At 23.5% G+C, this 72,089-nt stretch overlaps 3 protein-coding genes and 2 long non-coding RNA genes across 18 annotated transcripts in view; 3 read left to right on the top strand and 2 right to left on the bottom strand.

The window, feature by feature from the left end:
* Window positions 1-2,884, top strand: part of LOC133665726 (uncharacterized) — a 3,574-nt gene extending 690 nt beyond the window's left edge. The window contains exon 2 of the long non-coding RNA XR_009828976.1: window positions 1,209-2,884. This is a non-coding gene — a long non-coding RNA (uncharacterized LOC133665726). The remainder of the gene's footprint in view (window positions 1-1,208) is intronic.
* A 941-nt stretch (window positions 2,885-3,825) lies between these two features.
* Window positions 3,826-4,839, bottom strand: LOC108004507 (uncharacterized). The gene is made up of 3 exons (XM_017067466.3): window positions 4,577-4,839; window positions 4,177-4,494; window positions 3,826-4,104 (listed from the first exon to the last, which is right to left on the bottom strand). Exons 2-3 carry the CDS (start codon window positions 4,488-4,490, stop codon window positions 4,092-4,094), a joined length of 327 nt encoding a protein of 108 aa, XP_016922955.2. The 5' UTR covers window positions 4,491-4,494; window positions 4,577-4,839; the 3' UTR covers window positions 3,826-4,091.
* Window positions 4,840-9,217: 4,378 nt separating this feature from the next.
* On the top strand, window positions 9,218-22,901 carry LOC108004504 (probable WRKY transcription factor protein 1). Its single transcript, XM_017067461.3, has 6 exons — window positions 9,218-9,577; window positions 17,011-19,131; window positions 19,709-20,029; window positions 20,692-20,925; window positions 21,592-22,068; window positions 22,241-22,901. Exons 1-6 carry the CDS (start codon window positions 9,566-9,568, stop codon window positions 22,259-22,261), a joined length of 3,186 nt encoding a protein of 1,061 aa, XP_016922950.1. The 5' UTR covers window positions 9,218-9,565; the 3' UTR covers window positions 22,262-22,901.
* Window positions 22,902-26,036: 3,135 nt separating this feature from the next.
* LOC107999565 (uncharacterized) lies at window positions 26,037-56,941 on the bottom strand. Of its 14 annotated transcripts, none has more exons than XM_062072104.1 (15): window positions 55,575-56,941; window positions 55,332-55,499; window positions 55,072-55,192; window positions 51,989-54,604; window positions 51,746-51,913; window positions 51,486-51,606; window positions 31,310-31,580; window positions 30,948-31,111; window positions 30,504-30,654; window positions 29,800-29,979; window positions 29,386-29,481; window positions 29,134-29,320; window positions 28,009-28,334; window positions 26,982-27,173; window positions 26,037-26,894 (listed from the first exon to the last, which is right to left on the bottom strand). In XM_062072104.1, exons 5-15 carry the CDS (start codon window positions 51,760-51,762, stop codon window positions 26,767-26,769), a joined length of 1,833 nt encoding a protein of 610 aa, XP_061928088.1. In that variant the 5' UTR covers window positions 51,763-51,913; window positions 51,989-54,604; window positions 55,072-55,192; window positions 55,332-55,499; window positions 55,575-56,941; the 3' UTR covers window positions 26,037-26,766. The 14 variants fall into 14 exon arrangements, with proteins under 14 accessions (XP_061928088.1, XP_061928092.1, XP_061928090.1 ...); XM_062072108.1 differs by having other exon boundaries at window positions 51,989-54,368; XM_062072106.1 differs by having other exon boundaries at window positions 55,933-56,941.
* LOC133665748 (uncharacterized) lies at window positions 39,193-41,049 on the top strand. The gene is made up of 2 exons (XR_009828993.1): window positions 39,193-39,541; window positions 39,918-41,049. It is a non-coding gene; the product is annotated as an uncharacterized LOC133665748 (long non-coding RNA).
* Window positions 56,942-72,089: the final 15,148 nt, after the last annotated feature.

The following is a 72,089-nucleotide window of genomic DNA, read 5'->3' as shown; positions in this document are numbered from 1 at the left end:
TATTCTATAGTTTTATTTTATATTGGTAATGATAAAAATTTCATATTTTATATTTGCAGGTTGATAACCTAATTCGTACTTTTATGTATAAAATATATATAATAAAAATAAAAAAATAGCATCAAACAAATCCATGCTATAAATACTATAAATTTATAAATACTATAATACTATAAATCTATTTTATTAAAATAAAATAAAAAATTATAAATTAAATATATATATATATAAAAAATGATTTATTATAATTTTTTAAATGATTGTAGAACAAAAATATTCTTTTGAATAACTTAAATCATCAATATTTTCGAAATAGAATATCTTTTTAAAAGAAATAAATCTAAATTTAATAAAAAAAAAAATAATTTAACATATAAAAATAAAAATTTAAGATATTTTTAGTAAGAAAATAAAGAAACATTTTTAATTTATTTATTTTTTTTTCAAGATTTTTTTTTTACTTTGAAAATTGAAATTAATATTAATACACAGTAATTTATTTTCGATATTTTATTTTATATTTGTTTATTTATTATTTATTATTTATTTATTTTTATTCATTTCTTAGTCAATGTCTAATGTTTCCTTATGTTAAATTTATTATTTATTTATTTTTATTCATTTCTTATTCAATGTCCAATGTTTTCTTATGTTGAACATAATTTTTGTTATAGCCAAAATTGGAATATTTTTGCATAAAACATTTTCTTGTATTGAAAAGATTTGGATAATTGTATGAATTAAATGTACTAGCTTTGATGAATAAATCTCATTGGTTTTTTAAATTTTTTACATGTAATGCTATTATACAATAGTTTCTTTAATTTTTTTTATCTTACAGATTCGAATTCTTCTATCATAAATGTAGCTAAATCGATTATGTTTCTACTAACTAATTTCCACATTAATAATTAATTATGAATCATGATATAAATTTTTATAGTAGTATATTATATATGGATATTAAAATTTTTTATACTTACTGGAAAATTTTTTTATGATTAATTGAAAATAATTCTAGATAATCACTGAAGATCTTAATTTTGTAATTAAATATTATCATTCAATGATTCGATGAGAAATATATCATACAATGATATATTTTTTAAAAATTATTTATTTTATAAAAATATTGCTGTGATTGCTGATAACTATGACTACGAATTCAAGAATGAAAAATACATAAATTTTTTTCTGTAATATTGCAGAACAAAGTACAATGCGCGTCAATGAGAATGGAAAAGTGTTGCCGATAATACTATCAAGTTATTATGCACTTATGATGCAGACGAAATATGAAATTAATTGTTTGCCAGACGCTCTATATTCTTAAATAAGATGAATCATGATAAAAAAAGTAATCGTGTGATATTCATTCAAAAAAGTAATTGATATTAGCAGTTATAGTTGTGAAATAACAAATAAAATTACAATTACAGTTGTAAAATTATATAATTTTATATAATTTTATATATTTATATTTTATATAATTGAAAATTATATAATTATATAAATATAGCTGTATAATTATATAAATATAGCTTATTAATATTAGTAAAATATCGTGTTTAGAGCCAACTTATATGATTCCTTATAAGTTTAATTAAAAATCTTAATCTTTTTCTAATGTAGAAATATATGTATATATACGGTTTGATTAAAAACTATGAGTCGGTTTTATCTTTTCCATATATCGATCATATGTATATGTATATGAGTATCTGTTAACTTGTCTTATTCAAACAAATATAAATTTATAAGAAGTTAGAATATTAAATTCTAATTGGGAATAGATAAGGAAAAAAAGGGAAGTAAATGGGATAGAATTAATATGCAATTATTACGCCATCTATCGAAATGCGTATATTAAAGTATGTTTTTATGCTCGAAATAATACATAATTATGCTTACAATTAATTTTTATCTTATGAAAATATATTATGTTATAATTGAATATATTATATTATAATTATACTTATAATTATACTATTCATATTTATATGAATATGAATGATTATGTATTGCATTAAATAATAATGATTTTCTAGGTCTCACTACTTGGAGATTGCTGAGTTAAAGATCTTAACCACGAGATCCTATTCATTTTTTTTTTTGCGCGCGAAAATTTATTTGTTTTTAAATAAATTTTCCTTTTGGTAAAATATCTAAATTTATAATCGCTGTTTAATGTAAGTAATAAAAAAAAGTTATAAGGAAACCGAAACGGAAGAATCTGAAAATAAAACCTAAATTAAAAGATTTTTAAAAGATTATTAATAGTTTGCATTTTTATCATGAAAGTGAAAAATAATTGATAGTTAAAAATATAAAAAGAATTAAAAAAAAACAAGCGAAATGAATTTCCCACAAAGCACTATTATTATTTTGCCTATTAATTATTTATTTATTTACGATATATTATTTTATTAAACTCTTTAAACTATTTAATTAAATTCTTATAAATATATTTAATTCTAAAATATTCTATATTTTATTTAATGAACATTTTTTTATAAAACAATTTTCTTATAAAACATTTTGAATCAAACTTAAATACAGTATTAAAATATTTTAAACATTCTATCTATCTTAAAAACTCTTTTCATGTTCTTTCAAACTTCTAATTTATCACATACATGTGTAATTTTGATATAGTAATGATTAAATAAACATATATTAATTAAATAAGGATTAATCTAATTAAGTTTAAGGGTTAAGAGTTAATCTGATTAGTTTTAATAATACGTTAATAAAAATGATTAATAAAAATTCTATATAATTATAAATAAAATGAGCTATCATCATAATTTTCCATTATAAATTGTGCATTATGATGCACTAATTTGTCTTTAAACTTTAACGATTTTATGATTGACAGGAATAGTATATTTTTCTATTCACTTTAACCGTATAAAAATTGAAATATAATATATTTCATAATATATATTTACATACTTATACAATATTTATATATATTTACATATACTTTAACTAATTTTTATATTTTTAAATTTAGATTTAATTTTCCCTGGTAAAAATATAATAAAAATAATTTATTATAATTAATTTAATATAAAAATTATTTAAATTAAAAAGACTAAAATGTAAGATTAAAAATAATATTTAAAATAAAAAAGTTAATAAAATCTGAAAAAAAACGTAAATTTAACGTAAAAAAGAAATCAATCGTATAAAATATATATGATTAAAGAATATTGAAATATTTTCTAGAAATAAAAATAAAAATAAAAATTAAAAAAATTTAAAAAATTAAAAAAATTTTTAATCAAAAAAGGAAAATTAATGAATCCTTAATTTTTACTTTTTTTTAAATTAATTGAAGAAAGATAATTAATTAATCTTAAAGAATATAGAAATCAATATTTAATTAATATTTATTTATGTTTATTATTTATGTCCGATTGTATACATAGGACATTGAAACAAGATTCTTTAACTCAGAAAATAAAAATGTATAACAATTCAAGTTATATGATTAATAATAATAAATCACATTAGTATATATTTGACTATATTCGTTGGGCAAATATAGCATAATAAAGTATAGCATAATAAAATGAAAAAAGTTGAAAAAAATTGATTAACATTGTTATAATAGTTCATACATACTTTCCAATTTTACCAAAAAAAAAAAAAAAAATTGAAGATTTTGAAGAATTTTAATGTTTAAATAAAATATACGTTAAAAATAATGTTATTCTATAAATTTATTTTATGTTAATAAAGGCAAAATTTTATATTTATACATTATTATTTTTCGTATTTTATATATAGAATATATGTATGAGAAAAATAAAAAGATAGTAAAAAACAACATCATGTTTTATTGCAAGAATTGAAGAAATTATAAATTAATATATGTATAAAAATATATAAAATGATATTAATTTTTGAATTAAATGATTTGTGAAAAATATTATTTGAGTAATTTAATATTTAATGGATAATATTTAATCGAAATAGAATATTTTTAAGAAGAAATGAATCTAAAAGAAAACAAGTTTAATATATTTTTAGCAATGAAATGAAAAAATTTTTTTAATTTTAAAGAATTATCACTTTCATTATTCTTAAGATTTTGCTCTGGAAATTGAAATTTATTATTAATACAGATTTAATACATAATAATTTATTTCCTATATAAGTTTTACTTACTCAATTATTTTTACTTGGTCTATATCAAATTCCTTGAATTTTATCAAATATGTTTGTACTGCAGGTACAAATTCAATAAATTTTTGCAAGAAACACTTTCTTATAGTGAGAAGATTTGGAAAATTATGGGAATCAAAAGAAATAGCTTTGACGATCAAATTTCGTTGCTCTTTTATATGTATCAAGTATAATTTCATTATGCGATAATTGACTTGGCTAGGATCTATTTTATTTATCTTAGTCCATACAGATTCGAATTCTTCCATCATAGCTCCAGCTAATTCGATTATATTTCTAGCGATTATTGCATCCATGTTGCTAATTAAATATGAATTATTGTATAAAGTTTTATTGTCAGCAATGTTTTGTGTATCAATATTTACAATTATTTTGTACTTACCATAAATTTTTTTAAAATTAATAGAAAATATTTCTAATCACTTAAAATTCTTAAAAAATTATAATTTTTAAAAATAGAAAAAGAATGAAAGATTTTTTTAAAATTATTTTTAATTGATGGAAATATTATTGATATATTATAATTATTGATAAACTATGATTATGAACTCAAAAACGAATAACGATTCCTCTCATTTATTTCTTGTTATTTCTTGTTAAAGTACGTGTATTGTTGACAAACGTTAGTCAACTGAAAGATTCATGTATATATCTTAATTTCATCGAATAATACACATATTATACATATTATATTGAACAATAATTTGAAAGTGTAATATAAATAAAGTATAAATAAGATAAATATATATAAATATATTTTTCTTTTAGTAATTAGAAAATTATATTTTATTAGTTAATGTTAAAAATATTCATATATGAATAGAATATTGGGAAAATTCAGATATATTTTGATCAGAAAGTTTTATCAATGGCAAAAGCGAATTTAAACGAATAATTTTTAATTTATTGTTATTTAGATTTAAATTTGAAATAGAGCAAGCGAGACAGAAGCAACTTATCGAAATAGAAATAACTTTATCTTATAGCTTATCACAATTTTGCTATATTTCTCTTTTCATATAATGTAAATTTAAATTATTTATTATTTAATAAATAAGTTCAATCGTTATATACTAGTTTTTGTATTTACTTATTTATATTATATTATATATTTCGTTATTTATAAAGTTTATTTGATTAAATCGTAAATTAATAAATTAAAATAAATTAATACATAGGATAAAATTTAGTTTTGTTTTCGATATCAATTTCAAAATAAGTTATAAAGTATAATTATAATTTTTTCAGATTTTTAAAAAACATTTTTTTTTATTTATTGAATGAAAATTTCCTTCGAATCTTTAAATAATAAACTTTTATATCTAAAAAATAATTATTCAGAAATCTTAAGTTCTTGTGAATAAAAAAAAAAAGAATTTGGTTTAATAAAATTAATAAAAAATCTGTGATAACGATATTAAAACTAAAAAAAAAATTGAATATTATATATACATATATACACATAACAGTTCATATTACAATTTATATGTTTTTGTATTTGTAAATATATCAATACATATACAAATATTTTAAATTAAATTTTTTTAATCTGATTTTTAGATTCAAATATGATACGAAAATTGAATTTAATAATGTCATTAAATATCATTTTTATTGAATTGATTCTTCAATATCGATAGTTAGTCGGTAATGCAGTTTTTAAAGATATAATGATAAATTCTATAAATAGTGTTTCTTACGCCCTCTGCAAAATGATTAAAGTAGAAATTGTATTTATCTCATCATTAAAAATGATATATAGGTGTTTATTTAAAATTTTTCAATTTAAATAACAAAACAATGCATTTTTAAAATAAATTTTATTGAAAATAAATTAGATTAATTTATTGAATATAAAAATTTCATAATTTTAAAGGAAAAATACAATTATTTATTTTTGCTTTGTTTGCATTTTTTAATGGTTAACTTGAAGATCAATTTTCTTTTTTTAAATAGAAAATTATATTTTTATTTATATTTATTTATGAAATATAATATTATTATATTATATTTCATCTTCTTATTCTCCTAGAAAAAAAAACAAAACAAAACTAGTATACTAAACATTGAATGAAGAAGTGTTACAACAAAAACTTAAAAAAAAATGAGAAAGAAATTTAAAGATCTCAAATTATATCATTATAACATGTAATATTACCATTTAATCTTTTTCTTTTCTTTTAATTTCTTTAATTTCCTATAAATAGAAGTATTTTACTGAAGATTATATATAACATGTCATTTTATACGTTGATATTACATACAATTTAGATATAGAAATCAAATTTATATGTAAAAGAATTAAATTTTCACATCCCGATATTATATTGATAATATAATATATATTTATAAGCTATAAATAATATAATAATTTTTCTTATAATATAAATTATAGGGAAAAAACATAAAATCTATATAAGTTATAAGAAAAAAATATATTTATATTTTGGAATACATACATGTACGTATATATTCTATCATACATGATTATAATACATATCATGATTATATTTTATTGTGATAAAATTGTTTTAAATTTACAATTATGAATTAAAGAATATACACAATTATATACATTAATATTTTCTTATCATATCATAAAATTATCTTTCTTATCTTATCATGAAATTTTGTTTTTTGAAATTTTTGGTTTTAAAAATATCTACATTCATTAATTAGATTTATGGTTTATGATTAATTTTAATAGAAATATAATTTAATTACTATAATTTAATTACATATTGAAAATAAATTTTATATATGAATGAAAATAAATTTTATAATGAATAAAAAATTATATTTTTCTATTATAATTTATAATTTATAATGGTAGAAATACAACAAAAATAATCATGAAAATAATCGAACAGAAAATAATTTTTTTTATTATCAAAATAACGCCTTAACAATATAATATAAAATAACAATGTTAATTCGTGTCTATTATCATATCAATTGTTATTTATTACAACTTGTACAGGATAAAGAAGTATAATGGTAGAAATACAACAAAAATAATCATGAAAATAATCGAACAGAAAATAATTTTTTTTATTATCAAAATAATGCCTTAACAATATAAGATAAAATAACAATGTTAATTCGTGTCTATTATCATATCAATTGTTATTTATTACAACTTGTACAGGATAAAGAAGTTTGTGAAGAAGTTGGACATGGTAACATACATTGTTTTGTTTTTGAATTAAATAGTAAATTGTTTGGACATGTCAAATTATATCTCACAAAACTTCCATTATCCACATAACAAAAATAATATTTCTGGCAATTGGAATCGCTTATTGGAAATCTACCAACTCCAAAGGGACAAGGATCCATTGTAGTAATTTGATTGCAAATATAATCTGCAGTACAGATATTCGTTATAGGGTTAAATACAGTTGAATCTAAACACTTCAGATCGTATGAGACGAATGCGACTCCATTATAGAGACAGAGGTAATAATTTTTGCACGTTCCATCAATAATTTCAAAGTATCCTTGTGCTGTGCATGATCTTCCAGAAGGAATTATCTGAAGTATCCCTGATTGAATCAAAATAAAGATGAAGAGAATTTTAAACACAATAAGAATTACTCTCATATTGGTTTTATATTTTGGTTTGGTAGAAAATGAACTTTAGTCGAAGAAAACTGAAAAGAAAATGTTTCTTGATTTAATCATTGCAACGATTATATTAAATGTCGCTGAATTTATTGATTTATTGTTTTATTGTTTTTTGTTGGCATATCTGCTTAATTCTGAGAAGATATAAGCTAAATGATATAATGCTAATGTTAATGAAGATATACAAATATATCATAGGAAAAATTAAAAATATAACATATCTAACATAAATAAAAAGTGAAGAAGATAAGATTATCAAGTATTAAAAAAGTAAGAGAATTTTTAGTGATTTAAAGTGTTTTTATATAAATGATGTTACGGAAAATGAACACATTAAACTATATATTTAACATTGTAACATGTTTTCATATTTTGTAAATGTTTAAGAAAGTTTATTGAAAGTATCTAATGAATACTCGCATAAATCGAGAAAAAAATATTAAAAAAAAAATCAAAAGATAAAATCAAAAAGAAATTATAATATGATTTATTGACAAAAAAAATGATATATTTATTTAAAACATAATTATTATTTAATTATTTTTCATATTTCTTTGTAGTAGATGATAAATTTTTCCACTTTATTATTAATTTGTATTATTAATAATTGTTAATTTATTAAAAATTTTATTATTAAAAATATTTTCATATAATCTTATCATATTTCATTTATTATGCGTATTTTTTCTTTATTAAATTTAAAAAAAAATTAAAATTTCTATTAAATGAAAAGAAACGAAAAAAGAGTAAATGCCTTTTGTAAGTGTATTCTACTTCATCTTTATTTTCTTACTTCATCTAATAAAACTTATAATTTAATAATTTCAATTGATATTTTTGTATATCAATTTTTGTATTTATTTTTTTCTAGAATCAAAAATGTCCCACGAATATTATTAATAGCATACAAAAATATTATTATAATATTTATTTCTTTAATCTTGTGTTATGAATTTATTGATATTTTAAAACAATACATAAAATAATACGTTCATATAAATTGAAAATATTATATATTATAATTTATATATATATTATATATTATAATATATATAGATAATGTAATAAAAAACTAATATAATAAATAATGTAATAAAAATACAATAAAATATTACATCTTTTTATTTGGAATTATCTTTGAAATCATCAATTCAATAGTTTCTCAAACAACCCCTAAAATTAAAAAAATTTTTCCTAGATTGTTCTTCAATAGAGGTAAAAAAACTTTCGTAAAAATATATGCATTATGAGAGAGAGATTGGTACATAGAAAAGGAGTTCGATTCTTTAAGAAAGGATAAAGAAAGGATAAAGAGATAGAGTAAGAGAGAGAGAAAGAGAAAGAGAGAAGGAAGAAAAGAAGGAGCAAATGTATATAAGCGTGTTGCATGGAAGACGCTCCAATGAACTCTCTCTTTGACCCTACTGAAGCGTGCATCTTTCTTTCTGTTTTTTCTTCATTCTCTTTGCTCTTTGAAGTTTTCTTCTACAAGATCTCCTTTGCCTCATGTTTTTCTTCTTCGATATACATCTTATTGTGAAAAAGCGATTCTTTGCGCTCATTTCAATTGTGTGTTATCAAGGATGAAACATTGAATTTTTATCTCTTTCTTTGCTGTTTTCAAATTGCGTGGTTTTTTATAAATTATTTCTTTTCAATTAAAAAGTGTGACAATCGAAAAGTTTTAATTTAGTTTTTGTGATATGTTTTTAACGAAAAGGATCTAAAATATAGACATTGAAACATGAATATTCGAGTGAGTATAAATCATATTTTAAATTAAAATATTTATTAAACATTTAATTTCGTTTCAAATAATAATAATTTTAATGAAAAATATTATTTTAGTATGACTATCTTATCTTTAAAGAAGAATGATAATTTTTAAGATTTTTATATTTAGATTTTTATTTCTGAAATATCTTTAAATATATTTTAAAGTTTCATATAATTAATTGTTCGTTTGAAAAAATTATAATATTAAATAAAAAGATAAGAAAAACAATATTAATTATTTTAATTTAAATTTCAAATAAATGAAGAATAATTATATTTAGAAAAATATTATAAAAATATTTGTGTATATAAATAAAATGCATAATATGATAATTCATCCCTTGAACTAAATAATAATAATTTTGTTATACAAAATTTCTTTTAGGTAAATAATAACATTGTGATATTAAAATTTTTACATATTGGATAACATATTATATGTTATTTTATATATTATTTATTATTTTATACTTATTTTAATTCATATTTATTTAAATTTTATATTTATTTTAATTTTATTTTATTATTAATTGTAGGTCTAATATAATATATTATATGTATATGTATGATCATTAAAAATTTAAAAAGACATAAAATCAGATATAAGCAAGTTTGAAATCTTTTTTATAATATCTTCAAAATTTTTCAGCAAAGCTTTTTCATATAATTTATTCGTAAAAATATAACAAATCATTAGATTATGAGAATGTTATAATCTTTTCATTTTAATAAGCAAAGATATATAATATAAGATTACATTATATAATATTATATTATATAATATGTAATATAAATAAAGATATAAAATGCTTTTAAAAATTATATATAATATAATCTTTTTATTTTAATTTTTCAAATTAATTATGAAAAATTTAATTTTATAATTAAGTATCCTACAAAATTCAATTCTATATAATAAAATATAAATAAATATAGATAAATTTTTCTAAATTATTAAAAAATTTTTCTCTATATAACAGCGTTAATATTTTTTTTATCTTTTTATTTAATTAAATTTTTTATTTATAATTACATTTACTAGTAATTAAAAATTAATGATTAGAAACTCTATACATATGTATTTTATTGATTTTGCATTATATTTGTGAGAGTAGATGTTCGACTTTTTAACCATACATCTTATGAGGCGAAAGCTGTACTGACGAAGATAAATTACTATTTTTTTCAGATAAATTTTATATTATATTATATGTACATATAAATACTTTAATTTTATATATATTGTATATATTATATAAATTTTTTTATAATTTCTATTATTTAATTTTTGTATTTTTATACATTCTTTATTAGTTCATAAGTTATCTTAAATTGTAATTAATGCTGGAATATTAATTTTAATACAAAATAAAAAAAGCATAATTATTTTTTTATTTTAATATTTTAATTAAATAAAAAATCTTATCTTTTATTAAGAAATATATTTTTGTTTCTTAATTTTTTTTCAAAAAGAAATTATTTTATATACATATATTTTGAAAGTTACAAATAATAAAACATTATGGAATAATATAATTGGTTATTATTATATATGTATTAGAAAAAAATTATTATTTATTCATTTATTTATTTTAAAATATAACTGGTAGTATAGTTGAAAAAAGAATTGAGTAATTGTTCTCTTAAAATTATTAAAATTAAAATTATGCTTTTTAATTTAAAATTTTTATTAGAACTAAATATATGTTTCTTGTGTAGAATCCTATAAAAGAACTTGATTTATCATGCAAAGCATACCAAGCGAAAGTTAAAAATTTCGAATTCAAAATCTGGTAACATAACAACAACATGACCAAATTTAAGTATTTTAAAATCCGCTTACGATCAGTTTATTTCTGATTTTCGATAAATTAATTAAAACTTATAGTATTAAAATATAAATATGATATTAATTTATTTGATAAATGTGAATAAATAATTTAAAATAACTTCAAAATTTTAAGATATTTTGAGATTAAATTTTACTTTTTAAAATTTTTTTTATTTAAAATTTTTATTTAATAAAAAAATATTTTTATTTAATTTAAAATAAAAAATTTTTATTTAATAAAAAATATTTTTTATTTAAAATTTTTATTATTTAAATTTTTTTTGTCAAATTTTTCGAAGAAATTAATTCCAATATTATTTTGAAACATATACTTTGATTTCATCATATATATTTACAATTCCATTAATAATTCAATGTAATAAAAATATCAATTTAAATAGGAATAAGATATATATATGGAAATATTAATTTATTTTAACAAAAAAAATCTTATATAACATTTTTTTTCTGAAAATAATTTAATTTAAAATATGAAAAACGTATAAATTTGAAGAAATATATCTAATGCTAATATATTATTTATCTTATTAAAATTTCAAATCATACATTTATTAAAAGAAATGAACAAAATACACATATTCTTTATCTTTCATTTTAATCATTCTTTTGTTTTATATATTCATATAAAAAAATTTTATTTTTAGATATTTTAATTTTTTCTTAAATTTTAAAAATATTTTCTGACACAAATAATAAACATTACTAATTTACATACTTTTAATAATTAAAATATAACAATCTTACTTGTCTGTAGATAAATATAAAGGATATATAAAGGGTACTAAATATTATATATTATATTACTATAATACTATATATTATAATACTATATATTATAAATTCTATAATTCCATAATTGCATATTGCATTTCTTGATTTGAAAAATAAAAAAACTACGATTTTTTATTTGACTTTTGGTAAATTCCCAAGAAACGGAAAATTAATTCACGCGGACCATTTACAAAAGCTTTCGAAAGTTAGGATTGATTTGTATACATTTGTATATATCAATTACACGTGATCCAACAAGAACGCTTGAACGATACAAGGGAAACATATATTTGACGCTTTCGAATGATCCTCATCATTTGGCATAGTGCCAACATAGGAGCGAAACTTTTCTGAATACGACCTATATCTGTCGCTTTCCGTTTGCACATTTTTTCCTCTTATCAATGTCAATACAGATTTTTTTTGAATAAGTTTTATGACCTTATTGAGTATGATTAGAGTTTAAATTCTATTTCATGTTCTCTCCTTTTTTTTTTCTTTTGAATACTTACTACATGATATAAATGTTACTTGTTTTTTTGCTTTTTTAAATTTTCAATATTAAATTTTCATAATTGAATTGTAATTATAAAACTATTTTTATTAATATAAAACATACATAAAATATTTATTTTTATATATAATTCTGTATAAATGACAAGTTGATTGATTGTCTTATTATTAGTATAAAATTGTAATTTATCATGTAATTTTTCATGTATTTGTAATTTTCATTTTTTCATTTACATTTATATACAATTTTGTCACTTTTTATTAATAATATTAGTTTATTATGTAAAAAGATTTCCAATCAGAAATGATTTTCATGTGTTTAATAGATTGTTTAATAACTAATAATTGTTTAATAATTAATAACTATATTACTAATCATTTATTTAGATTTTATATTTTATATTTATTATATTAAATATTTGCTTTGATAATAAAAATAAAAAAATATGATTTATTCTAATATCGTTTAGTTTAGTTTAGATTTTATTATAATTTCGAAAATTAAATATCATATTTATATCAAATATTATATCATATTTATATTCTAATAAAATTAAATAAAATTTGTTTGGTTATTTTATTATGTTATAAAAATAATTTATATCGATTATATGTCGATGATAAAATATCGAAAACAAAAATATTAAATATATATTCTATATTTGTTATTTTCTCTCATTTATTAAAAAAACCAAATAATCAAACCTAACCTAACTTAACTTAATCACAATACATTGATTATAAAATGAACAAAAATATTAAATATATAATTTATTTATTATTTTTTGTTTTTTAAAAACCGGAATACGTTTGATATGCGCAATAATTAACTCTCATTATCACAGTATTCCTGAAATTTTTTCCCATTCAAGATTTCGTTAAAACCGTTAGAACTTGTTTCTTTTTAAGAGTAAGATTTCAAGATTTTCACTTTATCTCTTCTCACTAAATTCTTAACAAACAGAATCTTCCTGTTTGAAAGTTAATTTTTTACTACAGTTATCTCATAAAGAGATTACACTCAGACAAGATTATATATTGAGATAAGATCAGAATAAGATTTATAATAAAATTTTTCTCTTCGAAAAATCGTATTAAAAAGAACTCTATTAACAATTATTAAGAAATCGTATTAAAAAAACTATTAACAAATATTATTATTAAAATTTCTATTAATCAAAAAACTAAATTCACTATTGTATCATGATTTCACTCAATCTATATATTTTCATTTTCATTTAATTTTACATTCAATTATTAATAATCAATTATTAATAATCAATAATCTTTTGTTATACTTTTGTTATACTTATGTTATTCTTGTACATATAAGAAAATTCTATCTTTTGATCTAATGCTCTCATTATAATTATTTAATTTTATGATATTAAAAGTCAACAAAAAATTAAATATTATTTACAATTTTATTTATTTTATCTTTTCTCATTAATTAATAGTATAACTATACTAATATTAGTTTTAAAGGCAATAACAATAATTTTATTTCGTCTATATTATTTTCAGTTCCTGTTAAAATAAGACTTTTAGTACATTGCCTCAAATAAAAATTCTTAATAAATGAAGATATTATTTCAATTTGAAATAACCAAAAGAAAATTGCAATCTCATTATTGATATTGGTTAGTCTCGATGAGTGTCAACATTTATTCTGACACAAGTATGCCTCATATGAGCGCACTAACACCTTTCTGAATACATATTATACAGATTACATGCAACTACGTATTACATCTTTTCACTGTAGGCTGACTCTCATAATACCCACAGCCCACTTACCTACATTATCCCTGCTACACTGAATATCTCTTATATATCTTGACTATTATAGTATGTGAACCACCTACTCTTCAATGAAGAAAAGATCTATCTCACGATCATATACTGTTTTTTGATAACCAAAATTAGATGACAATGTAATTTTAATGACTCAATTATTTATATTTTGTTAATAAGAGTATCGTTGGATAAATATTATAATTGAGTATTTTTTTTTTAATATATTAAAAAAAGATTAAAATAAAAGTTATGTTTGTTAATTTTTTATATTTTTTTATATAAAGATATATTTATATCGAATTTGATATTTAAACTTTATTTCTATATAATATCTAAATAAATATAAATAATAAATCTAAATTATCTAAATAAATAAATATAAAATATATAAAAAATATATATATATTATATACATATTATATTTATATTATAATAAAATATCTCATATAAAAAATTTATTAATATATTTTTAATTAAATGATTTATTATTTTTTATTTTATAGTTTAAACTATTTATTATTTAATTTTGATAAAAATAATTGTTTATAAATATTTTTGCTATTATTATTTCTTATTATTACAATTATTATTACAAATTTATTGTTTAATATTTATTTTGAATGTAATATTTTAAGAACAAATTTTCAATTCAAAAATATATTATAAAAATATATAATATTGTTTCTTTAATTTACCATATTTTCAAATATTCATATCTCAAATTTCTTTGATGATTAAATAAACTGTATCTAAAATCAATTGAAATACATTGCTTATTAAATAACAATTAATGTAATATAAAACTTCAATTATTTTTAAATTATTCGATTATTCGAAACAGATCTTATTCTCAATTCGAATTCGATTAAATAATAAATTTGTATGAAATTATTTATTTTAATTTTTAAGAATCATTTAAAAATCATTTAAAAATTATTTTAATCATTTAAAAATCATATTATCTTATCTCGTTCTTTCTAAAATATTTATAAAGATGACAAAAAATTGCACATTTTGCTACTTTCGCTTAAACAACCATTTCTTGTCTGCAGCTAAAAATATAAAGCACATTGATTTTGATGTTAGTAGGTTTAAAAGTGATATGAGAAGACCATGTCCTTTTTTTTTTCGTTTCCGTTTGTTCACTTTCTTATGCAGTTCCGGTTCTCGCGATAAATACAGTAATCCATGAATACTCTCGTTCTTTCTCACACGTTCGCATATTTCACGATAATCGTAAAATAGTACGTGGAACTCCACAAGAACACTATTGACTTTATAACTCGTGAGAAATTCATAGCTGCCCGTTCAAATCTTCTCTACACTTGATTTTATATCATGTTTGCTCCCCTTTCACTTCTGACCTTTTGTTTTGATAATTTATGCAAATATTAATTTATACAGAAATGAAAAAGAAGGCTAATAAATAATTAGTTTTTACGAAGTTTGATTGTAATATCTATATAATCAAGATATAGAAAAATATTTACATCCTATGTTATATCCAATATTTATATCCAAGGAAATTTTAATTTTATTGTCTGATCTTATTGTAATGAATATATATACATGAAGTATATATAGAGCAATTTTTTTATGAAATTAACCAAAAGTTTCAATGTTTTTTTAATTTTGGAAACAATCTTATCTAAAAATATTTTTTACAATAAGATGATAAAGCATTAAATATTTATAATTTAAAATTCTATGAAAAAAGTATTGAAATGCTGATTTCATTTTCTTACTTAAAATGATGTTCTATTTAAAAAAAATTGCTACATATATATTCATTATATACAAAATTTCATTAAAAGTAAAAAAATTTTTTAAAAATAAAGAATTAAAAAGAGTTTTAAGTTTTTGTAACGTAGAATACAAATATTTTTTTGTATATTTATATATTTAGATATAATTACAAAAATAATTTTCATTTATTTTTAGCATCTTTTAAAGTATCTTGTTAAATCGAAAATACATAATTGATTAAATATGAAATGTGAAAATAAAATTTATAGAATAGTTAATAATTAGTATAGAAATATAGAAATGTTTTAATTTAAGTGAAATTACGTAGCTCTGGCATAATTTAAAACGGTACTGAAAGTTCCTTAGGAAGTGACCTACTTCAATTTACCCTATGTGTTTATTTTCCATTGGCTACTGTGAGAAGTGTACAAAGTTTTCTTAGAATATGCATTCATGAATTTTCATCTTTGTTAGAAATCTGATATTTATTAATTATTATTGAATTTATGATACATTACTTCCTGTGATATCAATATATGATATCAAATCGTTTCAATAAATCTATATTTGAAAATTTTATTCTTTATATTACATATTTTACACTTTATATTTTATAGTTACACACTTTCATTTTAAAAATAATGTGGAATATCTAAATACGAAGTAAATTTAAATATAAGTAAATATCTTTATAAGTAAATTTAATTTAATCGTCAATATATATGCTTTTATAGGTTTTGTTAACGCTATTACTATTCATCTTTATGTGTGATACATCCTCATGTTTGAAGACTGATCGAAGCGAATCGTTCTTTAATAATGGTCCAAACATTAGTCGTCGCAGTCGAAGAATCGGATTAAATGAATATTTAGTTCCACCTCCAATATCAAAATCTCATTCTCTGAGAACAGGAAGAGTGACAAATTCTTCGCCAACGGAACCATCAGGATATCTCTCACAATTGATGAATTGGTTAAATCCCTTCAATTATGATTCTTCCACTTCTGCACCATTAAAAACATCATCACACATTGAAGTATCTTATCCTCCATCCTCTCAATCTTATGGCCCATCAACGTTTAACTTGCATTCTACTCTACAACTTGATCCACCTCCTTATCCTCCATTTGGATCTCAAACTGGTTCACTTCTTCATTCTCCAATTGGACTTCAAACTGGTCCATCTTTACATTTCCCTATTAGTTCATCCGCTCCTGCTCAACATCCTGCACGTCTATTGCACACAGCTTCTTCCGTTCTTCATCTTGGTCCACCACGTAGCTCTCCCTCTGATCCAAGTTTACAATTTTACAATTTTAATGTCCCTTCAGACAATTTTCTCGACGTGCAACGTGCTCAGAAAGATCATCGTGCAATTCATATATCAACGAACAAAAGGAAACAATGCAATCCTTGTAATAAAGTTCCTTGGATTCCAATGCAAAGTAGAGGCCATTCTGATAATTATCCTCTTCCTCCTCCCCCTGCGCAATTTTCAAACAGTTATCTCCCTCCTAACAATCAAGCAAGTCACGACGTCCAATTCGCAGCTTCGCATGAGATCAGGACACCAGAAATTTCTCAAGTACCCGTTGATCAAAATCCATTCAACAATCCATTACTAAATCCACAATTATATTCTGCACCAATGTTTCCACCATACGAAACAAAATCCTTCGATAAACCATTTCAAAATCCATCAGAGATAGAAAATTTCAAATCACCTGTAATACCGTTGGGTGGCCAGGAATACAAAAACCCTAAAACTAATGACGAACGTTATAATATTCATAACAACAATGATGTAAAATCCATTGGAACGGAAGGAATACTTCAAAACCAAAATGAAATAAACAAAGGGCTTACAGATCATAAAGAATCATACGATAGTTTTATTCTCAATACACAACCTTCTATATCAGGACCATTTTTTGATCAAGGATATAGTAATAATCCTTCGATCTTGAACCAAGAAAATGACGAAATTTTAAATCAGCCTGTGTCACATGTTCAGAAAACTGTTAATAGTTTTGGTTCGAATCTTGAAAATCACGAGTTCTCCAATCAAAATGATTACCAAGAATCGTTTAAATCGAACCCAATCCCGAATACTGATTTGAATTTACCGCCAGATTTAAATCCATCGGCAAGCTTCGGTACTTCAACTTTTTACCAAGATATGAGAAATTTGAATTATTCTGACGACTTGTCTCCTAGCGGAAGTGTTATGAAAGATTCTCACGTAACGATTCAGACACCTGAAACAAGTTTTGCTTTGAAAGAGGAATCGATACACTATGAAGAATCGCCATTGTTCGATCTAACGAAAAATGGCGAAAGTCGACCAGATGTACAATGGCCGACTTCCACTAATGGATACAATGATTTCGATGATGTTTCCGACAATACGATGAAGACAACTACGGATTATAGTTTAGAAACCGATAATATATACTTCGAGAATTCATCGAGCTTTGCCAAACCAACTGATTCTTATACTTCGTCGGATATTCAAAACATTAACAATATTTTGGAGACTTCGACAACCATTACTGATGTTTTTTTAAACCATAATAAAAATCAGGATATCGAAACGTCAACAATTACTACACAACATACAAGTCAACAAGATGTTTCATATATTTCGCCATCCGGACAACCGGAATATTTGTGGTCAAGTTTATCCATAAATACGTCGAACGATTCTTCGAGAAATCAAGCGTTTTTGAATCATTTTGCTAAATCGAACAATTCTTTTCTAGAAACTAAGAATTTTTGGAAGCAAGATAGTGTAGATTTAAAAAATGTCAAAGATATATTTCAGAAGCAACAAAATAGGAAGCGAAATAAACAAGTAAGTAAAATAAAAGAATTCATATATGATAATATATTACAATTTTTTTATAAAAAAATTGTAGTAAATTTAAATATAATAATTATTAAAATAAAATAATTGTAAATTTGTTGCATAAATTTCTTTTTCAACGAGATATAATTTTAATAATAATTGAATATAAAAAGCATTGATATAATTAATATAAAAATTAAATTTTATAATGTAAAATAAAATTATGTAAAAGATTAATACATTATTATTTACGATAATTATTAAATATTTTAATTTATTTATAAAGTTGAATTATTCAAAATATATATTAATAAAATAATGAAGCAACCTAGTACAAAAATATAATTCATATGGTTGTCTCAAATTTAATTAAAAATTTTATCTTATGAATAGAAGATTAAAGCAATATGAATTTTTATAATACTTGTAATCTTTTTTTCTTTGTCTTCAATATCATCTGATTAATATATCACATAAAATATACACAAAATGTGAATTTATAAATGTAATATTTCTAATTATAATGTCACAAATATTTCATATGTCTGAATTATATAAATTTATTGAAATAATAATATTTTAGGTACAAGTTATCATACCGTATACGTCAGAATATACACCAATTCCGTTTCAACAATCTTACGGAGATTGGAGTATCAAAACTAATTTCAATCGAACACAGTCAAGAAAGATTCCTCAAAGTGATGATGATAACTATATGCAACAAGAATATAGAAACGAAATTCGAGTTGTTAATCATTTTCAATCGCAATTCAATTTCAACAATTCGAACAAATTGAACATGCAATCGTTAAGATCTGAGGATTCACGAAGCACTACAAGAGCAAACACTTCCATTGACGTACACAGATTACAGAAAAATATCGATAACTGGACGATACAAGTAAGCTTATGAATTGTAAAAAAAATAAATACATATATATTTTATTAGTTATATAATATAATAGAGGAGAAAAATTATTTAAAACTAAATTCTTATAAATAAAATTTTATAACTTTGAAAACGATAAAATGAAAGACAAATGCAAAATTATAATTTTAATGTGTGCTATTGATAAATCATTAAAATGGTAACGATATTTGGATGCTAGAAAGTTTTAAACTAATTTATAAATAGGTCACGATTTTATCCAGATTTTATTTAGTTTTGGCTAATTTTTTTATATTTGCTATATAATTTTCATATTTCTTTTTTTTTTAAGAAAAATTTTATTTATTTTATTATAATTTTATTTATTTTATTTATTTTATTTTTTCGAAAATTAGAAATCATTTAAAATAATGATATTTTTTATTAAATTTTTTTTTAATTTTAAATTTTTCAAATTAATTAATACACATGACACAATTAATACACAACTCTAATTCTTAACATTTCTTTTTTAATTTTGCATATTGAATATAATAAAAAAATAGTAATATAATTAATATTATTAATAATATTAATATAATTAATATTTCTTTTCAATGGATGATTTTCTATATCGCAGAATAATTATTGCGATATAAAATATAAAAAATAACTAATAAAATATTTTTCTTTAGGAATATTCAAAACCTACAACATTTAGCACGATTTTACCTAGTTCCTTGCACCCTTACCTTTCGCCGTCAAAGAAAATTCCAACTGAATACTTGACAACGACGGAACCAGGAGATCACAGGAATCAATTGAAAGATCACAATGAAAGTGTGAAAATATATTCTTTGGCTGGCTTTAGTTTCAATGAAGTAGAACACGAAGGATTCGCGAGCAATCATATTGAACAAATACAGCCGGTAATTTATTATGTGCTACCTTTATAAACTTTAATTTTCACCTTTCATTTATTTATTACTTATTAATATTTACATTTATTTCCAAATTGATATTTTTCATCTTATAAATTGTGAATTAACGATTTATAGTATATATATAATAATAATCCTTTATTATTATTAATATCTTTGATATTATTTTTCTGCAGTAATTTTTAAATCATTACCATATAAAACTCAAAAAAACATATCTGAAATTTTTTTATATTATTCTTTAAAAAATATTCTTTAAAAAATATATTTCTGATATTGATATATTTTTTGAACATATTTAGTTTATTTGTCTTATTAAAAAAAAAATACATATTGTTGTACTTATTAATCTGTTTATGAATTATTCTTTAATTGAATTTTTTATTATCAGAATATTTTTTTTAAATTTTAAAAACTTTAAAAAGTTTAAAAAGTTTTTAAAATTTTTAAATTAAATTAAATTAAATCTGTCTTTAAGTAAAAGAAGAGATATTAAAACAAGAATTCGAAATAAGATTTTATGATAAAAAGATTCATGCTTTAAGAAAACTGAATAAATAAATTTTTTTATTTTTAAGATTCATTTTAATTTAAATAATCTACATTTTTTATCGATTATTTTTTCTTATAAATATCTTAATTGTTAATTTTCAGTCCGTGAAAATTGAACGTATAACTAATCCAAAAACCAATAACGTGCATAGCGTAAATAAATCCGCGACAAAAGAAAAATCGACATGGGAATCGCATTCTGTATCAATATCACCTGTAAATAAAGAACGAGTTTACGTAGTGACGCCATTACCAACACCGGAAATACCTTTGAAAAACAGTTTGAAAAAACAACAAAGGAAAGAAGAACAAAAAAATTTTCAACGATCAAATGAACGGATTGTTAATGATACAAGCAATAATAAAAATAATTTAAGCGAATTTGAGGCTATCGAAAAAGCTTATCAAGTACTTCCACAAGCTGTAAATAATCTTGCTATAGCATCTACAGGAAAGGAGAACATCCCTTTGTGGGGAATCATGGAACACGAAGAATTTGCTTCGTTGAATTCGGATGAAAACGATGAGGAAACAGACGATATTGCAGATGGACCAGTACTTTATTCTGGACATTCAAAGGTGATCATCAAACATTGAAAATGTTAAATTAAAAATGATATTTTTGTATTTTTTTTTTTTTTTTTTTGGTATTCTTTCAATAATTTAAAAAACAGAAAATTATTTGAATAAAGATAGCCATTTGATTGCTATTTATTAAATTTATATGAAATAATAATGACATTATTTATAGGTATCACGAGCTAAACGATGACGCAAATATTCCTTAAATATGAAAGCTGAAGGACACAATTTTTAATTGTAAATATTTGATTGTATCACTGTTTCAATTTTAAGAACTTTTATTATTTGATCTTCGTGTATCAAAATATGAATGAGATAAGTCTAGTGTTTCCAAATTTGATTTCAATCTTATTACGGCCAGTGAATACTAATAATAACTAAGTGAATATTAATAATAGCACTAAGTCAATATAAGTCAATAAGTTAGTTATTTGTAAAATAAATAGATATATAATCAATCACAGAAATATTTGTATCTTATATTACAAGAAAATTATCTTATTCGAAAGTTTTAATTTTAAAGTTTAATTTTATTGAACTTTATCTGGAGCATAATGAGTTATACATGGAGCAATTTTCTTATCGACAGAAAATTTCTTTGAGAGAGTAAAATCAATCCCCAAAAGTTGTATCAATTTTGAAAACAATTGATCAACAATTTTGAAACAATTGATCATCATTTGGAAACATTTTTTACAACAAAATAAAAGAATATTAAAAATTAGATATTTTATAATTTAAGATTTTGCTTTAACTCATACTCATTTATTAAGTTCTATTAAAGTTTTATTAAAGAAGAAAAAATTAAAAAAATAAATTAAAAAAACAAATTAAATTTTTGTAATTTTTGTAAGAGTATAAATATTTTTGTGATTATATATTTTTCTAAAATTTCGTTTTATTGACCTGTTTTTTATTTTTATTTTTATCTTTTATACTATTAGAATTACTATAAAAATATTTTTCCATTTCCGCATTATTTTGTAAATACATAAAATTAAATATATTGTAAGATTAATAATAAAATTAAATTAATTCTAAGAATCTGTATACAAATAAGCGTACACATAAGTTTCTTAATTACAACTGTACAATAATAGAAAATTCAATTTGTTATATACTATTAAATAAATTAAGATACAATTAATGATATAAATTATTAATGTAACATTATTAATAGTTTTTTCTAATTGTGAATTTAAAATATTATTTTATTAGATGAAAAAGTGAAACGCATGATAATGAATAATATAAATCTGAAATGTATAAAACAATAAATTCTTCAACGAACTACAGTTATAATATTATGAAAACATTTATCACTTTATGAAATTAATTTTTTAATGCTATTAAATTTAAATTTTGTTTAAACGAATTAAAAGTTTATGTTTAGACATTTTATGAACTTTTTCTATGAATACACACATACACACACATATACAAATATATATATATGTATATATTTTTTTTTTTTATATTCACTACTTTCGATTTTGCACAATTGGAAATCATCCAAAGGAAGTACTTATTTGTATTCAGATGTTATAGTAATGCACATTTATACATTTATATTCTACATACATGTTTGACAATGTTTTAAACTTTCCCAATTATATGGTGAAAGGAGATCGTATTTCGATTCACGTTGTTTCATCAATTGAAACGTGCGATCATTTTACGATAATTTCGTGACTAAAATTTAAAATGTCACGAAATAATGTAGAGAAATATTTAAAGAACGTTTATATTTTTAACATTTAAATTTTATTATAAAAGTATATCTATTAATCTATTAATAACTGAATATAACTGAAATAAATATAAGATTAAAAAATATTTTTTTAAAAAACAGATTTTTTAAAAAAGATATTTTTTTAAAAAAAGAAAGTTTCAACTGAAAAAAAAGATAATATTTTTATATATGTAGAATTTAGAGATAAGATTAAAAGAGCAATCTCTTGTGAATCGAATTAAAAATTTATAACGATATAATTAATTAAAAACTTATAACGATATAAGTTCTAATATTTTCATTTATTTTTATTTTAATTTATTTAGAATTTATCATTTATTATTTATATATAGAGAGTTATATATTTTATTTGAAATAATTAATGATCAATAAAAATTAAATTCAAAAATAATTAATGAAAAATTAATTTCTCTGTATGATTATCTAAATATTTAATAATAATTTGGGAAATCAAAAATAATTTATCTATTATATTACAACATTTCAGAAATTTAAATTTTTGTATATAGTTCTAATTTCATGACTAGAGACTTTTTATATTTTAAAAAATATAATTTTAAAAAAATACTCTAAGTATTTTATAGATATATATTAAATATAATTGAATCTTATGACTATATAATGACTATAATTGAATCTTAAAGAGATATAAATAGAAATTATTTGCGAATAATTCTTATTTTTCCTAAGTTTCCCTTGATAATATTTAATATTTAAGTTATTAAAATTTGAATTTAATCAAAACAAATTTTTTGAAGTATTATAGCAAAGTATTTAAAAATTATCTTCATTGATTTTATAAATTTTTGTTTAATAATTTATAATTTAATAATTTAAAATTTATATATAATAATTTATAATAATATAATTCTTATTTTTTCAAATAATAGTTTCTAGTTTTTTCAGTAATTCTAATTTCATTAGAAATAACTTTGAATGAGAAAAGATTATATTTCAAATAAATTAAAAAAAAATGTATTATTTTTAATTTATTTATTTATATTTCAATCATTTTAGATATATATTTTAGTACATTAATAAATTTAAAATATAGAAAAAATTATAAATTGATAATATAATAAAAGTAAATATCAAAAAATTAAGAAATATATTTAAAAATATATTCTAAAAAAAAACTTTAAAACTTTAGCAGTACTAAAAATTAATATCAACTATCACTATCTTTTAATGAAGATATATAAATCATATATTAAATCAAGAAAATTATAGAGATAAATATCTTTCACTATTAGAAAATCATATTTATAATTTTGAATTTTTCTAACAGCTTAATATATATACAAATATGTATATAAAAAAAATAAAAAATAAAAAATCTTTTTTATATTTTGATTTAAAAAAAGTTCATCTTTATCTTATATTTATTTTTCAAATATTTACATTATATAAATCAATTTTATTCAAATTATATAACTTTATATAATCGATTTTTTTCAAATTAATCTTTTGAAAAATTTTATTTTTTTAATAACATACGATTTTTTATCGGAAGATTCTGAGAAAAAATGATCTATTGTTGTCATATAAGATCATAATTGCGGTAACGAAATGTTCACATCATTGTTTCTATGGCGAACGACATTGATCACGCACATGACCTTAATTAAATTCAAAATAATGTAACAGTTGCTGTTTATATATGGAAAGTGTCTATATTTTCATTTCATAAATACTATATGAAAAAAATACGTTAAAATCTTCTTCAAAATAGAACAATCTTTCATAGAATAAGTACTTATAATTATTAATATTTTAATTATTATATTTATATATATAATAATACAGATTATTATAATATTTATATAATAGTTCATATTTTATAAATTTTATTATACCAATTTCTATTAAGATTTTTAGAAATAAAAATTAGAAATTTTTTGAATTATTCAAAAAATATTTATATATATTTTTATAAAAATATATATATTATATATATATTATATATATATTTATAAAAATAAACAAATTATAGCATAATATTCGAAAATATGAAATAATTAATCAGCAATAAAGATTAAATATTTTAAAAATATTTAATAATCAATTAATTATATATATATTATATAATTAATTATATAATTATATATATATAATAATTTTATTATATATTTATATAAAAAATATAATAATTTTTAAAAATTGTATTAAATTACTGCAAAGTTCATAACAAAAATTAAAAAAAATTCAAAAATTATTTGTATAAAATTAGCATTTTATTAAACAATATATAATAATATATATACACATTCCTTAAAATTTATTGAACAATTTCATAATTTTTTTCCAATAACTTTTTATCCTTCCAGATGAATTCATTTAATAATTTTTTCAAGCATTTAATATTTCTTTTTTTCTCAAGAAAAGTTTTAAATATTTTCAAGGAAAAATAAATGATAAAAAATGAATTATGAACATCCAGTAAACATATAGAGATAAAATAGATAGTAGAGCATTCAAATTCTGAAAAAAAGTTCAATTCTTTATTAGTTTTATCCATATTGAAAATGATACGTTCCTCTTTTTTTAATAACTATATTCCATGTCCAATTATAAATATTATTAAAATAAAGAATTTATAATAAATAATTATCATATTTTTTACTAAATACATAATAAAGTTTGATATCATTTGTAAAAAATACGTATAAACTTTTTCATCTTAATAAAATAAATGAAAAAAAAAAAATTCTGATACAAAAGAGTATTGCATTTATTTTTTGTTTCTTTCTCTTTTTCATTTTTTTATATCTTTAAATTTTGTTTCTTTGTTATTTTATAAATATGTATAATAAATAAATTTTTTATAATATGGAACCGTTTAAATAATGATTAATATCATTGCTGTGATATGATGAATATATAATATTAATTAATTGAAAATTTTACTAAAATATATAAAATCAAGAAATTTCCTGTTCTATTCATTTCTGTGATTTTTTTCTTCGAATAAGTATAATTTCTATCGTCCACATTATTACTGTAAATAATGTAACACTATTTATCACAATTAGGGAAGGTGCGAAATTTCCAAAATTATCGCGCATTATACCTGTAATAATAACAAAAATAATATAATTTATTAAATATCAAATATTTTGAAATTTTAATGATATTGCAAAATTTTCATTTTACGTACCAAGCATAGGGCCTGCACATAAAAGCAGCATTCCATTTACAATCATTTGAATTCCTGATGCATTCGGTAATTTATGGATTGGTACGTAAGAAGGTATTACTAAACTCATATATATTGAACGTATTCCTTTGGCAGCTCCTAGTCCAGAAGCAACGATTAATAATGACGCAAATCCATTAATGAACAATAAAGCTGTATGAAAATTTAAAAAATTCATATTAAATATAAATATATAATAAAAAATATTCGATAATAAAGTAATAAGTTTGAAGAGATTATTTTTTAAATTATTATTTTATTAGGAAAAGTAAATATGTAGAAAAACATAATAATAAAATAATACAAAATAATGATTAGTATAATAATTAGTATGCGTGATTATAAAATTTAATTAATAAATTTTATGATTTTAAATAAATATAATCACAATAGACATTATATAACATAATATGGAATAAAATATTTTTTTGAATGATTAAAAAATAATAAAAATTTAATCATCTAAATAAATAAATTACTAAATAAAGAATAATATTTATAATGAATCTTGAATTTGTTGAAACATTATTTTTACATATTTCAGTTTAAAAGTTATTAAACAATTATTCTTTGTTTCTTTTTCTTTATTCAGTTATTAAAAAATTTAAAGCAAAATATTTGTTTTTGCTATTTTAAATTAAAATTTTACTAAAATGCTTATAATTCTCTTTCAAACAAAATAATAAATAAAAATATTTTAAAATTAAAATTTAAGATTATAAAAGAAATATTTGCTATTTTTTTTTTAGAATTAATTTCTTCTTTCTGCATATTATTATTCATATTTAAAAAATTTTATTATAAAAAATAAATAAATTAATAAAATCATTATTAAATATTATTTTAATACTGTTGATGAAAATATTTCATAAGGAAACATTAAAATGTAAATTATAAAATACATATCTTCTATTTGTTTTATATTCAAATTTCAAATGTTTTTCTTTTTATCGAACATAAAATAAATTACATATGATCGAATACTTACATGTTCTACTGATAATTAAAAGACATAAACTCATCATGTACATTATTTTCGGTGGTTGATTAAACCATTCCCCGATAAAAGGAGCAAGAATTCTAAACACCAAATCTACACTTGCAATGGTACTCATTATATATGCAATCTGCTTAGTTGATATATTCATGTCCGTTAGAATGAAAGGTGTTAGTTGAGAGAAATTCATTTCAGCAAAAACAGCTATAGACATTCCTAACATCAGATTTACGTAGCCTGGGTCCTTCAATAAATCGAGATCAAAATATTCTGCTATCCTCCTCAATATTCGTGACATAATAGATTTATTCTTTAATCTACAATTGATTAAATTTTATGTTCATTTCATTTGTATCGTTCATTTTCAATTCTTTAGCTTATTGATAAGATATTCATTCATAAGATTTTGAAAATAAAAAATTTCTTATAAAAAGGAAAGTTTCCTTAAAATTAATTAAAATTTAATTTAATTAAAATTTCTTTTAAAAAATATAAGATGTAACATTTTGTATAGAAAGAAAGAATTTTAACTATTTTTTGAATATTCATAATAGAATTTGAAACAATTTTCCAAAAATAAATTGTTATGCTATAAAAAATCAAAATTTTTTTTTATATTTGCCTCAATTATAATTGCTATTTTGTTTTTCATACATCATGTTAATTTTATAATCGTTTTTATAGTCGATTTTTTATAATTAAATATAATAATATAATAATATTTTTAGAATTATATATTTTTAAATAATATATTTTCATAATTAAAATCACAATGTCTTAATATCCTGATCATAGATCCAAAATTTTGTATGAGAAAAATAAGTTATAATAATAATAATGAATTTATGAAATAAATATAATTATAATCAGAATACAAGGTATTATATTATAAGTTATAAGAGATTAATGTATATGCATATTTTTTATATATTTATCAAAAAAGAAAAAAAATTTATACGTATCATTATCTTGTAAAAAATTCAATTTTTTTCTATTTTATTTTAATCTATATATGTATGTAGATAATAAAATATATATATATATATACACATTATTATATATATATATGTATTATATATATATATATATATATATATATATATATATAATACATACTTTTCACCATTATCATTTTCTGCATTCGATGTTGCGTTTATATCGTTTTTTGTTAGTAATATATCGTTTTCTTCGTTTATTATATTCTTGTAATCATCAATTTCATTTTTACTATTATATTTTATCAAAGGTTTCTCTTCAAAGATTTTAATACTGCTGCCAAGATTGATCGTATCAATGCTTTTAACTGGAATAAAATATTTTCAATTATTTATTTTTTTTATAAATTTTAAGAGATCTATGTATACTCACATCGACGATTGTTATATTGAATTTTTGAATGGTCTTTTCCCATTTCACCATTTTCAATGATTTTGTACATATCAACTTCTTTTTCTCCTATAGAAACTATAATAACATTTTTTAAAATTAAAATTAATATATAAAAAACAATAATTAAAAAAACAATCATTGATTTTGCATATGCAAAGTATGTAAAAATAGAAATAATTCTTTGATTAAAATTTATAAGTCTGAGATTATAATATCACAAATTAAAAATTTCAAATATAATTTTATCATAAATATGTAATATTTTACATAATATAATATTTCAAAAAAATGAATTTATATTATAATATAATAAAATAAAAAAAATTGATTTTATAATTTTGTTATCGTGATATCTATTAAATATTAGATATGACTCCTGGATTATTTTCTTACCACTTAATGTTTCTGACATTTGACGAGCATAAGGTATATCGAATCCATAAATACTTCCAATTTCTGCATCGTGATCGATATTCGAAACTTGAGTTATTTTTCTTTTTCGTGATACATTATTTAAATCCATGATTGAATTTTTAATATTTACTTCTTCTTGAATAATAGTCTCTTTCTGATCTAAAATTAATTTTATTTTAATTTAATTCTTTTTTTTTCTTTTTTTTTTAGATTTTTAAATATTTTTTTAAAATTTTCATCATGATTTTTATATATCGAATCAAGCTATTTATGGACCACCAATAGAAATTTCTATATACATAATAAAGTAAATGTTGGTATGTAAAAATTTTGGTTGGGACTTATTTATTAAGTTATAAGAAAAATTTACGTTAAATGAAGGAAGACAAATAAAAACGATGGTATGATAAATATAATCTCATTCTATTTCCATCTCGTTTTATCTTATATTATTTTATTCTATATCCTATATTAAATTAAAATTGTTTATAATTTAATAAATAAATTTCAATCAAAATTTTTATATAACAATTTTTATGTTTTTTTTTAAATATTTAAAATCATTCTGTAAATGTAAATAGAAAAATGCTATAATATAATAATATAATATATAAATATATAATATAGTATATAAATAATTAATAAATATGTTAGATTTAGTTTTGTTTCTGAACAATTTTTACCTAATATTTTATTTTTGTCTTCTTTCGTTAATGATTCATCATTCGAAGATTTCGATTTAATTGCATCTTTCACATGCCATTTGAGTGGATGAAGTAGTAAAGCTCCTATCAATGAATGAAAAGAAAATGCTCCATACAATAGTATCGTTCCCTATAACATAAAAATAAAAAATATGTAATAGATATGAAATTAATTATATTAAATTTCATTTCTTAAATTATTTTAATATAGTTTTCATATTTAATATTTTTATCCTTCAAATGTATTAAATATAGAATAATAAACTTAAAAAATCTATAGAAATTCTAAAGAATTATATATTTAATTTTTTTCTTTCCATTCCAAAATTATTATTTTCTTTGATTTAATTATTATTATAGTGATAAATATAATTATAAAAATTAAATTAATTATAAAAACATATCATACATTTTCTAAAATACCTGAAATCCATAATATGAAAGTAAAAAGGAAGTCACTTGAGGTACAACTATAGGTCCCAATCCAATAAGCGTCATTGCTAAAGACATGGCGCGTCCTCTCTTCGTTGTAAAATAGGAGTTCAATGCATATGAAAAAGCAGACAACGTCATATACGTACCTAATGCTACATAAAAAAATACCATCTTACTAATAATATATTATAAAGATATTATAATATAAAATATTATATTATTTATAAAATAAAATATTATTTCAAATTTTTTTTTTATTATATTATTATTTTTTTATTATATATATTTTATATTCTTCTCATTATTTAAATATTTGAATAATTTTTTATTATAATATGAATCACACTTACACGTGAATATACCATAGAATAATATGAAAAAAGTAAAAGAATTGATAAATGCCGTTATAATTACTCCAATACTGAAGAATAAGCTACCAATTATAGCCATTTTCCTATATCCATAGTTCCGTAACAATGGACCATTCACCAATCCAAGTATCATACCAAAAGAAAAACTTGTATTAATAATAATCGTCCCTTGAGTTGCATTGAACCCAAAACGAGGAAAAAGATCTTTAAATATCAATCCAAATCCTTGTATGATTGATACGGTACATATCTATAAAAATAATTCGATATTATTATTTGATAATAGAGAAATCTGAATGACTGTTATATAATTATTAATTAATAAAATGTGAAAAGGACTTTTTTAAAAACAATATTTCATAAAAGATTTTTCTCAAAATAATTTTTTTTCTTTGAGAAAAATTTCATATTCAATCACATTCCAAAGTTGGGTTTAAGCATTTCAATATCAGATACAATGTTTCGAAGTCAGAACATATACCAAATATTTTGATGTAATCAAATTATTTTTATTAATTTTTAAAATTATAATGAATGATAAAAAAAACGATTTTATATAAAAATAATAAAATTCAGAAAAAAATTTTTTATTACACGAATAAATCCTGTTTTTATTTTCTCTATAAAAAACATTTATATTAGGCAATATAGAATCTAAAATAAAATATTTTTTCAAACCATTACTTTTTTTTTATATTTCGTAAATTTGAAATGAATGTCTATTTTTTAATTTTTTATATGAATTCTAATAATTAAGATGGGGAAAGTAAATAAAAATTGTTTTAGAATATATTTATTGAATGTAAAAAATAAAAATGTTATTACATATCATTAAAATATTTCTTTATCAAAATATATAGAAGAAAAATAAATTTGCAAAAATAATACAAAAGATACAATAAAATAATGTTGATATAAATTGATATAAATTTTGTTTTGTTTTATGCAAGAAAAAATAGGAACATATCTACATACACGTTCATTTAAAATATACACACCTTCATTTTTCGAGATCATTCAAGATGTAATGAATTTATTATAAACTATTTTTTTAATATAAATATCTTATTTGTTAACAAAATGATTAACAAAATGTCCCAAATATATAAATTCCGTTTAAATTTCCGAAAAAACAAAAGTTCATTATCGTAATAATATCCACATTTTGACCTATATGTTACATCGAGGCTAATTGAATAATATTATCTTTCTTTGTTTACAAAATATTTGTTAATATATAAATAAATATATGAAAAAATTGTTTAAGTAATAATATTCAATAATTAATATGATTGGAAATCGTTATTTATCTGTGGATATGATCGGAAAATGACAGAAAATAAGATCTCAGTTACACAAAAATAATTTTTAAATTATTATAATATTGTAAATTGAAATATTGATTTTGTGCATAATTTTTAGACATCAACAACATGAAATAGATAATTCTCGCCTTGTTTCATTCTTTTTTAACTATTAAAAAATTAATTTTATTAATATTGCAAAACTTATATAAAGAAAACCAATTGATAATTTCATTTGATCATTATTTTTTTATATATTAATTGAAAATTAATTTTAATTTTGATAAAGTGAAATCCTGACAATTTTCGTTTGAAATTATTTTACTTGAAAAAAGAGCAAAAAAAAATTTTTTTTTAATCAATTGAAGTTTTGCTGTAATAATTATTATAGATAAATTATTATAAACAACAAATTACAATTATTATAAATCATCGATTATCAACAAAATGTAGATAATGTAGAATAAATGTAGAAAATTTTTTATTTATAATATTTAACATACCCCGTTCAATCCATACGCCAAAACAATCATCCAACCCCATTTTCCATTTGGAGGTAACTGATTCGTTTCTTCTGTGATCATTATATTTTTCCTTTTCTTTCTTCTTATTATTCAAATATATCACATCATAAAAAAATATTATTGCAATAATTCTGTATAATTATTCTTAATAGAAATAATAATTAAAAATTTATCAAATAGTCTATTTTATATAATGCATATGTTTTTCATCTAATATATTTATTATATTTAAATATTATTAGTTCCTAATATCATTGATTTATGTACATATATATAAAACACGGTATTATAACGCTATTGCAAACACTATCATTTTTTTCAATACAGTATAAATATATTAATTATAAATTATAAACACTGCACTTATTGTACATAGATTATTTGAATAATATAATTATATGATTATTTGAATAAATAACAAAAAATGATCATATTATTAATTGATAAAATCATGCACAATATATTTCACATAATATAATTTCATAATAAAATTAACATAATATCATACCACAAGAAAAATTATAACAAATGATGTCAGTAATATCAGTCTTTTATTGTTAATATGATAGATATAAAAGAAGTTTTCGTATAAAACGAGTGTTTATTACACTTCATATTAGATAAAATTATGTATTATCGATTAATCTAATCTTTATCTTTATATTGCTTTGTCATTATACATTGCAGAAATAAATGTTGGAATATAAAGTCATAATATCGCTTATCTTTATTTATATTTTTTGATACTTTAAATATTACAAAGAAAGAAAAATTTGAAGACAGAATCTAGTCTTTTAAAAAAGTAACAAATTAATATTGAATTAAAAAAAATATTAAGAGAAATATTAAAATAATATTTTATTAATATTTATATAATTATATAATTATATAATTAAAAAAAAGTAATAATACATTCGGAGAGACTTTTGATAGTTAAATAATTAAAAATGAATACTCATTAAAACTATTGCGAATAATAGAAACTATCCATATATTAAATATAACCAAATGAAAACAATCGCTGCAACTGGTTGATATAGAAAAACAAAGAACATTTTACAAATTTTTTTTTTACATTTTATAAAAATTAATTCAAAATTAATTAGAAAGTTTAGAAAATTTACAAATTTTTGAATATCCCCAAAACAAAAAATAATTTTATAATAAACTTATTGCATATTTATATTGTTTTGAAAATTTTAATTAATTTTTAAATTTTAAATAATTTTCATTCTACATATAATGATTGACAACCTTACTTTTCGAAATATTTGCGATAATAATTACTATTGCTAATTAAATTTTATTACATGTATATGTCAACAATACATGAGCCCATTGTTTGTAATATACAATTTTCAACTATATTTGTACTTTCTATCTATACTTTTTGCATATAGAACTAAAAAAAAAAAAAGATAAAAGATTATTCTTGCTATTTGTAACATTTATAAAAAAATTTTTATTTATGATTTTTTTTTATTATGTATTAAATTGTGATTAAATACTGAATATTGCTAAAATATTTTATTACGGAATTTTTATTTCAATGGATATAAACATTTAACTCAGTAATTATTAATTATTATTCTGTATTTATATTTATGTTTAATATTTATATTATTTAAAAAATTAAAAATTTTAAGTCGCAATAAATATTTGTTAAATTAATTCTTAATTCTATGAATAAAATGAATGATTTATCTCTTAATGCTTTTTAATTAACGATCTTATCAATCTCATAATTATAAACAAGAATTGTATTTAATTTATTAAATGTTTCTTTCATTTTTTGGTTTTCATCTCACAATGCACGTTTTAAGAAATTACGAAATATTAGTTAAATAAATGAAAATATTTGAAAAGTGAAACAAAAATAATTTGAAAATATATCTCTCTAATTCAATTAAGTAGATGACCCTGAAATAATTGATATACTAACAATAGTCATAAGTTAAATAATATTTACATAGAATTATGATAAAAGAACACGATTCAAGAAATTATTAAACTATTTCTAAAATCTTTGATGTATACTAGCATTGAACAAAATTAATAATAATATTATACATATACATATATTATTTTTTTATTTGTATTAAAAATTTAAAATTTTATCATTTGTCAACTATAAAAATTGTGATATTGTATAAGTGATTTTTAATGTAAATAATGCTCAAAATATTATTCATTACAATTAATAAGAATGAGTAATCGATTGATAATATATATTAAAATTATAATTCTTAAAATATATATGTATTTACGTATATTCTAATGATATGATTTTTCATAAAATTTTAAAGAACTTGATTTTTCTAATATAAAAATGAAATTGACTAATTTTAAATTGATAAAAAGAATTATAAAATTATCTATGAATTTATTATATATAATTATTACTTAATAATAAAATATTACTTTACAAAGTACTTTATAAAATCATGATGTAATATAAAATTTTGTTTATTTATCTTCATTCTTAAAATGTTTAAAAGTGAAGTTTTAACTTGTTAAAATAAATACAAAATTATTGTGAAAAATTATCTTGAACAGCATAATAAAATAATTAATGATTGAAATACTCAATGAAACATTTCACGATAGTAAATAGACGATAATATTCAGATTGGTATCAAATCATTATTTTTTTATCGATATATGACGCGATATTTCGTCATTTGATAACTCAAAATTTTATTTCGTAATTTTCAATCCGACATATATCTAAATATCTAATCGTAAAGTGTACTAAAAAGATTACAAAATTTAGAGATATAAAAAAAAAACAATTGAATTTGTAACAAATTAATATAATATAAAATTTATAATAAATTTGTCTTAAAAATTGCGATATCAAATATAAAAAAATTAAAATACTCTAAATTTAAAAGTATAACAAAAAATATTCATTATAATTATAATTATTATTTAATAATTACATATATTATAGTGTAATTATTGAAATAAATATAAGTGCAATATTATTAATATATATTTATAAATTTAAAATAAATTATTATATAATAGGTAGCGCTAAAACAAATTGTAATTGTAATTTTATTATACTCTTTAAAAAATATTTAAATAATAATAATTTACTAATACTAATAATTTTGAAGAACTTGACTTTTCTAATGTGAAAATGAAATTGACTAATTTTATATTAATAAAAAGATTTATAAAATTATCTATGAATTTATTATATATAATTTATCTAATGAATTCATAAAATATTATTACACAAAGCATTAGAATGTAATATATATATATAATATGATAAAATTTTGTTTATTTATCTTCATTCTTAAAATGTTTAAAAGTGAAGTTTTAACTAGTTAAAATAAATACAAAATTATTGTTTATTATTAATATATCTAATTTTACAATTAATACATCTAAAATTAATCATAACATTTAAATATTGTTGTTATTACTATTATTCAATCAAGTGGAAAAATATTATTATTGAAATTTTTTTATATTTTCTATTTGTTTATTTAACTGCATTTTCGAGTAATGATTTACTAATTTTAATATATATGATTAAACATTGATTGAATTTCGAAGAATTTGTACAATTTATGCATAAACCGCTTTTATCTTATTTTCTTAAAAATACAAATTAAAAACATAAACAAAAACACAAAAAAATTATTACATTTGTAAAAAATTCCATTTCAATTAAAATTTGAAATACAACGTTAATTTTTGGAAAACACAGTCTGCTTATTAGAAACATAAAGTGAATGTGATAATACATAAGAATATATATTATATGAATATTGCACTTCAAGAATTCCTACATTTTGATCATCATTATTGTGATTATATTATTTTTTTATTTTCAACTATGTATGGCAAATATTTAATTACATGATAGTTATATATTATTTAGTATTTTAGTATTATAAATCATATTAATAATATATATATTTTATGATTGAATTACCAAGCATAAATTATCATTTACAAAAATTTATTATATACATGTATACAATTTGTGCCAATAATTGCATATTATCACCGTGCGCGTAGTATCAATTTACTTATCAATTTAATATTGGATTAAAATATTTATTAGTTCTACATCGTGTTGCTCTATATTATCTATATTATTTTAAAAATTAAAATACAATGCGATTAAATTCAGACTTTTTATATGATGTAAGAATTATATCGTAACGTTAAAAAATAATTCATAATTTCGCAAAAAAAAAATATTTAAAAAGATTGAAATAAAAATGAAAGTAAAATACAATTAATTAGTTTGAATTGCTATTTGATTCAATATTTCAATAAATATTTATATAACATAAAATTTTTTCATTGAAAAATGCTTCAAATGATTTTTAATACAAAATTTTTAATACTATATTTATTATATTGATATATATTATTATAATGAAGTGAATACGTCACGTAATGATATATAACATATGATATATAACATGTGATGAAATGAATTCAAATTTCGATTTTTTTTCATTATAAAAGTTGTATGCAATATATGTATTACAATGATATGGCATTTAATTTATAATTTATAATTTTTAATTCATAATTCTCATTATAAAACGTAATGAATAAAAACAGTAAATATATAAAATATATATTATCATATAAAATAAACAAAATGAACAATTATGATAAAATAATTACAATCTGCTAATTCATTTTCTATTTATATTCTTTCAAATTACAAAAATTTCTTAAATTTATTTAATAAAATATATCAAGCTATTTATATGACATGATTTATAAATACTGAATAATTCTAATACAATGTATAGGAATATAATATTTATATAACGCGATATTTCAATATGAATTTATATGACATTATCTATTTATATTACTTTTATTCATTGTTTGTGAAATGTTTCATTTTAAGTTATTTATTGAATTGATGATTATATTATATATCTGTTAAATAAATCTATTTTTTGATTAAATTTAGTTAAGGCAATATTTTTTTCAACTTTTCTTAGATCATAATTAATCTCAACATATCAAATATTTTGATATTCTTTCTAATATAATAATTAATCAAATTTTAAAAATACATATAGAACAATTTTCTCATTAGTAGTTTTCAAACATTTATGAATCGTGATCTTTTATTTATAAAATAATTGTATCGAAAATAAGCTTCAACCCATAAATGTTTGAGAATTATTATTCATTAATAATTTAAAGATATTTTATACTTCTTTTGAATTCACTAACAAAAGAATCACTCTGTATTATAAGGCGGAATTGTATTAAAACTGTAGATTTTCATCAAGAAAAACGCTCTTACGGTGGATTCTGCATCGAAAACGTTCAGAGAGACGTTATTCAACACAAACTCGCTCTGTTACATCAAATTCTGGAACGAAAAATTGATTTCGATAAGTTAACTTTTCGGCACGAAAATCGCAGTTTTGGCGAATTCTGCTTTGATATTATTGAGAATGAGTTTTCAAGCTGATACTTGAGTTACATTGAATTCTACCATGAAAAATCGATTTTGATCAAATTTGTAGCTTTTCAACACGAAAATCGCTATTATGACAAATTCTGCATCGAAAATTACTAGAGTGACGTTATTTAAGCGATTTTCCTGATATTTTTACAATAATATGAATATAATCGTTTATTCGCAGCAGAATGTGATATGACACGACGCTTTTGTATTAAATCATTTTTCTAACCATTTTTGAAGATTTCGCACTAAGAATCACTTTCGATTCACTTATGAGTATTTTTATAAAATTTGATAAAATTGATTATTCATAGCTGAATTTGCCATAACATATCGAGTTTGTTCTAAAACGTAATAGCGATTTTTGTATCAAAATGTTTCAATTACGATAAAAATCGATTATTCACAAAAGAATAAGACATAAAACGATGCATTTTTCATAGATCATATCTCTCTAATCGTTTAGGATCGTGAAGGAGATTTCACATAATAGCATCATTCATGTCGAAAAGCTATAATTTTGAACAAAATCGAATTTTTGTTGAATAATTCAATGTAACTAGAGTATCAGTTAGAAAACGTCACATACAAAGCAGAATTCGCAGAAACTACGATTATCTTATCAAAAAGCTATTAAAGCAATTTAGATAAGAATCGATTTTTCATGCAGAATTTGACGTAACTCAGCGAATTTGTGTTAAATAACGTATTTCTGATCATTTTCGAACCTGAAATGGCCATAGTAACATCTTTCGTATCGAAAAGCTACAATTTTTATCAAAATCGATTTTTCATGGCAGAATTTAATATAATTCAGCGACTTTATGTTAACGTATAATGTATTCGCTATAACAACGTTTCTGGTATCGAAAAGCTACAATTTTTATTAAAATCAAAATTTCGTGCAGAATTCAACGTAAGTAAAGTATCAGCTAGAAAACGTCACTAATTTCAAAGCTGAATTCGCCGAAATTGCGATTTTTATATCACGAAGATTTTGATTAGAATCGATTTTTCATTGAAAAACTTGACATAACTCTGCGAGTTTGTATTAGTTAACGTGTTTCTGATCATTTTCCATGATGATGATGAATATTTGCTGTAACAACATTTCTAATATCAAAAAGCTACAATTTTGATTAAAATCGAATTTTCGTTGCTAAATTTAACATAACTCGGCGAGTTTGTTGTAGATAACATAATTCTGATCGTTTTCGATGTCGAAATTGCCTTAACAATGTTTTTAATATCAAAAAATTACAATTTTAATCAAAATCGAATTTTTGTTGCAGAATTCAACGTAACGTTTTCGAATATCAGCTTGAAAACATCACTCTCGACGATTACAAAGCGGAATTCGCCGAAAATATGATTTTCATATCACGAAGCTACAATTTTGATCAGAATCGATTTTTCATGGCAGAAAAATGTGACATAATTCAGGAAGTTTGTGTGAGATAACGTGTTTCCAATCGTTTTCGTAGCCGAATTCGCTTTAACAGCGACTCTGGTGTCGAGAAACTACAATTTTGATGATAATAAAATGTTTATGGCGGAATTCAACTTGACTTGAGTTTCAGTTAGAAAACTTTCACTTTCAATAATTTCTATGTTCGTAATATATATATACAGGAATTGTCTTGTTCAAAAATTAAAATTGATGAATGGCGAATTGTCAGAGTAGAATCTTCGGCAGCTGCAGCGTTGGTTCGTCATGAGAATTATATTGTATGCAAAGTTATATTGTATGATTTTCCAAATTGCAGCGATATTGACCAGACTGTTACTTTCGCATCTCTTAGAAAAATATTATGCCAAAGTGTATTTGGTGCAACAGCGATCTAACGGCGAAGGCCAAGGCGAAACATTAAGACCAATGCAATAGCAAAAGCAATATTTGAGTAGTGAAGTCGGTAACTGTTCCTCTCAGCGCATCGGAACTACTCATCCTGAATGAATGTGTCGACATTGTCCATGTGAGACCATTTTCCATATAATAAATGTGCTAACTGGTCACAGTTACTTCGTTTCTTACTTGTGTCGCATCGAAAGAGAAGCCACGGAGCGCAGCTTCTTCTCTCCCTCAATATGACTTGGCATATTTCCCGGTGTAAAGCTTTTACGGAAGACTGCCATGTTCTAATCGGGCAGATAAAAACGGATCTTTCTTCGTTAATTGTATTAAGGTTTTGGCCGATAAAATTCCAGTATATCCCGATAGTCTCTCTTCTAGGTAGAGCTGAAGTGTCCAATTTCTCCCGTGATAAAAAAAAGCATCAGCCGAGCTATGAAATATTGAAATATGTCAAAAATATACACGTGTTGACAAACTCTTAAAAATGACGTAATATTTTAGATAACATCACTTTTATTTAGATTTAATAGATACCTGCAAATGAAAATAATAAAAAAGGATTTTTCTAAGGAATTTCTCCGAATAAGCTGTTTATAAATCTCGTAATCTATATAATATAATCTTATAACCTAAGCAAGTTACTCCATCAAATATAGTCCGTGACACTTAAAATTGCAGATTTAATTTTTTGAAAAATTTTAAATTCTAATTTCATATATGTATACTATTATCTATTTACATATCTAATTATCTATCTATGTATTTAATTATTTAATTATTTTGTATATATATATATATATATTATAGGAATCAACATTATATTTTTTTTATTGTTTCAAGCAAAAGGAAACGAAAGAAAAGAAAAAGTAAAATATACCACATAAACGCAATCGACTTTTTTATTTTTCTTTTTTATTTATCGTTCTTTGTTATTATAGTCTCTTCACTTTATAAATATGTTTTATATTTAAATTTTTATTTAAAACGGAATTTTTATTTTATAAATTCGATATATGCTTTATCGATTAACATGTTTAATACGGTTAAACCATATTTTAATTTTAATTTTAATTTTAATTTTCGATATCTTAATATTTGAAATATAAAAGAAAAAGAAAAAATATATAAATCGAAAATAAAACAAATAGAAACGAAGATCCGAAGATTTTAAATTTTTGTTTTATTTATCCTCTTTTATTGTTATATAATACATATATACATTAAAACTTTATTTATCGGTTAAGAAATTTTTTTTTATCTTTTGATAAACTCGTTTCTTTTTTTATTTTATTATATCAGCGTATCCGACGAATTTCCTCCATTTCATCGATTTATATATTATTTATATATATTATAAAATCATTACTTGTCGATATTTCATTTATTCAATATATAATATTATAATTATTTACATTTTAATAATTTCTTCATATAGCGATAACGTCTTTATTCGAAAAACAGAGAGGAATTTCGTCTTCGAAAATTACTATTAATAATCGATGAATATTCAATGACAACCATAGAACACGAAACACGTTCGTTATGATATTTATAAAAATATTAATCTTTAAAATTTCATCAATTGTTATTGTAGCATTTCTTTGTTTTTACAATATGTTAGATAGATATTGCAATTTAATATTTAAGGTTTTTTAATAAATTTTTTAATAAATTTTTAAAATTTATTTATTGGTTTATTTTCTTATTTTATCAATCACATTTTTGATAGTAATTCGTTTTTTCATTATTATTATTAATTAATACGATGTTAATATCAAATAAATAAAATTATTATTATATAAAGAAGTTTTAATAATATTTTCTTTTTACTTTCTTAATTTTTTGATCGTTCTTGTTGGAATTATTTTAATATATTTCCGATCTTTTAATTAAAACTAAATATAATTTTTTTATATTCTTGCACATATTTTTATTTTGTTTAATTTAATTTTTAAATGTTTGCATTACAATTTTTTACGAGAATAAATTTATCGTTGATTTAAAAAAGAAATGGGACGTTGAAAAAAATTGGAAAAAAAATTGATTCAATATAAATCAAACTATTTAGAGTATTATGAATATAAAATTTTGATCAGGGAGATGAAGATGACGTTCCAAGATGTTAATCGTAGGAAATTTTGAAAGAAAATATATAAAAATAAGCAAAATAAAAAAAAAGAGTGAAATTTGTTAGAGAAAATATTGAAATAAAATAGTCAAAATTAAAACTTAGACGAAGTGATGGAAATATATATACTTCACTATTGAAACAAATCCTTGTGAAACGGAATAGGACCAAGAGAGATTCTTTGCAAAGATTAGCCATCTTTCAAATATTTTGTTGATACATATACTAATACCACACGCTAGTTAGTAGTAAAAGAGCTACCATAATTTGAATGTTCAAAATAGTGAAAATTATTTTCCATGTATAAATTTTCCGTTAAGATAATTATCTACGATTGAAAGCTAAAATATGTTCGAAACTATAAATTAAGGATACAAAAATAAAATATTTAGATACAAAAATTAATATGTCTAGTTTATTCATATATATATAATTATTATTTTAATTATTCACGAAATAATTAAAAAATTAAACTATTGTTAAAATTACTCTACACATATTATGAGATATTATAAAAAAAATATAAAAAATATTTAAAAAAAATTTTTTATATTATATAGATTAGAATATTCTAAATTCTATGCCTATAGTAATGTATCGAAATTTAGATTATTATTTTATTGTTTTTTTCTGTTACAATCGAATTAATATACAAATATCATGCTAGAAACAAAAGTATATGTAAAAATAGGCATTTATTCCCATATTAATTAATCAAACCGTTCTTTCCATGAAACTTTTTTCAAGCAGTGAATGTACACACAGAAAACATTTTAATATTTTTATTTTTAATTTTTGAAAAATTATCTATAATTCATATATTAATATTTAATACATTACATTACATATATTACATTAAAATTCGAGATAGAAGAAAAAAGATAGAATTTTAATTTTTCTTTTTTTTTTTAAATTCTGAATTAACGTTTATAACTAATTTTACGTTATTATTAGCTTCAACCTGTTCCTGGAACTATGTATAGAGTAATAATAAAAATAATTATTATCAAATTTGCTATTAACAAGTTCAATTAACAAAACGATCAAAAGCAAAGTCCATATGTTAATGACATTGTCACGATTTACCTTGTTAAAATTCGAAATGTTCGAAAAAAGTTCTATATTCAAAAAGTTCTTGAAAGATAGAGAATTCTAAAAGTTCAAAAGATTTAATGATTTAGAAAGTACTGACGGTTCTGATTCTTGAAGTTCTGACAGTTCAAAAAGTTCTCCCAAAATGGTGATATTTTCTAAAACTTTCTCCATATTAATCTATACCTATAATCGAGTTTGCGAGTCTTCAGTGGGATATACTGTCCAATAATAAATAATGTGGATCAACCCCTTAATTGAGCGACACTCCCAATCTAAAGAAAATTCGTAGTATGAGTTTAAGAAGCTATGATACATGCAAGGGACTATGACTCCCTTTTCTTAGGAAGCTGTTTCGCACGTGATTGTAGTAAAATTCTTCTCAAGTAAGATAATGTTGATTGCTGTTGACATAATTGGAAATATAATCTCAAACTACATGGACACTCTAACTATGCCGAATTGTTTTTAAATGTACAAAACGAAATGGCATTGTCTTGCCGTGCACTATCACCCTATGCCTACTGTTCAATATCTGGACATTATGTGTTCAGTGTCTGAACAATTACTGTTATTACAAATGAAGGAAAAATAATAACAAGATGCAATTGGACGATTTTTCTATTTTTTTTATTTTCCTATACATTTTTTCCTTTTATTTATCTAATTATTTTATTTATATATTAATATATTATATCTATTTATATATAATATATCTTCTTTAAAGCGTATAAATGATTTTACGTTAAATATGACAATATTTATATGTCAATTTATATGTAATGATATAATAATAATAATGATATAATATTTATATGTAATGACAATTCTCAATTAAGGTTTTATTCATTTCTTCTAATCTTTATGTTTTTATAAAATTCGATATATAACTAATATTTCATATTAATTTAATAAGTGTTAAATTAAATAGTATTTCGATTTTAATATTTCACATATTAATTAATATAATCAAAGATAAATAAATAAATAAAAAATAACGAAATATTACTATTGTATACGCGAGTATAATATAATAAATATCCACGATCACTGTGTTGACTGTGAAAAACCCACGTATACAAACAGTCACTCATATTGATTCGGATCTTTCGTGACAGACTACAACCATGAGACGAATGATCAGACAAACAAAAATATATATAACTCTCCATTAAATGGAAAAAATCATACATTACCATCGATGCTAACCCATGAGGAATATAATGTAAAAAAAAATAAAGGAAATGGAATCTGTATAAAAAAAAATGAAAAATCATAATTTAAAATAAGATAAATATAAATATAAATATAAATATAAATATAAATATAAATATAAATATAAATATAAATATAAATATAAATATAAATATAAATATAAATATAAATATAAATATAAATATAAATATAAATATAAATATAAATATAAATATAAATATAAATATAAATATAAATATAAATATAAATATAAATATAAATATAAATATAAATATAAATATAAATATAAATATAAATATAAATATAAATATAAATATAAATATAAATATAAATATAAATATAAATATAAATATAAATATAAATATAAATATAAATATAAATATAAATATAAATATAAATATAAATATAAATATAAATATAAATATAAATATAAATATAAATATAAATATAAATATAAATATAAATATAAATATAAATATAAATATAAATATAAATATAAATATAAATATAAATATAAATATAAATATAAATATAAATATAAATATAAATATAAATATAAATATAAATATAAATATAAATATAAATATAAATATAAATATAAATATAAATATAAATATAAATATAAATATAAATATAAATATAAATATAAATATAAATATAAATATAAATATAAATATAAATATAAATATAAATATAAATATAAATATAAATATAAATATAAATATAAATATAAATATAAATATAAATATAAATATAAATATAAATATAAATATAAATATAAATATAAATATAAATATAAATATAAATATAAATATAAATATAAATATAAATATAAATATAAATATAAATATAAATATAAATATAAATATAAATATAAATATAAATATAAATATAAATATAAATATAAATATAAATATAAATATAAATATAAATATAAATATAAATATAAATATAAATATAAATATAAATATAAATATAAATATAAATATAAATATAAATATAAATATAAATATAAATATAAATATAAATATAAATATAAATATAAATATAAATATAAATATAAATATAAATATAAATATAAATATAAATATAAATATAAATATAAATATAAATATAAATATAAATATAAATATAAATATAAATATAAATATAAATATAAATATAAATATAAATATAAATATAAATATAAATATAAATATAAATATAAATATAAATATAAATATAAATATAAATATAAATATAAATATAAATATAAATATTTATATATATATATAATATATATATATATATATGTATGTATGTATGTATATAATGATTATTTAAAAAAATTAAAGTAAGAATGATGAAACTCTAAGTTGATGAAAATTAATTAATAAAGATAATTACCTCTTTGCGTAATCGATAATTGCACTAATTCTAATAAATATTCGTAATTAAAATATTCGAAGTAAGAATGTAATTCGTTTAATCTTTTCTATTTTTATCGTAACATTTTTAATAATTCATCTGTATCTATTATAAGTTATTTACCAAGTAGATATATATTGTTATAGTAAAAAATAATAATGAAAAAAATAAAAATGTATATATTTTCCATATAAGAAATTAAATATTACCGTTTATCTGATTAATCATCGTGCTGAACGATTGCTGAAATGAAATTATTCATACTGAAATTTTTTTTCCGGTCTTATAATAAACCAATAACCTGCAGAAAGAATAATAAAATTTTAAAAATAAATATTTACGGTTATATTTTTGAAAATGTTTTCAAAAAATAATGTAATTCTATTAAAATTCCATTAAAATAAGCCAATAACCAAGCTCAAATTTTATTTTAGAAATTGGTAATATCTATTTTACGAATTTAACAACATAATAACTTAATATAAAAAATTGAATAATTTATTCTTCTTGAAAAAATTATTAATGATAATAATAAATAATAAATAATATTATAAATTATTGAATAAATTAAATAACAATATATGTCAAAAGTAAAACAATCAGGAAAAATAATAAAAAGAAATTACAAAATAGATTAGTCACCTGAAGCGAAATCCAAAGATACGATTTTTAACGAAAGAATGACATTTCACGCTGCGATTATCGAATTGGACGAAGAAGAAAAAGAATTCGATATATATCAATATCGATACAACGCAATTCGCCTTTATGATTTTTAACAATAGACTAATGTCATGCGTATTGATTAATTTAAATATTGAACTTTAGCGGTTTCCTGATTGACCGAGTAACACTTTTTTTATTCACTTATCGCGAAAAAATTGAAATAATATATCATTATAATAATAATGATGAATAATTAATAATAATAAAATTTACAAAGAACATAAGAAATTCATTATAAGAATCAAATACATAAAATAATAAATAAAATTTAAAATATAGGAAAAGAATTAAAAATAAATTAAAAACAAAGCAAATAAACTATAAAAAAAGCATAAAATCATATAAAACTGAATAAAAATTATTATATACTGCAAAAATATAAGAATTCTTTCAATTAGCTTTAATATAGCAAAAATTAGAAATTTTATTTCATCATATCGTGATTATTTTCATTTGGTTGGCTTTGATTATTATATCGTGATTATTTTCATTTGGTTCGTTGTTTGATTTTAATTTATAATTATAATTATTTTTAATATTAATAAATAACATTTAAAATATTTTAATATAACTTAAAAATTAAAAAAATAATAATATAAAATTATATTTAATTTGTATTTATAATGAGTAAGAATATATTAATTTTTAAATATATTATAGTAATAGAAATTAATAATAAAAATCTAATAATAATTAAATTGAATTATAAAAGGAAATTCATTTTTCGAGCATGAACAGAACAAAATACATTAAAATCCAACCGTAATTATCTTACGTCTTGTCGCAATTTCAGAGAAAACATCATGATTTAGGAACTACTTCTTCTCAATCAAATTTTTATAAGAACATCGAGTTCAATTTTTATCTAAATTTAATTCTTAATTTGTCTTAATTTTTGTCTTAATTTGTTTTAATTTTATTTCATTTCTAATTTTTAATTTTTAATTTATTGATTAACTTTTACTTCTAAATTTTACTTCTAAATTTCTCAATTATTTTAACTAATTTACTTTAATTAATTTTAATTAATATTTAAATTTAATTTTAATTTATAACTCCCTTTAAATTTTAATTTTATTTTAATTTAATCTATAATATTTTTTTATTTAATTTTCAACTTTTAATTTTATTTCAATCTAATTTTTTATTCGTAATAGCTATTATTATAAAATTATTGTTTTATTTGTAGGAAATTTTTCAATAACAATGAATTTATAATTTTTGTAAGTAAAGTAGTTTTTCCCGAAGTAAATTGTATATTATAATATTACATTTATATATTATAATTATTATAATATATATATACATTGACTGGAAAGTGATTTTAGAATTTAGTAAAGAATCGAATAAAGATCATAGATCTCTAAGAAAATGTAACATTAAAATCATGTTCAATCTCATTAATCAATTACACGTAAAGTGATATAAAAAAAAAATTTAATAAATGATTTAGATATTTCAGTAATAAAATAAATACTACATGATTATTTGAATTTTAATTTATTTAAATTTAAAATTTATTAATTTAAATTCAATTGCAACGATTTTTACAGAAATGTGTATTAGCAAACAAAACAAAAATTATCCACTTTTATCCAATATCAATTTTTATTCATTTTTATTTCATATTAAAATTCATCATTTTCGATTGATCATTATCCGTCATTTTAATTTATAATTATAAAATGGATTATAACATAAATTATCTCTAATTATTTCTTATATAAAATAAAATTTAAAATATCTTAATAAAATTACAATTGAATAATTATAGTTGAATCGAAAATTAATATTACAATAATCTAAAATTTAGTTTTAATTTATAAAAATAGTAAAGATACATCAATTTTTTATCGTAATTATTATAATGTTATAAATTATAAAAGTTATCATAAAGTTAAATTGTTGAATTATTCATCATTATACTCGATAAGTCAGATTTGGCACTATCGATAGAAAATATACGTTTTCGTTCAATTTCGTGAAAGTGACAATGATCTCCTCTATATATGATACGATGAGAGCGATCATTTTTCAATGAACTTACGTGTCGAGAAGATTGATAATATTTTAATAAATATTATAAAAACTAAATTTTTATAATATTGAGAACATTTTTTAATCATTTATTGTAAATAATGAAATAAAATTTATTTAATATTACTATCGTATATTGTTTTATTTTTTAATTAATATTTATTTATCGCTTCATTTATTTAATCATCTGCATATTCATTTATTTATTTAAACATTTATTTTATAACATATTTCTTAATATATAATTTTCACTCATTTATTTATTCACTTATTCTTTTTCTTATTTATTTCTTTTTTTTTAAAGTTATAGTTTATTATCTTAATATATATTTTGTTTATTTATTCATTTATTCTTTTATCTATTCATTTCTAAATTTATTTCTTGATTTATTCTTTAATTTATATTCATTTATTTATTCTTTCATCTATTCTACATTTATTTTTTGATTTATTTTTTAATTTGAATAGTTAAATGTGTGTCTCGATATAGTTATCTCTTCGCTGGTAAGATCTGATAATTGGTTTTCAATTTTTTTTTTAAATTTTGTCCACATAAAAAGAAAATATTTCATTAAAAAGTTTCTAAAATATTTTGAAACTTAAAAATTTCATCATTTATTATGATGGAAATCGATGGCAAACCAAGAACTACGCATATATGCACTCCAATCTAAACCTTGCATGATTAATAACTTTTTTCAATTAATACACCGAATTGCACGTAAAATTTGTACAATATTTTGACCTCTCTCTTACTGCATTGCAATCTTGATATAAATTATATAATTTCTTTTTTTAAATTATTATATAATTTTTTTTTCGCTTTAAGTGAAATGAGAGTATTTTTGTTATGCGTTATAAATTTAAGATTTACATTAATATTAATTATAATAAATAAATTAAAATAGATGAAAATAATATTAAAGTATAAATTAAGCCTCATTATTGTTACAACGTGGGATTAATTGCGAGCGATAAATTGCTATTTTAAAACATTAATTTAAATAACAATTTAATTCCGAATTAATTTTTCTTTTTAGATTTATTTAATTCTTATTTCTTATTTTTTCTTCTCTTATTCTTTTCATAATTTATTTAACATTAATTATTAATTATAATTCATTTCGATTATCAATTATTTATATTTAAAATTTTTTTTATTTAATTTTTCTAATTCATTTATTATTAATTATTAATTTTAATGTTATTTTATTTATATGTTATTAATATATTTAATTTTGTTGCATTTAATTTTTTAATATTAGATGAGTCTCGATGCGTAGTCACTTTCTCGTGGTGATATTTCATAATTAATATCGATTATTACTCTTTAAAAAATTTCTTCGAAAATTTTCCAAAGATAAATTTTAAAAAATATCAAGCTAAGAACTATGCAGTATCTGCAGTCCAATCCAGAAAAATTATGCCAATTTTCCTTTGGAAATTTTGGTCGTCTAGATTGGACTGTAAATACCATTTTATTAAACTCCTATCAGGGGCATCGTTGCTGGGTTATCGTCATAGGATCATCGTGGGATACGTGTGACTTACTTATAAGTTAAGTTAAGATTATAAGATACATAGATTAACTTTATTGCGAGCGCATTTAGTACAAAAACATACTCTCTAACTTTGAGCGAAATATAAAATTCTCTATACTTTTTAATTTAACGATTTTATATAGTTAGTTAAAATTACTTTCTTTTTATCAATTATTTTCCAAATCTAATTTGAATCACTACCTATCAATTGTCACGCGACAATTGCAAGAATTCATCGGGTGATGCTTTACTTCCGATGATAAGTCGAAGATCCGCGCTCTCATCGAATACTTTTGGATAGAATTGATCTGAGATAAGTTAAATACGTTGAATTGGCCTCGGTAATTATACGACCATTTCCAGTTCCTTCCTGCGTATTGTTAAGACGATGTCTTAGTAATCCGGTTCCAACAGTCTTGTAACAACCTTGACCTCTGCTAGTCAACGTGAATATCACCCATGAATTAAAAAAAAGTCAAATAAATCAATTGATATAAGCCATGAAGGTAATAGTGACTCGAATTAGTTTTTTCTTACGTTCTCTCACATTTATTCCTTAATTTTTCAATATGATTTTAATTTCTTTTAACTTTTTTCGTGAAAAATACTATAATTATAAATAAATATTGCATTTCGTATTTCTACTTTCCACGTAGAAGAAAAACAAAAACAACGATGCTAGATTCTGTCTGTTTTAATATTCTAATGAAAAAAGAAAAATGAATATTTTAACCTGATGAATGTTTAAACCAAACTTTGTATTTTACTGCCATTATATTTTTAGATACACGTTTTACGGAAGGACCAAAGGTTCCTATATCCAGTAACTAAATTTCTTCCTTTGTTTTACATTACTTACGTTTAAAGATGATAAAATAGAATTAAAGTTAATTTCGGTCGTGCTTCTGCATAACATCTTAAGGTATACACCTGTATATATTGACAGTGTGCAACGACAAGTATATTGGATGAATTTTTTCCTTATAAAAAAAAAAAATATTGGTAAATTTATTATATAAAAGTCATTGACGTTAATATTTGTCTTATTCCAATAATATATATAGATTTAATTTTTAATTTTATAAGATTTTATTTTAATAAAACTTATTTAAAACTTACACGACATTTAAGAACATTAAAGTCAAAACTTCATTCCTTCATCACTTTCACAAAAAAACAATGCAATGGATTCTAATGTGTTGTCATTTCATTATAAATTGTTGCATTTGTTAATGGCAATTGAAAAAATCCATATGATATTATCTTGGACTTTTATGTCGACTTTATCTAGAGAAAAAAATTGAGTAATTGTGCCCGTAATAAATTTACATGTGCTTCGGTTGATGAATTTTCTTTTCTCACCAAGTTTTTTAAATACTGTATCACGATATTTGTTTTTAACACAAACCGCGAGATTAGACTACTATAAATTCCACATTGTCGATTTCCGTAATATAGTTAAATAATATTATTATATATTCTGAATTAGTAATATAGATAATTAAATCTTATTATGAAACAAAATATATTCAAAATGGATTATTATTATTATGAATGTTTATCAATATATTTAAATACAAAAATTATTATGAATTTAAATATTTCTGCATTATTATAATTCTTCTAATTATATCGTATAATTTTAAAAAGAATAATCTTCAAAATAACAAAACTATGAAAATTAATATAGAGAGAAACTATATGTGAGATTTATATTTACTTGTGTTCTAAAATTCTATAATATAAACAATTGTTAATTTTATAATATAAATTAGTAAAAATATTCCACAGAAAAATAGTTAAATTATTTACACTTTCACACTTTCAAATTAAACAAATAAAAAAAGTAAAGAAAACTAAAACACTTCACTAAGCTTACTTATTAAAATATTTATTATTTTAAGCCACTGATTTTCTTTTTTTCTTTTTTTTTAAAGTCAAATTTTCTACTTTTATTTAGGTTATAATCATTAAGGTTACGTATTATTTCATATTATATAGCGATCTTTTGAAATTATGCATTAAATTTGTTTATATTTTTATAATTTATATTTTATATCGTATTTTTAAATATGTTATTAATATATATATACGTACGTACGTACGTACGTATAGGAATATTATTTACAAAATATAAATTCACAGAATATCAATTAGAAAATAAACGTAACGGCAGAAAATGACATTTATATTAAATAACCTAACCGTATTTTATATAATACTCTTCTATAATAGCATTCGATTTAAAGTATTATATATATATTTACAATATATCAATCACATTATTATGAATTAATAATATACCACACCTGTTAACAATATTATTTTAACATAATTTTGACATATATTTAGTTCTAATAAATTAATTAACAAAAATATGATATAATTTATTTATCGAACAAATAATACTAATATTACCAGACGATATATAGGGCCGTTTTTCATAAAAATATAAATTTATATTATCAAATATCTTTATTTTTCTTCATTTTTATCTTTATCAAATGATGCAATGCATACTATATATGTGTTATGTGTATATATGTGTATATATTTATATTGTATGCTTTTCTAAACAAACGACACACACACGCGCACGCTATAAACACATAAAATAAGATCAGTCTTTAACTTTTTAAATCAATTTAGATAATATGTCAGAAATACTTCTTTTAATTTAAATATAAACTACTTTAAAATTTATTTATTTTTTCATTATTAACTTGTTAATAAGAACTTTATGTATACAATCAGTCGCAGAAGTTTTCATACATTTTACACAAATTCAATTAAATTTGTGTAAAATTTTTTTATCGAAATTTTTTTATCGAAATCAACGATAATTTTATTTTATATGAAACATTGCGAGTATAATAATATGAAACCATTTTTTTATTATGGAACATCATTTCAAAGCAGTGAAATCAATTTTTCAAGTTTCAATATTATTTTTCTTCTTTACATAATTTCATTTCATAATGATTCAAGATAATGCAAAATTTTAAATTATAAAATATTTAATTCTACCATCGGAGATAGAAATAAGGATATTTTCAGAAGAAATTGCTTATAAAACATGGGAGTTGATTTCACATATTTAAAGAAATTTTTTATCCAAAAATAAATTATTTTACATATAACATTTCAATGTATGGCTATATATAAGTTTTCATTGAAATCAAATCTTTCATAATAATTCAATTTCTTTACAAGTATAAAAAAATTTTTGTGATTATACATTAAATTACAAGTTAGACCTTGATTGATCAAACTAATGATAGTAATATCAGTATTGTAAGTGTGTAATATAATTTTTTAGATAATACAATAATTTATATTATTGCGTTCCATGTGAAATATGACAGTTTTAATATATATTATCCGTTTATATATATACATATACAAATGTATATATATATATATATATATATATATATATATACGTATATATACATTTGCTTCAATCAGTTTTTTCAGCTTTCTGATCTCTTTTCCTTTTTAATTATCAAATTATTTTTCAAATTGCTAGTATTACATTGTATTTCTGCTTTTTTTTTTTTGAATGCTTCTAAATGCGTAAAAATACCATTAATGAAAATATCATCAAATTCATATTTACTTTCTCTCATAAATTTATCTTCAAATCTTTCTATGATTTATTTGTTCAATTACATATCGCTTATCGTATCATTTTCAAACTTCTATCTAATTTCACCATGCCAATCTCTATTATTGTCTATCACTGAAATATGTTAAATACATAAAAATATATTAGATATCATATTATCCTCTAATAAGAAACGATCACATCCAATTTCACAATTTTCAATGACACTCTGTGGTAAAATTGTAGATTTTAAAGATTTTAATTTGAGTCGTTGAATCCAAATAAAATCTATTTCCATCTCAACTTTCAACTGTTAAAGTATCATCTCGAGACATGTGTATCTGCATTATCCGTAGTTAAATTATCGAAATCTAAAATTTTATTTGAGTAAAATGAATATTTCATACAAATATTTCATACCAATCTTCTTACCAATGCTTACTATTTTATCTTATTCATCCTGTTATGTGACAAGTTAATTTTAATATTGTTTCGATACGCTTAAATCATTTTAATCTAAATTAATATTCACAACTAAATTCTTTTGACAATTTTGTATCGCTGGCAAATGCACAAATGAAACGTAAAAAGTATAAAAATATATGAAAATGTACGTTTATTATATATAATCGTAAAAGAAGAACAAAAACAACGATGCTAGATTCTGTCTGTTTTAATATTCTAATGAAAAAAGAAAAATGAATATTTTAACCTGATGAATGTTTAAACCAAACTTTGTATTTTACTGCCATTATATTTTTAGATACACGTTTTACGGAAGGACCAAAGGTTCCTATATCCAGTAACTAAATTTCTTCCTTTGTTTTACATTACTTACGTTTAAAGATGATAAAATAGAATTAAAGTTAATTTCGGTCGTGCTTCTGCATAACATCTTAAGGTATACACCTGTATATATTGACAGTGTGCAACGACAAGTATATTGGATGAATTTTTTCCTTATAAAAAAAAAAAATATTGGTAAATTTATTATATAAAAGTCATTGACGTTAATATTTGTCTTATTCCAATAATATATATAGATTTAATTTTTAATTTTATAAGATTTTATTTTAATAAAACTTATTTAAAACTTACACGACATTTAAGAACATTAAAGTCAAAACTTCATTCCTTCATCACTTTCACAAAAAAACAATGCAATGGATTCTAATGTGTTGTCATTTCATTATAAATTGTTGCATTTGTTAATGGCAATTGAAAAAATCCATACGATATTATCTTGGACTTTTATGTCGACTTTATCTAGAGAAAAAAATTGAGCAATTGTGCCCGTAATAAATTTACATGTGCTTCGGTTGATGAATTTTCTTTTCTCACCAAGTTTTTTAAATACTGTATCACGATATTTGTTTTTAACACAAACCGCGAGATTAGACTACTATAAATTCCACATTGTCGATTTCCGTAATATAGTTAAATAATATTATTATATATTCTGAATTAGTAATATAGATAATTAAATCTTATTATGAAACAAAATATATTCAAAATGGATTATTATTATTATGAATGTTTATCAATATATTTAAATACAAAAATTATTATGAATTTAAATATTTCTGCATTATTATAATTCTTCTAATTATATCGTATAATTTTAAAAAGAATAATCTTCAAAATAACAAAACTATGAAAATTAATATAGAGAGAAACTATATGTGAGATTTATATTTACTTGTGTTCTAAAATTCTATAATATAAACAATTGTTAATTTTATAATATAAATTAGTAAAAATATTCCACAGAAAAATAGTTAAATTATTTACACTTTCACACTTTCAAATTAAACAAATAAAAAAAGTAAAGAAAACTAAAACACTTCACTAAGCTTACTTATTAAAATATTTATTATTTTAAGCCACTGATTTTCTTTTTTTCTTTTTTTTTAAAGTCAAATTTTCTACTTTTATTTAGGTTATAATCATTAAGGTTACGTATTATTTCATATTATATAGCGATCTTTTGAAATTATGCATTAAATTTGTTTATATTTTTATAATTTATATTTTATATCGTATTTTTAAATATGTTATTAATATATATATACGTACGTACGTACGTACGTATAGGAATATTATTTACAAAATATAAATTCACAGAATATCAATTAGAAAATAAACGTAACGGCAGAAAATGACATTTATATTAAATAACCTAACCGTATTTTATATAATACTCTTCTATAATAGCATTCGATTTAAAGTATTATATATATATTTACAATATATCAATCACATTATTATGAATTAATAATATACCACACCTGTTAACAATATTATTTTAACATAATTTTGACATATATTTAGTTCTAATAAATTAATTAACAAAAATATGATATAATTTATTTATCGAACAAATAATACTAATATTACCAGACGATATATAGGGCCGTTTTTCATAAAAATATAAATTTATATTATCAAATATCTTTATTTTTCTTCATTTTTATCTTTATCAAATGATGCAATGCATACTATATATGTGTTATGTGTATATATGTGTATATATTTATATTGTATGCTTTTCTAAACAAACGACACACACACGCGCACGCTATAAACACATAAAATAAGATCAGTCTTTAACTTTTTAAATCAATTTAGATAATATGTCAGAAATACTTCTTTTAATTTAAATATAAACTACTTTAAAATTTATTTATTTTTTCATTATTAACTTGTTAATAAGAACTTTATGTATACAATCAGTCGCAGAAGTATTCATACACTTTACAAATTCGATTTTGATCAAAATAGCAGCTTTTCGAAGCTAAAAACGCGAATTCGGGTTCAAAAATTGAAATACACAGACCGAATCCAACAAAAACTCACCAAATTATGTCAAATTGAGCCATGAAATATCGATTTCGATTAAAATTGTAACTTTTCGACAAAAATCGTAAATCGGTGACGAAATAGTAGAAATAGTAGAAAATGAGAGAGAGAGAGTTATTCTAACGCAAACTCGCATTGTCGTATGATAAATTCTAGCGTGAAGGATCAATTTGGATCGAAATTGTACCATTTCGTAACGAAAAACGCTCTTACGGCGAATTCCGAATCGAAAACGTTCTCAGAGAGAGTTATCCAACACAATCTCGCCCTGCAACGTCAAATTCCGAAACGAAAAATTGATTTCGATAAGTTTATGATGTAGCTCTTATGTAGCACGAAAATCGCAAGTTTCGGCGAATTCTGCTTCGACATCGTTGAAAGTGAGTCTTTCAAGCAGACGCTCGTCAGTTACGTTCAATTCTGACACGAAAATTCGATTTTGATCAAAATAGCAGCTTTTCGAAGCTAAAAACGCGAATTCGGGTTCAAAAATTGAAATACACAGACCGAATCCAACAAAAACTCACCAAATTATGTCAAATTGAGCCATGAAATATCGATTTCGATTAAAATTGTAACTTTTCGACAAAAATCGTAAATCGGTGACGAAATAGTAGAAATAGTAGAAAATGAGAGAGAGAGAGTTATTCTAACGCAAACTCGCATTGTCGTATGATAAATTCTAGCGTGAAGGATCAATTTGGATCGAAATTGTACCATTTCGTAACGAAAAACGCTCTTACGGCGAATTCCGAATCGAAAACGTTCTCAGAGAGAGTTATCCAACACAATCTCGCCCTGCAACGTCAAATTCCGAAACGAAAAATTGATTTCGATAAGTTTATGATGTAGCTCTTATGTAGCACGAAAATCGCAAGTTTCGGCGAATTCTGCTTCGACATCGTTGAAAGTGAGTCTTTCAAGCAGACGCTCGTCAGTTACGTTCAATTCTGACACGAAAATTCGATTTTGATCAAAATAGCAGCTTTTCGAAGCTAAAAACGCGAATTCGGGTTCAAAAATTGAAATACACAGACCGAATCCAACAAAAACTCACCAAATTATGTCAAATTGAGCCATGAAATATCGATTTCGATTAAAATTGTAACTTTTCGACAAAAATCGTAAATCGGTGACGAAATAGTAGAAATAGTAGAAAATGAGAGAGAGAGAGAGTTATTCTAACGCAAACTCGCATTGTCTTATGATAAATTCTAGCGTGAAGGATCAATTTGGATCGAAATTGTACCATTTCGTAACGAAAAACGCTCTTACGGCGAATTCCGAATCGAAAACGTTCTCAGAGAGAGTTATCCAACACAATCTCGCCCTGCAACGTCAAATTCCGAAACGAAAAATTGATTTCGATAAGTTTATGATGTAGCTCTTATGTAGCACGAAAATCGCAAGTTTCGGCGAATTCTGCTTCGACATCGTTGAAAGTGAGTCTTTCAAGCAGACGCTCGTCAGTTACGTTCAATTCTGACACGAAAATTCGATTTTGATCAAAATAGCAGCTTTTCGAAGCTAAAAACGCGAATTCGGGTTCAAAAATTGAAATACACAGACCGAATCCAACAAAAACTCACCAAATTATGTCAAATTGAGCCATGAAATATCGATTTCGATTAAAATTGTAACTTTTCGACAAAAATCGTAAATCGGTGACGAAATAGTAGAAATAGTAGAAAATGAGAGAGAGAGAGAGTTATTCTAACGCAAACTCGCATTGTCTTATGATAAATTCTAGCGTGAAGGATCAATTTGGATCGAAATTGTACCATTTCGTAACGAAAAACGCTCTTACGGCGAATTCCGAATCGAAAACGTTCTCAGAGAGAGTTATCCAACACAATCTCGCCCTGCAACGTCAAATTCCGAAACGAAAAATTGATTTCGATAAGTTTATGATGTAGCTCTTATGTAGCACGAAAATCGCAAGTTTCGGCGAATTCTGCTTCGACATCGTTGAAAGTGAGTCTTTCAAGCAGACGCTCGTCAGTTACGTTCAATTCTGACACGAAAATTCGATTTTGATCAAAATAGCAGCTTTTCGAAGCTAAAAACGCGAATTCGGGTTCAAAAATTGAAATACACAGACCGAATCCAACAAAAACTCACCAAATTATGTCAAATTGAGCCATGAAATATCGATTTCGATTAAAATTGTAACTTTTCGACAAAAATCGTAAATCGGTGACGAAATAGTAGAAATAGTAGAAAATGAGAGAGAGAGAGTTATTCTAACGCAAACTCGCATTGTCGTATGATAAATTCTAGCGTGAAGGATCAATTTGGATCGAAATTGTACCATTTCGTAACGAAAAACGCTCTTACGGCGAATTCCGAATCGAAAACGTTCTCAGAGAGAGTTATCCAACACAATCTCGCCCTGCAACGTCAAATTCCGAAACGAAAAATTGATTTCGATAAGTTTATGATGTAGCTCTTATGTAGCACGAAAATCGCAAGTTTCGGCGAATTCTGCTTCGACATCGTTGAAAGTGAGTCTTTCAAGCAGACGCTCGTCAGTTACGTTCAATTCTGACACGAAAATTCGATTTTGATCAAAATAGCAGCTTTTCGAAGCTAAAAACGCGAATTCGGGTTCAAAAATTGAAATACACAGACCGAATCCAACAAAAACTCACCAAATTATGTCAAATTGAGCCATGAAATATCGATTTCGATTAAAATTGTAACTTTTCGACAAAAATCGTAAATCGGTGACGAAATAGTAGAAATAGTAGAAAATGAGAGAGAGAGAGTTATTCTAACGCAAACTCGCATTGTCGTATGATAAATTCTAGCGTGAAGGATCAATTTGGATCGAAATTGTACCATTTCGTAACGAAAAACGCTCTTACGGCGAATTCCGAATCGAAAACGTTCTCAGAGAGAGTTATCCAACACAATCTCGCCCTGCAACGTCAAATTCCGAAACGAAAAATTGATTTCGATAAGTTTATGATGTAGCTCTTATGTAGCACGAAAATCGCAAGTTTCGGCGAATTCTGCTTCGACATCGTTGAAAGTGAGTCTTTCAAGCAGACGCTCGTCAGTTACGTTCAATTCTGACACGAAAATTCGATTTTGATCAAAATAGCAGCTTTTCGAAGCTAAAAACGCGAATTCGGGTTCAAAAATTGAAATACACAGACCGAATCCAACAAAAACTCACCAAATTATGTCAAATTGAGCCATGAAATATCGATTTCGATTAAAATTGTAACTTTTCGACAAAAATCGTAAATCGGTGACGAAATAGTAGAAATAGTAGAAAATGAGAGAGAGAGAGTTATTCTAACGCAAACTCGCATTGTCGTATGATAAATTCTAGCGTGAAGGATCAATTTGGATCGAAATTGTACCATTTCGTAACGAAAAACGCTCTTACGGCGAATTCCGAATCGAAAACGTTCTCAGAGAGAGTTATCCAACACAATCTCGCCCTGCAACGTCAAATTCCGAAACGAAAAATTGATTTCGATAAGTTTATGATGTAGCTCTTATGTAGCACGAAAATCGCAAGTTTCGGCGAATTCTGCTTCGACATCGTTGAAAGTGAGTCTTTCAAGCAGACGCTCGTCAGTTACGTTCAATTCTGACACGAAAATTCGATTTTGATCAAAATAGCAGCTTTTCGAAGCTAAAAACGCGAATTCGGGTTCAAAAATTGAAATACACAGACCGAATCCAACAAAAACTCACCAAATTATGTCAAATTGAGCCATGAAATATCGATTTCGATTAAAATTGTAACTTTTCGACAAAAATCGTAAATCGGTGACGAAATAGTAGAAATAGTAGAAAATGAGAGAGAGAGAGTTATTCTAACGCAAACTCGCATTGTCGTATGATAAATTCTAGCGTGAAGGATCAATTTGGATCGAAATTGTACCATTTCGTAACGAAAAACGCTCTTACGGCGAATTCCGAATCGAAAACGTTCTCAGAGAGAGTTATCCAACACAATCTCGCCCTGCAACGTCAAATTCCGAAACGAAAAATTGATTTCGATAAGTTTATGATGTAGCTCTTATGTAGCACGAAAATCGCAAGTTTCGGCGAATTCTGCTTCGACATCGTTGAAAGTGAGTCTTTCAAGCAGACGCTCGTCAGTTACGTTCAATTCTGACACGAAAATTCGATTTTGATCAAAATAGCAGCTTTTCGAAGCTAAAAACGCGAATTCGGGTTCAAAATTGAAATACACAGACCGAATCCAACAAAAACTCACCAAATTATGTCAAATTGAGCCATGAAATATCGATTTCGATTAAAATTGTAACTTTTCGACAAAAATCGTAAATCGGTGACGAAATAGTAGAAATAGTAGAAAATGAGAGAGAGAGAGTTATTCTAACGCAAACTCGCATTGTCGTATGATAAATTCTAGCGTGAAGGATCAATTTGGATCGAAATTGTACCATTTCGTAACGAAAAACGCTCTTACGGCGAATTCCGAATCGAAAACGTTCTCAGAGAGAGTTATCCAACACAATCTCGCCCTGCAACGTCAAATTCCGAAACGAAAAATTGATTTCGATAAGTTTATGATGTAGCTCTTATGTAGCACGAAAATCGCAAGTTTCGGCGAATTCTGCTTCGACATCGTTGAAAGTGAGTCTTTCAAGCAGACGCTCGTCAGTTACGTTCAATTCTGACACGAAAATTCGATTTTGATCAAAATAGCAGCTTTTCGAAGCTAAAAACGCGAATTCGGGTTCAAAAATTGAAATACACAGACCGAATCCAACAAAAACTCACCAAATTATGTCAAATTGAGCCATGAAATATCGATTTCGATTAAAATTGTAACTTTTCGACAAAAATCGTAAATCGGTGACGAAATAGTAGAAATAGTAGAAAATGAGAGAGAGAGAGTTATTCTAACGCAAACTCGCATTGTCGTATGATAAATTCTAGCGTGAAGGATCAATTTGGATCGAAATTGTACCATTTCGTAACGAAAACGCTCTTACGGCGAATTCCGAATCGAAAACGTTCTCAGAGAGAGTTATCCAACACAATCTCGCCCTGCAACGTCAAATTCCGAAACGAAAAATTGATTTCGATAAGTTTATGATGTAGCTCTTATGTAGCACGAAAATCGCAAGTTTCGGCGAATTCTGCTTCGACATCGTTGAAAGTGAGTCTTTCAAGCAGACGCTCGTCAGTTACGTTCAATTCTGACACGAAAATTCGATTTTGATCAAAATAGCAGCTTTTCGAAGCTAAAAACGCGAATTCGGGTTCAAAAATTGAAATACACAGACCGAATCCAACAAAAACTCACCAAATTATGTCAAATTGAGCCATGAAATATCGATTTCGATTAAAATTGTAACTTTTCGACAAAAATCGTAAATCGGTGACGAAATAGTAGAAATAGTAGAAAATGAGAGAGAGAGAGTTATTCTAACGCAAACTCGCATTGTCGTATGATAAATTCTAGCGTGAAGGATCAATTTGGATCGAAATTGTACCATTTCGTAACGAAAAACGCTCTTACGGCGAATTCCGAATCGAAAACGTTCTCAGAGAGAGTTATCCAACACAATCTCGCCCTGCAACGTCAAATTCCGAAACGAAAAATTGATTTCGATAAGTTTATGATGTAGCTCTTATGTAGCACGAAAATCGCAAGTTTCGGCGAATTCTGCTTCGACATCGTTGAAAGTGAGTCTTTCAAGCAGACGCTCGTCAGTTACGTTCAATTCTGACACGAAAATTCGATTTTGATCAAAATAGCAGCTTTTCGAAGCTAAAAACGCGAATTCGGGTTCAAAAATTGAAATACACAGACCGAATCCAACAAAAACTCACCAAATTATGTCAAATTGAGCCATGAAATATCGATTTCGATTAAAATTGTAACTTTTCGACAAAAATCGTAAATCGGTGACGAAATAGTAGAAATAGTAGAAAATGAGAGAGAGAGAGTTATTCTAACGCAAACTCGCATTGTCGTATGATAAATTCTAGCGTGAAGGATCAATTTGGATCGAAATTGTACCATTTCGTAACGAAAAACGCTCTTACGGCGAATTCCGAATCGAAAACGTTCTCAGAGAGAGTTATCCAACACAATCTCGCCCTGCAACGTCAAATTCCGAAACGAAAAATTGATTTCGATAAGTTTATGATGTAGCTCTTATGTAGCACGAAAATCGCAAGTTTCGGCGAATTCTGCTTCGACATCGTTGAAAGTGAGTCTTTCAAGCAGACGCTCGTCAGTTACGTTCAATTCTGACACGAAAATTCGATTTTGATCAAAATAGCAGCTTTTCGAAGCTAAAAACGCGAATTCGGGTTCAAAAATTGAAATACACAGACCGAATCCAACAAAAACTCACCAAATTATGTCAAATTGAGCCATGAAATATCGATTTCGATTAAAATTGTAACTTTTCGACAAAAATCGTAAATCGGTGACGAAATAGTAGAAATAGTAGAAAATGAGAGAGAGAGAGTTATTCTAACGCAAACTCGCATTGTCGTATGATAAATTCTAGCGTGAAGGATCAATTTGGATCGAAATTGTACCATTTCGTAACGAAAACGCTCTTACGGCGAATTCCGAATCGAAAACGTTCTCAGAGAGAGTTATCCAACACAATCTCGCCCTGCAACGTCAAATTCCGAAACGAAAAATTGATTTCGATAAGTTTATGATGTAGTATGTAGCACGAAAATCGCAAGTTTCGGCGAATTCTGCTTCGACATCGTTGAAAGTGAGTCTTTCAAGCAGACGCTCGTCAGTTACGTTCAATTCTGACACGAAAATTCGATTTTGATCAAAATAGCAGCTTTTCGAAGCTAAAAACGCGAATTCGGGTTCAAAAATTGAAATACACAGACCGAATCCAACAAAAACTCACCAAATTATGTCAAATTGAGCCATGAAATATCGATTTCGATTAAAATTGTAACTTTTCGACAAAAATCGTAAATCGGTGACGAAATAGTAGAAATAGTAGAAAATGAGAGAGAGAGAGTTATTCTAACGCAAACTCGCATTGTCGTATGATAAATTCTAGCGTGAAGGATCAATTTGGATCGAAATTGTACCATTTCGTAACGAAAAACGCTCTTACGGCGAATTCCGAATCGAAAACGTTCTCAGAGAGAGTTATCCAACACAATCTCGCCCTGCAACGTCAAATTCCGAAACGAAAAATTGATTTCGATAAGTTTATGATGTAGCTCTTATGTAGCACGAAAATCGCAAGTTTCGGCGAATTCTGCTTCGACATCGTTGAAAGTGAGTCTTTCAAGCAGACGCTCGTCAGTTACGTTCAATTCTGACACGAAAATTCGATTTTGATCAAAATAGCAGCTTTTCGAAGCTAAAAACGCGAATTCGGGTTCAAAAATTGAAATACACAGACCGAATCCAACAAAAACTCACCAAATTATGTCAAATTGAGCCATGAAATATCGATTTCGATTAAAATTGTAACTTTTCGACAAAAATCGTAAATCGGTGACGAAATAGTAGAAATAGTAGAAAATGAGAGAGAGAGAGTTATTCTAACGCAAACTCGCATTGTCGTATGATAAATTCTAGCGTGAAGGATCAATTTGGATCGAAATTGTACCATTTCGTAACGAAAAACGCTCTTACGGCGAATTCCGAATCGAAAACGTTCTCAGAGAGAGTTATCCAACACAATCTCGCCCTGCAACGTCAAATTCCGAAACGAAAAATTGATTTCGATAAGTTTATGATGTAGCTCTTATGTAGCACGAAAATCGCAAGTTTCGGCGAATTCTGCTTCGACATCGTTGAAAGTGAGTCTTTCAAGCAGACGCTCGTCAGTTACGTTCAATTCTGACACGAAAATTCGATTTTGATCAAAATAGCAGCTTTTCGAAGCTAAAAACGCGAATTCGGGTTCAAAAATTGAAATACACAGACCGAATCCAACAAAAACTCACCAAATTATGTCAAATTGAGCCATGAAATATCGATTTCGATTAAAATTGTAACTTTTCGACAAAAATCGTAAATCGGTGACGAAATAGTAGAAATAGTAGAAAATGAGAGAGAGAGAGTTATTCTAACGCAAACTCGCATTGTCGTATGATAAATTCTAGCGTGAAGGATCAATTTGGATCGAAATTGTACCATTTCGTAACGAAAAACGCTCTTACGGCGAATTCCGAATCGAAAACGTTCTCAGAGAGAGTTATCCAACACAATCTCGCCCTGCAACGTCAAATTCCGAAACGAAAAATTGATTTCGATAAGTTTATGATGTAGCTCTTATGTAGCACGAAAATCGCAAGTTTCGGCGAATTCTGCTTCGACATCGTTGAAAGTGAGTCTTTCAAGCAGACGCTCGTCAGTTACGTTCAATTCTGACACGAAAATTCGATTTTGATCAAAATAGCAGCTTTTCGAAGCTAAAAACGCGAATTCGGGTTCAAAAATTGAAATACACAGACCGAATCCAACAAAAACTCACCAAATTATGTCAAATTGAGCCATGAAATATCGATTTCGATTAAAATTGTAACTTTTCGACAAAAATCGTAAATCGGTGACGAAATAGTAGAAATAGTAGAAAATGAGAGAGAGAGAGTTATTCTAACGCAAACTCGCATTGTCGTATGATAAATTCTAGCGTGAAGGATCAATTTGGATCGAAATTGTACCATTTCGTAACGAAAACGCTCTTACGGCGAATTCCGAATCGAAAACGTTCTCAGAGAGAGTTATCCAACACAATCTCGCCCTGCAACGTCAAATTCCGAAACGAAAAATTGATTTCGATAAGTTTATGATGTAGCTCTTATGTAGCACGAAAATCGCAAGTTTCGGCGAATTCTGCTTCGACATCGTTGAAAGTGAGTCTTTCAAGCAGACGCTCGTCAGTTACGTTCAATTCTGACACGAAAATTCGATTTTGATCAAAATAGCAGCTTTTCGAAGCTAAAAACGCGAATTCGGGTTCAAAATTGAAATACACAGACCGAATCCAACAAAAACTCACCAAATTATGTCAAATTGAGCCATGAAATATCGATTTCGATTAAAATTGTAACTTTTCGACAAAAATCGTAAATCGGTGACGAAATAGTAGAAATAGTAGAAAATGAGAGAGAGAGTTATTCTAACGCAAACTCGCATTGTCGTATGATAAATTCTAGCGTGAAGGATCAATTTGGATCGAAATTGTACCATTTCGTAACGAAAAACGCTCTTACGGCGAATTCCGAATCGAAAACGTTCTCAGAGAGAGTTATCCAACACAATCTCGCCCTGCAACGTCAAATTCCGAAACGAAAAATTGATTTCGATAAGTTTATGATGTAGCTCTTATGTAGCACGAAAATCGCAAGTTTCGGCGAATTCTGCTTCGACATCGTTGAAAGTGAGTCTTTCAAGCAGACGCTCGTCAGTTACGTTCAATTCTGACACGAAAATTCGATTTTGATCAAAATAGCAGCTTTTCGAAGCTAAAAACGCGAATTCGGGTTCAAAAATTGAAATACACAGACCGAATCCAACAAAAACTCACCAAATTATGTCAAATTGAGCCATGAAATATCGATTTCGATTAAAATTGTAACTTTTCGACAAAAATCGTAAATCGGTGACGAAATAGTAGAAATAGTAGAAAATGAGAGAGAGAGAGAGTTATTCTAACGCAAACTCGCATTGTCTTATGATAAATTCTAGCGTGAAGGATCAATTTGGATCGAAATTGTACCATTTCGTAACGAAAAACGCTCTTACGGCGAATTCCGAATCGAAAACGTTCTCAGAGAGAGTTATCCAACACAATCTCGCCCTGCAACGTCAAATTCCGAAACGAAAAATTGATTTCGATAAGTTTATGATGTAGCTCTTATGTAGCACGAAAATCGCAAGTTTCGGCGAATTCTGCTTCGACATCGTTGAAAGTGAGTCTTTCAAGCAGACGCTCGTCAGTTACGTTCAATTCTGACACGAAAATTCGATTTTGATCAAAATAGCAGCTTTTCGAAGCTAAAAACGCGAATTCGGGTTCAAAAATTGAAATACACAGACCGAATCCAACAAAAACTCACCAAATTATGTCAAATTGAGCCATGAAATATCGATTTCGATTAAAATTGTAACTTTTCGACAAAAATCGTAAATCGGTGACGAAATAGTAGAAATAGTAGAAAATGAGAGAGAGAGAGTTATTCTAACGCAAACTCGCATTGTCGTATGATAAATTCTAGCGTGAAGGATCAATTTGGATCGAAATTGTACCATTTCGTAACGAAAAACGCTCTTACGGCGAATTCCGAATCGAAAACGTTCTCAGAGAGAGTTATCCAACACAATCTCGCCCTGCAACGTCAAATTCCGAAACGAAAAATTGATTTCGATAAGTTTATGATGTAGCTCTTATGTAGCACGAAAATCGCAAGTTTCGGCGAATTCTGCTTCGACATCGTTGAAAGTGAGTCTTTCAAGCAGACGCTCGTCAGTTACGTTCAATTCTGACACGAAAATTCGATTTTGATCAAAATAGCAGCTTTTCGAAGCTAAAAACGCGAATTCGGGTTCAAAAATTGAAATACACAGACCGAATCCAACAAAAACTCACCAAATTATGTCAAATTGAGCCATGAAATATCGATTTCGATTAAAATTGTAACTTTTCGACAAAAATCGTAAATCGGTGACGAAATAGTAGAAATAGTAGAAAATGAGAGAGAGAGAGTTATTCTAACGCAAACTCGCATTGTCGTATGATAAATTCTAGCGTGAAGGATCAATTTGGATCGAAATTGTACCATTTCGTAACGAAAAACGCTCTTACGGCGAATTCCGAATCGAAAACGTTCTCAGAGAGAGTTATCCAACACAATCTCGCCCTGCAACGTCAAATTCCGAAACGAAAAATTGATTTCGATAAGTTTATGATGTAGCTCTTATGTAGCACGAAAATCGCAAGTTTCGGCGAATTCTGCTTCGACATCGTTGAAAGTGAGTCTTTCAAGCAGACGCTCGTCAGTTACGTTCAATTCTGACACGAAAATTCGATTTTGATCAAAATAGCAGCTTTTCGAAGCTAAAAACGCGAATTCGGGTTCAAAAATTGAAATACACAGACCGAATCCAACAAAAACTCACCAAATTATGTCAAATTGAGCCATGAAATATCGATTTCGATTAAAATTGTAACTTTTCGACAAAAATCGTAAATCGGTGACGAAATAGTAGAAATAGTAGAAAATGAGAGAGAGAGAGTTATTCTAACGCAAACTCGCATTGTCGTATGATAAATTCTAGCGTGAAGGATCAATTTGGATCGAAATTGTACCATTTCGTAACGAAAAACGCTCTTACGGCGAATTCCGAATCGAAAACGTTCTCAGAGAGAGTTATCCAACACAATCTCGCCCTGCAACGTCAAATTCCGAAACGAAAAATTGATTTCGATAAGTTTATGATGTAGCTCTTATGTAGCACGAAAATCGCAAGTTTCGGCGAATTCTGCTTCGACATCGTTGAAAGTGAGTCTTTCAAGCAGACGCTCGTCAGTTACGTTCAATTCTGACACGAAAATTCGATTTTGATCAAAATAGCAGCTTTTCGAAGCTAAAAACGCGAATTCGGGTTCAAAATTGAAATACACAGACCGAATCCAACAAAAACTCACCAAATTATGTCAAATTGAGCCATGAAATATCGATTTCGATTAAAATTGTAACTTTTCGACAAAAATCGTAAATCGGTGACGAAATAGTAGAAATAGTAGAAAATGAGAGAGAGAGAGTTATTCTAACGCAAACTCGCATTGTCGTATGATAAATTCTAGCGTGAAGGATCAATTTGGATCGAAATTGTACCATTTCGTAACGAAAAACGCTCTTACGGCGAATTCCGAATCGAAAACGTTCTCAGAGAGAGTTATCCAACACAATCTCGCCCTGCAACGTCAAATTCCGAAACGAAAAATTGATTTCGATAAGTTTATGATGTAGCTCTTATGTAGCACGAAAATCGCAAGTTTCGGCGAATTCTGCTTCGACATCGTTGAAAGTGAGTCTTTCAAGCAGACGCTCGTCAGTTACGTTCAATTCTGACACGAAAATTCGATTTTGATCAAAATAGCAGCTTTTCGAAGCTAAAAACGCGAATTCGGGTTCAAAAATTGAAATACACAGACCGAATCCAACAAAAACTCACCAAATTATGTCAAATTGAGCCATGAAATATCGATTTCGATTAAAATTGTAACTTTTCGACAAAAATCGTAAATCGGTGACGAAATAGTAGAAATAGTAGAAAATGAGAGAGAGAGAGTTATTCTAACGCAAACTCGCATTGTCGTATGATAAATTCTAGCGTGAAGGATCAATTTGGATCGAAATTGTACCATTTCGTAACGAAAAACGCTCTTACGGCGAATTCCGAATCGAAAACGTTCTCAGAGAGAGTTATCCAACACAATCTCGCCCTGCAACGTCAAATTCCGAAACGAAAAATTGATTTCGATAAGTTTATGATGTAGCTCTTATGTAGCACGAAAATCGCAAGTTTCGGCGAATTCTGCTTCGACATCGTTGAAAGTGAGTCTTTCAAGCAGACGCTCGTCAGTTACGTTCAATTCTGACACGAAAATTCGATTTTGATCAAAATAGCAGCTTTTCGAAGCTAAAAACGCGAATTCGGGTTCAAAAATTGAAATACACAGACCGAATCCAACAAAAACTCACCAAATTATGTCAAATTGAGCCATGAAATATCGATTTCGATTAAAATTGTAACTTTTCGACAAAAATCGTAAATCGGTGACGAAATAGTAGAAATAGTAGAAAATGAGAGAGAGAGAGTTATTCTAACGCAAACTCGCATTGTCGTATGATAAATTCTAGCGTGAAGGATCAATTTGATCGAAATTGTACCATTTCGTAACGAAAACGCTCTTACGGCGAATTCCGAATCGAAAACGTTCTCAGAGAGAGTTATCCAACACAATCTCGCCCTGCAACGTCAAATTCCGAAACGAAAAATTGATTTCGATAAGTTTATGATGTAGCTCTTATGTAGCACGAAAATCGCAAGTTTCGGCGAATTCTGCTTCGACATCGTTGAAAGTGAGTCTTTCAAGCAGACGCTCGTCAGTTACGTTCAATTCTGACACGAAAATTCGATTTTGATCAAAATAGCAGCTTTTCGAAGCTAAAAACGCGAATTCGGGTTCAAAAATTGAAATACACAGACCGAATCCAACAAAAACTCACCAAATTATGTCAAATTGAGCCATGAAATATCGATTTCGATTAAAATTGTAACTTTTCGACAAAAATCGTAAATCGGTGACGAAATAGTAGAAATAGTAGAAAATGAGAGAGAGAGAGTTATTCTAACGCAAACTCGCATTGTCGTATGATAAATTCTAGCGTGAAGGATCAATTTGGATCGAAATTGTACCATTTCGTAACGAAAAACGCTCTTACGGCGAATTCCGAATCGAAAACGTTCTCAGAGAGAGTTATCCAACACAATCTCGCCCTGCAACGTCAAATTCCGAAACGAAAAATTGATTTCGATAAGTTTATGATGTAGCTCTTATGTAGCACGAAAATCGCAAGTTTCGGCGAATTCTGCTTCGACATCGTTGAAAGTGAGTCTTTCAAGCAGACGCTCGTCAGTTACGTTCAATTCTGACACGAAAATTCGATTTTGATCAAAATAGCAGCTTTTCGAAGCTAAAAACGCGAATTCGGGTTCAAAAATTGAAATACACAGACCGAATCCAACAAAAACTCACCAAATTATGTCAAATTGAGCCATGAAATATCGATTTCGATTAAAATTGTAACTTTTCGACAAAAATCGTAAATCGGTGACGAAATAGTAGAAATAGTAGAAAATGAGAGAGAGAGAGTTATTCTAACGCAAACTCGCATTGTCGTATGATAAATTCTAGCGTGAAGGATCAATTTGGATCGAAATTGTACCATTTCGTAACGAAAAACGCTCTTACGGCGAATTCCGAATCGAAAACGTTCTCAGAGAGAGTTATCCAACACAATCTCGCCCTGCAACGTCAAATTCCGAAACGAAAAATTGATTTCGATAAGTTTATGATGTAGCTCTTATGTAGCACGAAAATCGCAAGTTTCGGCGAATTCTGCTTCGACATCGTTGAAAGTGAGTCTTTCAAGCAGACGCTCGTCAGTTACGTTCAATTCTGACACGAAAATTCGATTTTGATCAAAATAGCAGCTTTTCGAAGCTAAAAACGCGAATTCGGGTTCAAAAATTGAAATACACAGACCGAATCCAACAAAAACTCACCAAATTATGTCAAATTGAGCCATGAAATATCGATTTCGATTAAAATTGTAACTTTTCGACAAAAATCGTAAATCGGTGACGAAATAGTAGAAATAGTAGAAAATGAGAGAGAGAGAGTTATTCTAACGCAAACTCGCATTGTCGTATGATAAATTCTAGCGTGAAGGATCAATTTGGATCGAAATTGTACCATTTCGTAACGAAAAACGCTCTTACGGCGAATTCCGAATCGAAAACGTTCTCAGAGAGAGTTATCCAACACAATCTCGCCCTGCAACGTCAAATTCCGAAACGAAAAATTGATTTCGATAAGTTTATGATGTAGCTCTTATGTAGCACGAAAATCGCAAGTTTCGGCGAATTCTGCTTCGACATCGTTGAAAGTGAGTCTTTCAAGCAGACGCTCGTCAGTTACGTTCAATTCTGACACGAAAATTCGATTTTGATCAAAATAGCAGCTTTTCGAAGCTAAAAACGCGAATTCGGGTTCAAAAATTGAAATACACAGACCGAATCCAACAAAAACTCACCAAATTATGTCAAATTGAGCCATGAAATATCGATTTCGATTAAAATTGTAACTTTTCGACAAAAATCGTAAATCGGTGACGAAATAGTAGAAATAGTAGAAAATGAGAGAGAGAGAGTTATTCTAACGCAAACTCGCATTGTCGTATGATAAATTCTAGCGTGAAGGA

Source organism: Apis cerana, linkage group LG2 (assembly GCF_029169275.1).
Source record: "Apis cerana isolate GH-2021 linkage group LG2, AcerK_1.0, whole genome shotgun sequence".
In the NCBI taxonomy this organism is placed as follows: Eukaryota; Metazoa; Arthropoda; class Insecta; order Hymenoptera; family Apidae; genus Apis; species Apis cerana.
Note: the sequence above shows the minus strand (reverse complement) of the source record. Positions and strands in the feature narration are given on the sequence as shown.

Excerpts from the sequence above, each read along its gene's own strand:
- LOC108004507 (XM_017067466.3), bottom strand. The coding sequence starts at position 4,490 with ATGGATGCAATAATCGCTAGAAATATAATCGAATTAGCTGGAGCTATG.
- LOC108004504 (XM_017067461.3), top strand. Across the intron at positions 19,132-19,708 it reads ATAGGAAGCGAAATAAACAA|GTACAAGTTATCATACCGTA; the intron begins GTAAGTAAAATA and ends ATAATATTTTAG. Across the intron at positions 20,926-21,591 it reads ATATTGAACAAATACAGCCG|TCCGTGAAAATTGAACGTAT; the intron begins GTAATTTATTAT and ends GTTAATTTTCAG.
- LOC107999565 (XM_062072096.1), bottom strand. Across the intron at positions 30,655-30,947 it reads TTTCATATTATGGATTTCAG|GGAACGATACTATTGTATGG; the intron begins GTATTTTAGAAA and ends TTTATGTTATAG. Across the intron at positions 26,895-26,981 it reads ATGTGCAGGCCCTATGCTTG|GTATAATGCGCGATAATTTT; the intron begins GTACGTAAAATG and ends TTATTATTACAG.